Genomic DNA, 51191 nt, shown 5'->3' on the forward strand with positions numbered 1-51191 from the left:
TATATGTTGCCACTATAAAAAAATAAAAAAAAATACACTTTGAATGATGCAGCAGTTTACTTGAAGGACAAGGGTCTTGCTAATGACAATATTCCTGATACATTCATTTTTGTGGTGTTAGTTCTGCATTGTGCCCAACATCAACGCTGTGCATCTTGAGTGTGTCAATTGTGTTATAAAATATTTGTGAATCCATGGTGACAAAATGTAGGCTATATTTCCTTCAAACTGCAGCCTTCTTTTAAAAGTCTCCCCTGCAAAAGGAATCATTCTTCGGCTACTTGTGGCCATGGATTCCTTTTAATGCAAAGGTCTGATTATAAATTTGCCCTTTTGCCATTGAGCTATTTCGATTTTTAGTTTTATTTGAATTACTTATCATCCATGCCTGCTTTTCATCTTTGTGTGCCCTGCAATTGGCTGGCAACCTGGGTGTACCCTACTTACTGCCCGAAGACAGCAGGGATAGTCTCTGGCGCACCCATGATCCCCCTAAGGATAAGCAGATACGTTAATGGAGGGATGCTTTGTCATGTTTTTATACATGTTCAATAAATCAGTCAAACATTCAAAACATTTAATGTAAACTGAAAAACGAAGTTTTAGGAATTAAAAAAAAAAAAAAAAAAGATCTAAAGCTGCGAGCGAGTTGGGATAATTCAGTGCTTCTCATTTACATTTTGTCAGCCTCAGAACTGTAAGCACAGGGACACCACAGGGCTGTGTGCTGAGCCTCTTGCATTATACACTCTTAACTTGACTGTGTCGCCTCCCAGAACAATACTAGCATAACTAAGTATGTGGATGATACTACAGTTATTGCCATGACCATTGGTAGGGTCGAGACAGCATACAAGAAAGAGGTGGCAGATCTTGTGGCCAGGTGTTGCAGTAACAATCCCCACCTCAACGCAGACAAGACCAAAAAGCTGATCATCGACCCAAAGCGGCTGACGGATCCGCAGAAACCATCACTGGTCATCAATGGGACAGAGGTAGAGAGGGTGAAAATTCCTCAGCAACGACATCAGCAAGGATTCCACCTAGCCTCACAAAAAGTCAACACAGACTGTACCTTTTGAGGAGACTGAAGAAATTTGGCAAGCAAAGATTCTCAGCAACTTCTACACAACAGATGTACAATTCAAAGTATCCTTACCACCTCCATCACAGTCTGGTTGGACAACTGCACAGCACAAGACAGGAAGGATCTCCAGTTTGTGATCAAGATCTCACAGCCCATCTGTGGAGCAGCCTTGCTTTCACCGCAGGACATTTAGCACACCAGGTTTCTGCGGAGGGCTAACTACCTCACCAGGGACAATACTCACAAACAACACAACCTGTTTAAACCTGTTTAAACAGAAAAAAAGGCAATATATAAATCAATTTTCAATAACTGTTAACTACTTTTTTTACAGCGTTTTATACAGGTTACAAGTCATTCTAAAACAGAAAAAAATAACCAAGTGCATCAAAGTGCCTGGAATTAAAAAAAATAAATTAATTAAACTAAAAGTTAAAAAGGCATTCTTATTTTGTTGCAATTACACTTCATGATGCCTTCAGTGGTGTCCTCCCTAGTCCGACACCACAGCTAAAGAAATCACACGAATGCACTACTGGGCATTGCATCACCTTAATTTGTTCTACACAGGCTATTTTCCGGAGCATTTAAACATGAATAAACCTGCATCAGCAATTAAAACGTAATAGTACGTGTGATGCATAATGTCCATTAATTGAATATGAACAAAATAACATTACATAGGCATATTCAAAATTAAAATAAATAACATGCTTGCAGTCACCAATACAGCTGTTCCCCAAAACAATTGTTTCAACACAAAATCCATTCTTTGTTTCCTTTAAGAAGACTTCAGTGACTTGGTTGACGTTTTCCTCTCCTTCAGTCCTTCAGCGGTTTAAAAAAGCGAGTAGCTATATTTGATATTTCTGCTAAAGGTCCACAGGTCTGGTTCTGGTGTAGGCAACACCATTAATGCAGATCGACCTAGCTTCCCGTGTAGCTTAATTGATATGCATAGCGCTGCCTCCCATGCTAGGTACCAAGTCACAGAGCGCATACATGTCATGTTCAACGTGAGGCCTTTTAGCTGGCCTTACTGTCTCTAACCCGTGATCTGATTGTCAACAATCAACTATATATGATCGCAACAATCAACAGTATGTTCCTGTTCATTCACACTGCACAGACGCCCGCACTGTTGATTGTGAAGGGCAGATTTCATACAGCCTGGCGGCACAAGTTAGCTTTCTGCTAATAATGTGCTTGGATAAAAACTCTAACTACCACACTGGAAGGAGCGTAACCAAATGGACATAATATGAAAAGAGAATTTGGAAAATAATTATATACAGGTGTATAGATAGATAAATAGATTTTTATTATATTTACGATAATGTCAGGTTATGTTGTGCCAGCAGAGAAGGCCTTGCTGGCCAACAGACTTCACTGAAGTCTGTGGCCCACCACTGGTATTTACCAACATGGTAGGCACACCTGCAGAATCAAAGATCACATAGTACTGTGCATGAGTAGCATGTAGGTTGAATATTCGTGACACATGGTTGTGAACGATAATGCCCAATGATTGCTTTCCAACAATAAATGTCTTAACATATTGCTGCATAAATGCATAGAGATTTCATGCAACATTTTAGTAGGCTTGTGTTCTCGGTTTGAGTACGTATATATATTCTGAGGAGCCAAGCCCAAGGCAGTGTGCAGAGCTTTATACAAAAGGATGTGTTTATGTTGTTATTAATTTGGATACGTGCGATGTGGCGTCAAACCGAGCAAGGCTGGCGTGATGATGGCATGTGGTGAGAGCAGCAAAATTTAACCTGCACTGCTGGTCAACAGTGATGAGCCCTCGAGCGCCAAGCCATTTGTTTCTTCCAACTGTCTTGAAGGGGGTGGGGTGTATTTTTGTTAACTGAGATTAACTCGTGTCTAATGCATCAGCAGCATGTCCCTGAGCCAAAGGCCATGCCAGCCACCCCCATATTTTAAAAATAGCCAAACACATTTCAGAAAATATTAGTTTTAGTTCATTGGTGGCAGTTTGACAACCAGCTCTTATGTTGCAGCAGTGTGACTTATGTGTCACAGCTTGTAGTAAGAAGAAGATGCACATTGCAATGTTTGTGGACGTTGCCCTTTTCATGATTCCACACCCACCTCCTCTTCACCAGCTCTCGACATGTTCTGGAACAGTGCTGCTTTACACCTGTCAGGCCACATCAGCAGACAAGATTGCTCAAATATGGCACCGTCGGACGCAGACTGACAGTCAGAGTGTTTGTCGCCACAATTTCAGTGGAAAAAACAAACAAACAAAAAGTGCCAAGACAAAACATTCTCTTTATCATGCTCTGTATTTTAATTAAGCTCTTGTGGGTAAAACACAGAAAAGTTTTCAAAAACATTTAGTCAACATTTGATTTAGTTTGGGATACATCATGGCTTGACTGCATACAAAATATTAATTATTTCAAGATTAAATGTTCTCTAAACAGGAATTCGTCTCAAGGAAAAACCCTGCATGCCTTTAAGCACCATGATCTTGCATTTTTAAAAATCATAAATACACTGTATTCAAGTGAATTACACCATTATAAACAGAGGTGGGCAACTTACTTATTTTTTTCAAGCCGGAAAAAAATTACAACGTCGGTCTGTCAGTTCATTGGTGTATTTTTGCCTACCCTTCCACAATCACTAGACAGCTAAATTTGGCTGATTTCCGAGTCCGTCATACTTATCGTCGGTCTGTCAGTGTATTTTGCCCACCCTATTGCCACCACTAGAGGGCGAAATTTAATGGCTAACTGACTGCAATTGAATTGACATTAGTCTTATTGCAGTAGCACTATAAAAATGCAACAATATAACTTGCAATCACAAAAGTCAGTTGAAATAAAATGAAAATGAAATGAATGAAAATTAAGCATGCAAAAACAGGTTGTCAGTGATGGGCCGAGGGTTACCTGACGTCAAGACAGTCCTGACGATTACGACGACGGATGAAAAGACATTTTTAATTCGCCGTTTATTTCGGGCATTCCCGTCTGAAAAATGGGCATCTGTCGGTGCTGACAAAGTGCTCACCTCTGATTATAAACTACAACATACATTAAATCTAACATATTCTTCAAAACATTCAAGTCTGCAAATGTTCATTTTCACCATGCACATTTCATAACAATAAGCATAGGCACTGGATGTGTTATATCATTTTAAATAGAAAAAACTCTAAACCTTTTTATTTTTAATGTACATGCCAAACGAATCACTTTAGGCGAATTTTTAAACGACAAAAAACACCTTACATAAAGTAAGTCTCATTCAAATGATGCAAAAATAAGTAATATATTAAATAGAGAATTGACTCGTGCATTATACACAACTATTTGCTTTTACTAGTAAGGCTTGAAGCCTTAGAGCATTTCAGTCCCATCATTTAGTATAACCTTACTCGAACAATAGACCTCATATACTGCGCAATGAAGTATTTTGCATGTGCAACAAAATGATTGCGGTAAATAAACAAATATTTTTAAAACTAAAAAGTTAAAAGAACAAATTCGAAGGCAGAATTATACTTTGGTTTTTAATTTCGGTTCTGATTTGACCCTCTGAGTGCGAAAGTAGCAATAGTACAAACAACTTTTCCAATATCCCTTTATCCCTAACCATTTTCAGACTTCAACAGTGATACGAACACAGAATATTTTATTGGGAAAATAAAAAAAAACTGGCGCCTAAAGGGGTAATCTTTGGCAAACATGATATACTGATGCATTCATTCGTAAATGGCAGAAATGGATTGTACAATTTTTGCACAATTGTTTTTCCAATCCATTAATTTGTTATGAGTACCAAGTCGAACTATAATGTCAATATTCATGAATACCTTGGCTATGAATGAATAAATGTCTGGAAATATATTTCTCAAAGGGTAATAATTGATAATGTTTCCTAAATTAACCTCTAAGAGCTTGCGTTACCAAACTAGATTGAGATGACACTTCTTCATTCGTACTAAGACAGGACAAAAACTTGGAGGAATAATCGATCTTACCCTGCAGGTGCATCTATTTCATCCATAAAAATAAAGCAAATTAACTAAAAACTAAAATGAATGAAAACCTGTTCTAATACTTGTGTCAGATGCATATGAGGTTTTACAAATAAAACCGAAAAGCAATAGCTAAACGGAATTGAAAAAACAAAAATCCAAATGTTTACCTAGATAATTTTAAGAGTTAGTCGTAATGTATCAATGCATTCATGAAAGAAAATAAATGCAAATTTTATTGAAGAAAAAGCACGCAGTGAATTTCCCCTTTTCTAATCCTTTCTAAGAGATGAACATATTATATTAGTCAGATTCACGGCCTGTATTAAATTTGTCAATATACATCATTTCCTCATAGAAGAGCAGATATGCCTGTGAGAGAAGAACTCTGGATTCCGGTACCATTTGGACTGTAGTATCGCTGATGTAGAACCACTGGCCCTGGGAAGTGCTGCTGTGGTCCTTTGCATCTGAAACACATATACATATTTTTGTCACGACTACGGGTTTTTGAGTTTTGAAGAAGGCAGTAGTTTGAAATACTGTCCAAATGTTTAATCACAGGAAACTTGTTTACGCTTGTGTTTATAGTGGTACTAGAATTTTCTTAATTTGCTGCTTTTGCTCAAATCAAGCGTCAGTTTAGGATTGGATTAAAAACTTGTCAAAATGGCAATAATAGCCTTTTTAAAGGTAGATAACACTTAACTGAAAACAAAAAAAACAAAAAAAAAACATTCCAAAAAACATACCAAAAGTAAAAAGCTTAACAATTCTGAAGAAGTTTCAAAGAAAGGAGACTGCTGAACCCTGACCTGACATGTTCCTATGCTGTTCGGTTGTCTTCTGGGGAGAGCGGACTTTTACATACGCAGTGTAGTGACCACCACGCATTGAGCCACTATGTTCTACAATCCCGTACAAGCTGTAAAGGACACGGTCGCCATGTAGCAGGGTCTGCTAAAGTTGAGAAAATAGAGTTAGAAGTAAGGAATATATGAAAGAAATTCAAAATAAAATAATGGAAAAAAAAATCCATCTGCCATAATGGGTTACAGGTTTGCTGTCCGTTTTATCCTTTATTTGGGAGGGGGGGCAGAGTTTTAGAAATTCAGCATTTTATGGCATAGTTTTGAGTTAAAAAAAAAAAAAAAAAAAAAAAAAAAAACGGATTCAGCCAATCGGACCAATACTAGCATTTTGATTTTGAGACTGATTGTCGGTTGAGTTTTGCCAGCAGATGCACAATGCCTTGCTGGCTTTGATAGTCACTTCCACATTTCCCATGCTGTAATATTATACATATTTAAATGTTCTTAAATGTGCTTAATGTGTTTAGAGACCTTAAAAACAAGTGCCATAAATGCTATAATAATGGGATGTACTTCTATACCATTAATTTCATTTAACTGGAACAGCGACCATAGTGAGGATAAGTGCCAACAGAAAATTAATGGATGGATGGATGGATAATGCCCATGGCGGAAGGGGATTTACTGTCCAATCAAAGAACATCAACTTAAAATACAGGTATTGAGAAAAAATAAAAATAAGGGACGCATACAGTATATATAACGCAGGTGTACAGAAGGATGAAATACATTTCTACCTTGCAGGATGCTGAACAAAACGGCGTCAGATCTAGGATCAAAGGAAAATCGACGTGGCGGTTCACCTTTCGTAGATTCATTCCAGCCTTTGAAGACAAAACGGCAACAAACACATTTGACCGTCTGACCACAATTTCAAAACGTTCACAGCTTAATGTTTTGGTACTAAATACAAATGTTAACTATTCAAAAGCTGACAAACCTGGTGGAAGCGTTTCAAGTGCAAGGTGATGACAGGAGGTAGTGAGGAAATGAGCATTTGTTTCCTTGCGCTGGTATAAACCTTCTCCACCTTTTTATCTACCACAACCAGGCAAAACCAAAAACAATGAGGAAATTTAAGGTACCAGGTGCTTTCAGCTCATTTGCCAGATTGTTTTTGCAAACTGTTTGCAAGGAAACCATTTTAGAATCTCATGCAGGTTACTAGTCACAAGTGCAAAGATTTTTGCTCACCAACTGTGCTGCTCTTGCACATCTGCTTTTGTCTGCGTTCAGTGCAGCTCTCACACAGCAACTTGTTGTTGCCCATCAGGAGCTCCACAGAGGTAAACTGGTGGAGACAGGATTGGATGGAGCACTCCTTGGAGCCGGGATTGTAACTTTGGGACAGGGCCTGGAATGCTCCTCGCTGGAAACGATGGTGGAAATTCTCTCGTGACTTTGTTTCCTCTGGTTCTTCCGGAGAACATCGCAAAGGTAAGGAGGCGTCCCCTGAACTAATGTCAATGCTGACCTTAGACAAAGTGCTTACAAGCGGCTCTACATTGTCATCTTGCTTGGGATAGGAAGATGATGATGATGAGTTTGAAGCAGATACAGCGGATGAATTGACAGCGTGAGACTGATGAGACTGAACGTGGCTGGAGCGGGAAGTGTGTGGGGTACATTCGGTCTCCGAAGTCTCGCTGTCGGCATCGTTACTGCTATCCTGAGGACCGGAGCCTCTCTCGCTACCATCGGAGAGGTTTCCGCAAGTGGCCATCTTGGAAGTAGAAATACAGCGGGCTGATCCACCTGCAATTCCCCCTTCTTTGGGTTGTTCCACACTGAAGCCGCCCCCCTTTCCATCCATAGAAATGGAAGACCTCTTGCCATAGTCTTTCTGGAGGAAAAGTGAAAATGTAAACTATGTGCATTTACAACAATGGTGCATTTCTAAATTAAAGTGTTCTAGCTGAAGTAACCAACACATAAAGTTTAGTTACCATCACTAATACAGTCAAGTTTGGAAACACAATGTGCAATGCTTGAGTGGTTTTCTTTTTTTAATCAATAAAAAAAATCCTTTATTGTAGAATAATACTTAAATAACTAACCTTATAAAGAAATACTGATGAAATTACAGTATTGGGCAAACAAAAAATGTTTTATAATTTAGATTTTTCAAAGTGGGCACGTTTAACATCTTTGCGGATCTTGTTGTTTTCTCAAGCCAGATTTATCATGATTATTATGCTTTACAACCTCGAATGACTAACTTTACACTGCATTTTCAAGAGTTAATAGTGTAAATTTCTTGAACTTTTAATGTGTTTGGACAACATAAATTTGAAGGTGTTCTCCAAACTTTGACTAGTAACGTACATTTTAAATGATCATTTTGTATAGTGCTTTCCACTTGCCACTTTTCATTTGTACTAAGACAGGACAACAACTCGATGTAATAATCTATTTTACCATGCAGGCACATCTATTTCATCCATAAAAAAGTAAGATTCTTAATGAAAGTATTTTACTTTAAGCATCCTGCAAAGTGATTTTACTGATTAGTTCCTGAATACATTAAAGTATGGTTGAAGATACATTAAGAGCTGAAAACACTTGCAACTTGATGAAATATCACAAAGTTTTGAATGTTGCTGTCACATTAAGACTGTCATTCCTCCCTCTTCTGGGAGCTTTATTCAGGGGAACCTATTGTGTATTTGTGATTTATCTTCTCCTGTGAAGCCCTTTGAGACTGTGGTCAATCATAGCTATATAAATAAACTTGACTTGGCGTGAGGAGCAGACAATTGACCCATAAGCTGATAGGACACAAAGGTGTAAAGATAGAAAGTCTTTACACCAAATTCCAACAGCAATGGCAAATGAGAAGAAGTGGGAAACATGTACAGTAAGTAATACTTATTGAGTTTAGAGTACAAACATTTGTTGGTTTCATTGGATGTTCTAACATTTTTTGGTACAAATATGTATAAATACCTGCTATAGAGCCGGCTGCCACTCTAAAATGATCAACAAAGGCATTCCAAGCCTGGTAGTTATAGTGGTGTTACCTCTGCATATCGAGACAAATTTTCATTCTAACGACACTCAAGGTTTCATCAGCTATACCTTAGTTTACTGCAATTAACCTTATTTCAAAAATTGTTAAAAGAGACTAAAGAATTATCACCCCATCAATAAAAATAGCAACAACGACACCTTCAAGAGTTAGTTTCGTTTTTTGTTTATTTGTGTAAAGCAAATAACAGCAGCAGTGACCCACCTGTCCACTAAGCTTCCTGGTGTTTCTGTTGGTTGAGTTTGTATTGGAAAGGACCGCCGTGCTGGCATCTGGTTCCCTACATCCCTTTCCTGGCCTGACATTGTTAGATGGTTTTGATATCTGCAAAAACAGCATAAAGCATTATCTTTATTGTCAAGCAAAATTAGGGGGCAAACATTGACCAAAAAAACAAACAAACAAAAAAAAAACATGACTCAAGAGAAAAGAATTCAGTATCGTACCCGTTCCTCTATGATGGGTAAAGAAATGTCTATGAAAGCTTCTTTAACTGTAGCGATCTGAAAGACAATTTTAAAGTAAATGTTATAATTAACTACATTACACATCACAAAAATCCCAAACAAATGGGAGTGGATTTATATAGCGCTTTCTTTACCATCTGGTGCTGAAAGTGCTTTACAAAGGTCCACAGATCCATGTTTTTTTTTTTTAATTTGCTAGCCACCAGCAAGCAAATGTGTGTCACTGTTTGAGGTTTCAATTTATGGAACAACTATGAAATAGAACTGAAAAGATGTGAATCAATGACTGTGCTCAAAAAGAGTTTTAAAAATTAATTATTAAAAAAAAATATGTGTCTACGTTGAATTAGAGAATGTATAAAGTCATATTCAGTGATGACTCATAAAATCTGCATTGACCAAGGTGATTATGCTGGAACATTAGTTTAGAGCTGTTACAGTGAGATTTATGAAGAAGGCTGGCTGACGAAAACATGTATATTTCCACTGCAACTGATGATATGGGGCTGCATGTCAGGTAAAGGAACTGGAGAGATGGCTATAATTTTATCTTCAATAAATGTACAAGTTTGCGTTGAAATTTTGGACACAATTCTTATCCCATCAACTGAATGGGCAAACTGATTGAGACTGGTGACGCCATAATTTTTGCTTGGGGTTGTAGTATCAGCTCTTCTCTTGGATCAGTTTTACAATGAACAAAAATTTCATGAACAAAAAAGAATAGAAGACTGCAATTGATTTCATGGAATTATAAGAAAATGTGATATTGGAACAGGTAGGTCTTCCTTCAAATTGATTTGTCTTTCTGGGTGAGGGGAGTGTGCATCAAAACTATTAGTCAAGTCTGTTTTAAGTACTGTATTAGTGAATACACAAGTTCAGTACTTGTACTGATAACAGTTTTAAGTGATACTGAAAATCCGTGGACAAAAGTCTCACTTTCAATGCTAACAATCTAGTCTGATTGACCCATACATGCGTTTACCCTCCCACACTTACATGTTCACACTCTTCACACATAATTGTGTTGGTCAGCTCTCCAACAAAGATGCGGTCAACGAAGTTCATCTTGACACCTTCCTTTCCATATGCTGGTCGGGTGGGACAGTGTTCAATTATTTACACACTACATGAATACGATTGTAATCGACTATTAGGTAAATATGCCGTATGAAATCCACAGACAATAGTTAATGTCTTTTTGAATTCACTTTTTTACATGTAATTTTTTTTTTTTTTTACAAGGTTATTAACTCACATCCCAACTAACCACCCAAAATAAAAAAAAGTGTGATTGAACATGATCTGCTACCGTAGCTTGCAGGTTTTATTGGTAATCTCCTTTTTAAATTATTATAACATATATATATATATTTTTTTTACTGTGGAGCCAGCTTGTCAAGTCTTTGTAGTCTTTATGTTCCTTTAACAGCCAGAAGATGGCACTATGGTTCTAAACCATCTGAACGTTCTCAATAAACCTTTGACTTGGCGCCTGGTTTCCTCATTTGCAGTTTTCTCAGTGGGATTGTTGAACGCCCTGAGAATTGCTGTCTTCACCCTCTGGAAAACAAATAAAATTAATTAGGCAACTGTGATTTTACATGACATTCCTTAGAAAAAAAAAGCTATGTTGTAATCTAGTTACCATGGTAAATTATTGTTGTGTTTCTTAACATTATTTTAATTGCATTCATTACAAAGATATCCACGTCCCTGCGAAAGCTCTGCTTGACAGTTGTACTTATTACAAGCATCATTAGTAAAATAATTATTGTCCTTGTCTGAAACCGTTAAGATGGGGTTTTTTTCTAGTGTGTGTGTGTGTGTGTGTGTGTGTGTGCGTGCGTGTGTGTGTGTGTGCCTGTGTGTGAAAACTCTTTAGAGTGGTCCTCTGATTAAAGATGACATGGTCAGTGAGTTGTTGGTGAGAGAGCTGTGAAGGGGCACAGCCACAGTAAAGCACCAATCAATACATAATTGGCCATGGTCTGTGTCTGTATTTGAGACCAGTCGCCCCCATTGTCCCGGGACCCACGCACTGCACTGGCTATTTAGGTCAAAAAACCTTGTTAATCCTAGTCCAGCCTGTGTCTCGTCCCACTCAAGTCAGCACAGTGAGACGAGGTTCAAGCTCTCCTAATTAATTACCAGTAACCCCCACCCTTCCTCTCCAAAGTAACAGCATGCACAGTCCCACATGGGCAAGGCAAGGGGGGTTGTGAGGGGGTGGGAAGGGTTGCTGGTGAAAGGGTGTAGGAGTAGAAACAAAAATGAAGATGGGGTGAAGAAAGGACAGTCCATGCCCTGAGAGTAATAACTACCATCTCAGTTAATTGCTGATAATTGACTGGGGCCAGATTAGCATATTTAGCTCCCTGATACTAATAGCCAATGAAAACAAACACTTAGGGCCTCTTAAAGGATGGTCACACCCGTCTCCTCAAGCTCAGCTGTACAGAGAACAGTATGCATTAAATATGTATGGAAATGCATGAGTAAAATATTCCAATTGTTACTGCACAGCTAGGTAGGTATATGTACAAATGATCAGAAGCTAATGAATTATTGCACATTTCAGGATGAACTGTTGGTTTTGAATGTTCTTTTTTTCCCTGCAAAAATTTTACTCCAAAAATGTGCGATCACTTTCATTTAAAACTCAGAGGAGTAGCTATTATGCCACTGTTTGTGAACACGCCTGGTTGATTGAATGCATTTGATTACATGAATAAGGGCTGAACCTCATCCTCTATGCGTCCTTGATTAAATTGGAAAATGGCTGATGAGTGCACGTGTAGGGAGGGGGTGATGGGTGACCCTCAAGCACAATGGGGCAGCCCTGGAGTTCATTCAACAGCTGTGGGTTTCCCAAGATCACACAATGATGTTGGTTATGCCATTTGCAAGTCCCTGAAGTGGCACAACTGCAAATGTTCACAAGTTTGAAAGGGAGCCGAGACTGTGGAGCCTGCGGCTGACCACTAAACACACCCGCTGACTTTGCCTGCTTGGATCACGTAGCCACTGGTGGGACAACTGGGATCATCTCAGCCTTCCAAAAAGTGACATTGGGTCTGCTAATTGCTCTATGAAGGGTAGGGGGGTGGGAAAGTGTCGCAGCTTCGCAGACATAAACTCACACAAGTGGACTGTATAAAATATCAGATGAACCCTATGATAAACAAAACTGTAAAGTGTGATTGATGAATAGATGCAATAATTTAAAACAAAGGCCAATTGATAATGAAATACCAATGCTACAAACAGGAGTTTGATATGAGGCTGATCTTTGTTTGTCAAAGAAATTTAGGAAAGTCATTAGGGATGTTAGGGCTGCTTGGTGGAAGAGTGGTTAGCACGTCCGCCTCACAGTTCCGAGTCCCGAGTTCAATTCCAGCTGGCTCTGGCCTTCTTGTGTGGAGTTTGCATGTTCTCCTGAGCACTCCGTTTTCCTCCCTAACTCCAAAAACATGCATGGAAGGTGGAAGGAAGTACACTCTAAATTGTCCTTAGGTGTGAAAGGGTGAGTGAATGTTTGTTCATCCCTATGTGCCCTGCAATTGGCTAGTAACCAGTTCAGGGTATCCCCTACTTACTGCCTAAAGACAGCTGGGATAGGCACCAGCAAGCCTGCGACCCTAATGAGGATAAGCGGTTATAGAAAATGGATGGACGGATAAAGGATACTACTCACTTTTGTTTCCTCTACTCGTATGGAGTCCAACAAATAATGAAGAAGCTCCTGGCTGTCCTGTTGTTGATAGCCTTTAAAGCGTGAAGCTCTAGAAAAAAAAAATGAATTTCACAAATGAATAAAAATAACATTTTGCAATCATATTGGCATAATATTAACAGATAGTACTTCTTTTACATAAAAAATTCAACATAAAAATAAAGAGATGTCTCTATTGCAAATAAATGTATTATGATCCTGTTTGTAATTTAAACAATTGCAGTAACTAATACAAACAAAACTAAACTCATAGATAAAATCAGGTACTGTAAGTGTACGTGAACAAGTCCAAGTAGCATTTGAAGAAACATTTACTGCAATCATTTCTTGATTTTAGTAGAACTGATTTAATTGACACACGCACACACACAAACACACACACATATAATACATCGATATACACACACACACACACACACACACACACACACACACACACAGTGGACCCCAGGGGTACAAGATCGATGCCTTATGGTTTTTTTTTCAGTTAATGACGTGATCGGCGACATTTTTTCATCCTCACTTTACGACAAAAACAACTGTCATGACCCTAGGGGTTGGCTGTATTTGTGTTGTTTTGTCTCCATCTTCAGGCCTTTTTAAAGAACTGCTCTTATTTTCTGGTACAGTCAAATTGCCTGCGCTGCAACGCATCACTCAGATGCTGGTCTGCTATTGGTCGGTGTTATTGTCAAAATCGTGGCATGCTATGGAAAGAATCGTGTCTGAGGGCTTTAAATAACCATTTATTGTGCATTTTACAGCTTAATTCAAACTTGGAATGGGTGAGCCATGGGTCACAGGATTGCTAGGGATGTTAAGGAGAGAAGTAAGAAGATGATTGATATGGAAACAAAGCTGGAGATGAAGAAATACGAACAAGGCCTAGCCTAAGCTAGGCTATCCTCACTGGGGAATATGACCATAACAAGCTCATCACATAAATCCTTTCTATATTTTTATTTATGATGTTTTTTAATTGTATACATGTATATTATATATACGTAGCACTTACTATACTATTTTGATACCATTTTTCAATATGTATACACAATGTTGATGTTTTTACCTGGGGTTTTACATGCATTAGCGAATTAACATAGGCTTGGATTGCTCGCCATACGGCGAATTCGCATTACGATCCCAACCGCGGAACAGATTAATCTCGTAAACCGGGGGCCCACTGTATATATAAAAACCATACCCATGATTTAGACACAACCATCAATATCCTCTGTAAAATACAATAGGTATACATAATAGTTATTTTTAGTATACCACTCATACTTGGCGCAAATTATGTAGGCCACTTGTTGACTTTTTTTCTCCTCGTTGGAGAGTCATCCAACCTAAGCATTAATGCCTGTCTGCGAAGAGGAAAAGCTTTTTTTTTTTTTTGTCTCCGTCCCCTGGCTGTCCACATTGAACAGATGTGGGGATGTGGGGACAGATGTCAGAGGCAGATGGGCAGCAAAGGACAGAGCCACATCAACCTGTTGGGCCAAAATAGCCACATATTCACAGGACAGGGTGGTTTCATAAGAAAGACACAACGTGAGAAGCTACACTTAGTTGAAGATACCAACACTCAGTTTAAGAAACCAACAGAGCAAATGTTGGGGGTAGTGTGTTGAATCCCTTTGGAAAAGTAGTCCCATATGCCTTATAAGACAATGTGACAATACTTTTGTTTGATCGCCATCAACCTGTCCATCACACAGGAGGTTGAGTGATCCTCTAAATCAACTGCCTCAACCCATAGAATCTGACACAATATTGGTCACTAGAAATGTATTCAAAAGAAATGTGGGTGAAGGGTGAAAATTGCGGAGGGCATATACAGTATGTCATTTATTTGCAAGATCTAAAAACAAATTGGGTGCAATGAAATATTCATGTCTTGTTTTTTCTGTCCTTCAAGTTCAGTTAGACTAGTGTATATGCAGTATATCAGAAAAACAAAGTGGAAAAAAAAGGCAGTTGAAAAATTAAAAAAGAAAAGTTAAAATTTGGTTTGTACTAGTGGGAAAGAGGAGGTCTGGAATCGTGTCCCAGTGGAGGGAAGCAGAAGGGCCCTGTAGCGCTGCTCTCAATCTGGCCAATGCGAACAGCTGCGGTGTTAACACAATTAATAGCCGGATGAGTTAGTACCAGACACAAGGCCACACAAGCTCCTACCCCAAACACACACTATGCGTAACATGCTCTCATAAACAAAGCCTATAATGAACTATACAATACTTAGATGCACTACCTGAACAATAAGTCGCTAACAGTATGGTCACAAAAACAATGGAAAAAGCAAATACAGATATAAATACCCATACTAAATAGTGTACTGTATATTCATCAATAGCAAACAACCTTTTTTCTTGCACTTGTAAGCCAAAGTAATCGAGACACTACATCTGGGTGATATATATCGCGGTTTATTTATTTATTTTTGTTACGAATGATTTAAAAAAATAATATCAATATTGTCCTCCTTCTACTCCTCCTGTTGCTGTGGTGCGTTGTGTCCTCTTGAGCTTCCGTAGCTTCTGCCTTTCTCGTTTCAATCACACTCACGCCAAACAGCAGGCTAGCACAACATGGCTATGGGCCCACGGCTAGAAAAACGAACCGTTTGTTCCCAAGACAGGCTATAGAAAACGGATGGATGGATAACACAGATGGAATGACAAACACCATGCTACGTTTGTTTAAAGCCCATTGCAACAAAAGGCAGCAGCACAACAAACTTAATTCAGCATCTAAAACAGATGCACTCATCCGAGTGGGTAAAATGTCAATCTTTGCAAAGGGAACAAGACTGCATCAACCAACAAACTCACTCAAAAAGGCACATTAGTGTGGAGGAATCATTTATAGAAGGAAGGACGTTTGATAAGGAAAGGGCACAATGGACAACTATTATAGATGCAGTCGGATTGTACAAAGCTAAAGATCAAGCACTCAAACATAAAGTGGACGGGTTTTGGGGTGGAATTGTCACATGCAGAAGAATTTTGCTTTTTCATGTATTTAAATGGATTCAAACATTTGGAAATTTTGAGACTAGTTTGAGTATATATCTCAAAAACAGTGATATAGTACAGGGTCAACTGCTATTATTTACGGTAATTCCCCAAATATGAGAAGCACTTTTTTCCCCCCGAAAAATGAAGGCCAAAAGTATGGGTACGTCCTATAAACAATAACTTAAAGATTTTTTTTTTCTGACACCATTTGAGGAAGATTGATCTGTCAGTCACACGAGGTGAGTTTTGACGCACAGATATGCATTTTTTTATCGGACGTATTTTTACTTTCAATAATTACCATAACGGGGCAAGCTAGAGGGTTGAAGTCAGTTGGCAGCCAGTGCCTGTTGCAGCGAACAGCAGCTCGTGTTAGCTGAGGTTGTAACGGCATTATGTTTAATAAGAGAAGCTTAAAGACTGAACCACAGTCTGAGTCCATCCTTGTTCACACACAAGAATATTAATGAAATGGAGGGGATCATGTGAAATATTAAGTCACCCAATATTAAGTCAATGGGATTTGGGGCACGGAAAACAGGGAATTGTAGGAAATCTGTAAATATTTGGAATGAGAAGAAAGGAAGCAGTTGTCGCACGATTAATTGGAATACTATGAAATTGGAACGGTGTGAATCAGATGAACTGGGAATGAGTTGGAACGCGTTAAAAAACGGGCAGAATAAAAAAAGAATAACGTGTGAAGGCTTTCGCCTACACACAAGTTAATGACAATAATTTTGTTTTATTTGCATCTAAATCAATACTTAGCTCTATCATCAAGTGAGGGCAAAAATATGCCATGTAAGAAACGAGTACTGAGGCTGAGCACAATACCTTTCATATTGAAAGCAGAAGAGTGGAATAGATGAGCCCAACGTAAGATTAGTTACATTTGATTGCATACAGGTGGTTGCAATGCTTACTGTATGAATACACACAGGCTGCATGACTGCTGTGGGCTGAAATGGTACCAGGTGAGGATGCAACGTGTACACGCACGCATGCATGCATATGCACACATGAGAACAAACGCATACACACTTACTCGATGAAAGCTAGGTACCAGAATAAATGTCAAAGCAGCACCAGAGATGTATCTAGTCACCCAGCATCAAATATCCTGGTCACCCACCTGCACAATAGTGCAATACCAAACTCCTGCAATGTACCATGCTTAAACAAGAACTCAGCCCAGACAACATTATCACACCATCTAAAACAATACCTACATTTCTAAAAGAATCAATACAGTGGACCCCCAGGTTACGGCGTTCCAGGCTTACATTTTTTTCACATTACGATGTGGAATACGGAGTTCTTTTCATTCCCTCTTTAATGCATTTATCCCGCTTTAAGATGAACATCAACAACTGTCATATCCTGTGGGGTTGGTTGTGTTTTGTTGTTTTGCCTCCCCTCTTGAGATGTTTTTTTGGAAATTGCTCTTATTTTCTGTTGGCGTCAAACTGCCTCCGCTGCAACGCGTCACTACAATCCTCGTCTGCTATTGGTTGGCATCGCAACTCCCTAAGATACTAGTCTACTATTGGTGAATGTGATGAGGTCACAAAGATACTGGGTTAAGTGATGACGCGTGTATAGACGTATGAGTGCGGGGCGACTCGCAGAGTCAAGCACGCTGAGCACCATGTTTAAGGAGTTTTAGTCGTAACGCAATAAAATGGCGTAAAGAGGGGACAAAAAAACGCCAAGGTAGACATTGTAAGGTGAAAAAAAAACGTGAGCTAGGGATGTCGTAAACCGGGGTCCACTGTATTAATAAATACAAATATTTTGGTTCCTAATTGGTCCAATGTAGTTCGTATAAAAAGGACTGCTCTTGCATATTTTTTTTTTTTTTAATCTTCTGTATTTACAGATGCTGGAGAAAATGACAATTACTACCTTGTATAATTAAAAGACTTATATGATATGATAATTATTAAATTCCAAGAATTTTATCTTCTCGGGCCTATTTCCTTGACTGATGTTTGTTGTGACATAAAATTAATTTCTTGTCCTAATTAGCTGTTGAGCTTTATCTTGGATTGTTTTCTCTGTAGACACTTATTAACTCATGCATATCTATACATGTCATTTTAACTGAGCAGGGGTGATTTCCAGCTGCACAACCTTGACAGTCTCGAATGGGCTGCGTGTGATGTCATGGCACAGCACTTAGAACGGAAGTCAACAGGAAGTATGTCGATTTCAGTTTTATTAGAATATCGATTTAATGCCCCTCCGTGAGCCGTCACCTTATCGTGGTGGAGGGGTTTGCGTGTTACAGTGATCCCAGGAGCTAAGTTGTCAGGGGCTTTATGTTCCAGAGTAAATACGGCTCACAGATCTCTTATGAAGAGAAACATAATTGGATCTGGTTTTCCCTTGCCCGGATGCGGGTCGCCAGAGTCCCCCTCTGGAGCCAGGCCTGGAGGTGGGGCTCATTGGCGAGCGTCTGATGGCTAGGCCTACACCCACAGGGCCTGGCCGGGCAAAGCCCGAAGAGACGACGTGGGTCTCCCCCCTCACATGGGCTCACCACCTGTGGGAGGGGCCAAAGGGGTTGGGAGTGTAGTGAGCTGGGCGGCAGCCAAAGGCGGGGACCTTGGCGCAACGATCCCAGAAGCTAGCTCTTGGGATATGGAATATCACCTCTCTGGCAGGTAAGGAGCCTAAGCTGGTGTGCGAGGCCGAGAAGTTCAGACTAGATATAGTCGGACTCGCCTCTACACACAGCTTGGGCTCGGGTACCAGTCCTCGAGAGGGAATGGACTCTCTTCCACTCTGGAGTTGCCCACGGTGAGAGGCGCAAAGCAGGTGTGGGCATTCGTATTGCCTCCCAGCTCAGCGCCTGTACATTGGGGTTCACCCCAGTGGACGAGACGGTAGCCTCCTTACTTCGGGTGGGGGGGACGGGTCCTGACTGTTGTTTGTGCCTATGCACCAAACAGCAGTTTTCAGATTACCCACCCCTTTTGGAGTCCTTGGAGGGTGTGCTGGAGAGCGCTCCCTCTGGGGACTCCCTCGTTCTGCTGGGGGACTTCAATGCTCACGTGGGCAATGACAGTGAGACCTGGAAGGGCGTTATTGGGAGGAACGCGACCCCCCGATCTGAACCCAAGTGGTCTTTTATTATTGGACTTCTGTGCTCGTCACGGATTGTCCATAACAAACACCATGTTCAAACATAGGGGTGTCCATATGTGCACCTGGCACCAGGACACCCTAGGCCGCAATTCGATGATCAACTTTGTGGTTGTATCATGGGATTTGTGGCCGCATGTTTTGGACACTCAGGTGAAGAGAGGGACAGAGTTCTCAATTGATCACCACCTCCGATGGTGGGGGAGGATGCCTGTCAGACCTGTCAGACCCAAACGTATTGTGAGGGTGTGCTAGGAACGTCTGGCAGAGTCGCTTGTCAGAAGGAGTTTCGACTCCCACCTCCGGCAGAATTTCTCCCACGTACCGGGGGAGGCGGAGGACATTGAGTCCGAGTGGACCATATTCCACGCCTCCATTGTCGAGGCTACTATAACTCGAAACTTTATGTTTTTTGTTTTTTTTAACCAATAACTAACTTTAAAAAAGCAATTTTGAAAAATAAAAAATACAATAACAAATCTGCTCTATAAACTGATTAAACCTAAGTGAACATAAGGCTTAAAATATATAAGACTACCTTTAAATGAAATATCCAAAACTATTAAGCCACTTGTGATGGGCAAAATGACGAAGACTTAAGATGACAACAAAAAAAGGCTTACTTCTGGCAGAGCTGGTTAAAAAGAACCTTGGGATTAACTGGACCTTTTCCTGGTTCCTTCATGCACTGGAGGAAGAGAAACATTGCTGCAGTCAGGGGCTCTGGACTGGGCAATATTGCCACTAATGGGGCCTGGCAAAAAAAAACAAACCAAAAAAAAAACCCACACATTATGATTGAAGAATTGTCAGAGTTGAAAATAACTAAAAGTTCTAGATTCATTCATTACTAACAACTGAATATCTTCAAGTAACTCAAATTATTTCAACAGCAGTCACCAAGTAAATTGATAATAAGTATTTGAAAAATAAAACCACTGTCAAAGAAGAGAAAATGGTAGCTGTACCAGGTTACTCTCAACTGAGGGGCAGATCCTTAGTTTATACCCTTTCTCCTTGATTTCCTGGATGAGGTCAATGAGCATATGAGTTTGAGAAAGATTCTGCAAGAAGAAAAAATAAATAAATTCCTCATTGTTTATGATTAAATCACCTGCTTGTCCAATACTGTATATTTGTTAAAACTTCTTAGCTGGTTGCAATTCCATATGGTCATTTGAAACATCCTTGTTCTATGTTATAACAATGTAGAAGGATTGATGGGGTCATTTTCTTATAAATTGCTTTAAAATGAAGGAAGTGGCTTGGTAAGGAGTAGTCAGTGTCCCATAGGAGAGAGAAGTATATTTTCCTTTGCTCTCAAGAGATTTGTTTGGTCACATCTTGGCAATGAAGACAGTTGCTATGGAAAAGGCACAATGGAGCTCACATTGTGAATGCAGACATGGCTCATCCTCTAACAATTACATGTTTTCACCAAAAAGATTGCAGTTTTCAAGGAGACAATACAAAAGAAGACAGAGAGCGAGAGAGAGATATAGAAAGAGAGAGCGAGAGAGAGAGAGGGAACAGCATTCACACTCGAATTTCAATCAAAGCGGAAGGTCCTAGGGGTGATTAACAAAATGGCGGAAAAAAACAGGTTTATTGTTAAAGAGGCATGTCAGTTTGCAGTGACCATGACATAACCAGAGAGAGACTGGGGAGGCTTTATGGTTGAATTCTATTGTGATCATGCTCTGCACCAACCGAAAGCCACTCATGTGTGGGCAGGTAAACATGTCCCAAGTTTGCATTGCATTTGTCACTGCATTGAATATATTTCAAAGTGGCCTCAAAACAAGCTGCCCTGTTTACATACAAAGTCATTGTCACAGTATAGGTATTTACACATACTGTGAGAAAACCAAAGCAGAAAACAAGTCATGATAACATGGGACCAAACAAACATTCATTAAGCAATGTTTAACCACAAACTAAAACCTCTGTTTTCCTCACAGCAGGCGAAATGATGATTATGTACATGTGTGGATGCTACTACAAGCAGGTGTCTGAACTGTTGTCAATTAGTGAATTTTTCACTATACAGTATTTGGCAACTTTTCCAATATGTCTAGCAACTATATTTCCAATAAAAAATGTGCAAGAAATGACACATGGGTTTTCCAATGTCCTTACTATTTCCATGGTGGAGGGAGAGAGAAGCCAAGATTTGATATTATACACAAATCTACAGATTCATATACAGTAAATTATGCCGTGGGTGCATAATAAGTCATTGTTGCATTCCACATAACTGACCATAACATTATAATCCCTACCTACTGTATCTATTTATTTGAGAGTCCTGAGTAAGAAAAGCTTTCATGAGTTGGACGTTGATGCACAAAATTAATGATTCAATTTCTCAAATGTAAAGATGTAATTTTAATGAGCCCTTATAATTGTGTTTATTTCGATTTCTTAATAATAACAATACATGTATATACATTTGGCAAATTTATAGCAACAAGACAATATACTTTTTTCTAAATACAGTACATTAAAAGTGATATAGACAAAGCTGAGGTTAGTGTGTTGGCTTGGCTGTCTGAAGGGTTCCAGTTTCTCATGTGGCTCATCTTGAAAATAATTTTTTACTCTATCTTCAGAATAATGTAAATATTTGACCTTTATGTTGCTTTCTTAAATTTGATGCTATGGACAGCTTTCTCAGCCCTTGCATTTAAAATACATCCATCCATTTTTCTATTTTTCTCACTCGGGTCACTGGCTTGCTGATGCCTATCCCACATTATGGGTAATAGTAGACTTCAAATTATTGAGAACATTGTGTGATCAATTTAGAAATGTACCAACCTGCATAACGGCATTAAAGAAGCAGGTGTTGCCGAGGTTACAGATGCCTTTAACAGGAGCCAAGGCACTGTTGATGACTGAGCTTTTGCCTGTTGAGGAGTCATTATAATTAGAGGGTTGATCCCTCAATTTCTGGATCTTGGGGGATGCTGCTAGAACATGAGAACACATAAAAAATTACATGATGCATTGTAGCTCAAAATATTTTTTTTCCAATTATTGCTCATTTATCATCTACTAATGTTTGTTTGGCTTTGTTACACAAATAAACAGAAAATAAGACATTTCACATGGAAAAATATCTTTTTTCCAATTATTGCTCATTTATCATCTACTAATGTTTGTTTGGCTTTGTTACACAAATAAACAGAAAATAAGACATTTCACATGAGGGAATGATGTATTCATCAATGATTTTGAAACTGAAGGCTGATTCTCAGCGACTGATTATGACAAAGGGCTTCGCTTTCAACTATATGTCAAATACAGATTATTCTTGTGATCGCAAATGATTATTTATGAGATTGATTAAACTGATTCTTATTTTTCTAAAAACTGATTCTGACTCAGTCACTGATCTGGTCCGTAACATGCCAGAAATTGAGATCGGCCAGGCCGATTATCGGAGCCGATATTTTGAAACTTGACACATGTCGGTATCGGCCTTTTTTTAATCTGAACTGCCGATATGAAGAAATTAATGTAAATGTGTTGCCTTTAAGGCTGATTCAACTGGATGTTTTTTGTTTTAAATGATGTTAAGAAAATAGTTTCTATATTGTTAAATGATTGTTGATGATTGGATGGATGGATTATTGTTTTCTTTATGTAAAGGAAAGGTTTTTCCGAAACAAGTACTTCCAGTTTGCCGATGATGCATTTCTGTTTCCAGGTTTGCTTGCGGGGGAAAGAGGCAGACGGCCGCACTCATCGAAACGTGTGATAACGCTGATGCCACCCTTGGTGAATGATCAGGCAAGAATGCTGTAAGTTTTAATTTGATCATATTTCACACATCTGAGTATCGATATTAAGGTCTTTTTTCATTGTTTTGCCGACAGAAGTACTTTCGGTTTTGCTGATGAGGCATTTCCGTGTCCGGGTATGCTATCTCACATTATTGTGACTCAAACAAAGCGGCCTAAAATTAAAGAGCAAATGCTGGCAAGACTTTCAAGGATGATCCCATAGTTTTAGGATTATAGAGGTTCAGCTTGTTGAGATGGCAGTCGGTTGCACCACACCATTTAGTAGTGCTAATTACATCTGGCCCCCTATGCTCACAACATCTGGGGTTTCCAGCTACTCCGTGAAGCCACAAGGGAGATCCCATATGTCAAAACATACATAGGAAATAGAAAAACTGTAGCCTTAGTCAGAAAAGCAGTCTTTCCAGACGGTATCATTAAAAATTCATAAAAAGGTTGAATGCAAATGAGAATTGAACAGAGAAATGACTGCATCTTTATTAGAATCAAACTCTCTTGTCCCTTAAATCAATGCTGTAGCAGAAGCATATACGATAAGGAAACCAATGAGAAACACGATTTAATAACTAAAACCGAGACTCAAAGAAATGAACTAAATGAAAAACACCGTAATAAGCAGATGTCCTTCTTTGGACGTCTGCTTATTTATATCGCTATGGTGTGAGACTGAAGGACGGGTCAAAAGCCCTAATGCAGCTTGAGTTGAAAAGATGCAACTGGCACTAGCTAAGACGGAGGACAGGGACGAGGAAACTAACTGGGCGGAATGAGGATGCCTATGGACACGCTGCATCTGGGACCGTCACCCAAGGTAAACAATGTTCAGAAGCCATCTGGTTGAGACTGGGTGGGGGTGGGGTGGGTCAGGGGCGGTAGAGGGCAGTTGAGGAGTGTAGTGGGTGGAGGGAAGGGTTGCAATGAGCACAAGCATATGGAAAAGCAGATTTTTCCTCTCCCTGCAGCAATCAACGATGGCAAATGTCAGCATGCGCCATGTCCACGCTTGACTGTGCTGCACTATGCACCACCACCTGGCTCTTTTTGCACAGCCAACGAGTATGTGCAACAGCAACAGAATGAAGCCTATCCCCAGGGTGGAGAAAAGAAGCACCACTGTACTCTGACTCATCCACATGCACGCATGTACACCAACACCTCCTGCACTCCCTGCTCATTCTCACACAAGAGATAGCCAAAGAAACATGGGTACACCTTTAGAGAAAACTATATTAAAGGGGGGAAAAAGGCACAGTGTTCTTCGACCACTGAAATGTTGTTCTGAATAAAATTACTATAAAACTCCCAAAGACATACTCCAGTTTCCTGTAGAGACCTAATATATATATATATATATATATATATATATATATATATATATATATATATATATATATATATATATATATATATATATATATGTCTCAAATATTACAAATAATCAAAGTAAGCACAACTGAAAAAAATAAATTTGAAAGGGTATATATATGATTTATAATATTACGATCCACTCATTGGGCTAATCAGGTTTATGCTTCCATGTTTGCTTGCAGTGCAGCAGAGCAAAGGCAGCTCCCTTCATGCAGAGCAAGCAGTCATGAGGAAGGACGAGCAACACCAAATGTCTTATTAATTCACTAATTTGTTGACTACAGGGCATAAAAAACTTGCTTCTTTGCCATCTGAGGCCAGGGAAGCTCAGAAACATTTTACTTACACACACATACACATGCCAATATATTAAGAACACCTTGGTATGAAATATCTAAATTTCAATTAATATAAAATGAATGCCAATCAATGTCAATATGTTTGTTAAATTGTCGAAAAAGAAGAATGACTACAGAATTTCGGATGTATTTTAGATTAGACTTTCATCGATCATCTGGGACACTGTATGACAGTCAACATATAGACCAAAAAAAAAAATCAGCAACTGCACACTGGCCGGCTTATCTTGCATAGTGGAATTCAGACAGGACCACCCTTGACCTCCATGAAAGCACCAGCAAGCATTTTGCTGGCCACTGACTCGTCTAGACAAATTAAGTAGGGACAACTGCTTGGTGCAAATTTTATTTTCTACCTTCTGGTCCTGGAAGCATTTGTTCAAAGTCATCTGACTGTTCATCCATTCTCTAGATACAGTGATCCCTCACTTTTCGCGGTTAATTGGGGCCGGGACTCCCCAGCGCTAAGTGAAAACCATGTGAAGTGAACTCCCGCCCTAACTTCCCCTTGTTATGTAGACGAGGGCAAACAGCTCCATGTCGATCAAAAAACACTCAGGCTCTTGGGAGCAGGAAAATGGTTTCACCTTGCCGTTCGAAATCTCTTACCTAGATTTCTTTTGTAATAAATTTGAGATTTCATGTATAAACTGCGATTTTTAGTCATGTTTTCTACAGCATTCATTTTAATTGGACTTTGCCGCTGACATGACACGGCTCTCCGTGAGACCATGGCCACTAAAACTTACATTAACTGTATAAGGTTTAATAATTTAAGATGTAAGTAAATATGTGTACTATGGCAGATGGATGTCCAAAGAGAGGCCATTCACGGTTACCTCATCTGTCTGGCATGCAAGAAACCTTCATCGCACATCCATCAGCAACATATTTTTTTTTTTTTTAATGAAAAAAAAATCTGCGATGCACTGAGGGCGCGATAGGTGAAGCGTGATATATCACTGCACTGTGGATAAAGCAGGAACCTATCTGGTCACAAGTTTACCAATCCCTGGCAAGATCAGAAATGCTTCCCAAGACTGGTGTATGTAGGCCATTACTAGTCGTCCTATTTAGCCCAGACACTCTATAGATCAATTACCTCTTCCTCTCCATATATTTGTGTTTGTGTAAACATATATATATATATATATATATATATATATATATATATATATATATATATATATTATATATATATATATATGTGTGTGTGTGTGTGTGTGTGTGTGTATAACACGATGGACCCCCTTGCTACAACGTCCCTGACTTAAGTTATTTTCATGTTGCGACGTGGAATACTGAGTTTTTCCATTCCCTTTTCAGGTTTTGCAACTGTCATGAGCCTAGAAGCTTGGCTGTATTTGTGTTGTTTCGTCTCCATCGGCAGGCATTTTAAGGTGATTACACTTATTTTCTGTTGCCGTCCGGTTCGGTTCCGAATCGGTTAGCTATGGGTCCCAAGATTCCTAATGATGTTAAAGACAGAAGTAAGAAGATCATTTATATGGAAACGATGCTGGAGGTAACCCTTATTAGGGAATATGAGCATTACAAGCGGCACTCAAAGATAAATAAAGGTAAATACATCTTTTCTAGATTTTTTATTTGTGATGTAATATACATTTTATACATGTATATTATATATACGTAGCACTTACTATCCTGTTTTGGTACCAATTTTTATTATGTATGTACAATTTATATGTTTTACCTGGGGCTCTAAACACATGAACTATTTAACACATGGCCCCCTGTACACAGTTTTTTTTATTGGGCCTGGCAAAAGGTGCAGATCAGTGGCATTAGCAGACCCTCAAAACAGGACTGATTTTACATGTGGAGGTCATTTCAAGTTTATACAGCTTTTTGCAGTATTGTCAGGAGGCTAAGTAAAAAATAATTTAGTCCGATATCAGTAGATAGAATAGTACCTCCAATATGTTCATCGGACGCAAACTAACTTCCAGAATGTCATTTGAAATATTTTAATATATTTGAAATATATAAATATATAAATAATTGAAATACAGTGATCCCTCCTACTTCGTGGTCTCAGATATCGCGGTCTCAGTACTTCACGTTTTTTTCCAGGAAAAAGTAAAAATATTTCAAAATAGAGCGTTACAAAAAAAAAAAGTCACAAACTCTAACGCTATAAAATAATATTTAACCAGTTAAGAGGACCATAATCATATACAGTATAGTATATACAGGCCACAATCCCAAGAAATTCCAGCACAAAAGAGGAAAGAGGAAAAGAATATGATTGAAATCTATCAGTTTAGTGGTTCCAGGAAACCACTGTCAGAGCCATAATTCACAAATGGAGAAAAGTGGCATACACAAGACTGGTCAACCAACAGAGATTACTCAAAGAATGCAACGATGGTCACAAAAGAACCTAGAGAAATATCCAAAGAACTGCATGCCTTGTTGCCCTCAATTAAGGCCAGTGTTAACGATTCCTTTTAGAAAGACAATGGCCAAAAAATGGCATTCATCGGAGGGTTTCAAGGCAAAAACCACAGCTGCCATAAAAGAACACTAAGGCTCATCTGGTAATTGCCATAAAGCACTTGATGAACTTCAATACTATTAGAAAATCACCATGTGGATTGATGAGTCAGATATTTCACTTTTTGAAGGTGTACAGCCTGTTATATCTGGTGTAAAAATGGCACAGCATTTGATAAAAAGAACATGAAGCAAACAGTAAAGCATGGTGGTGTGGCACTGTGATGGTCTGGGGCTGCGCTGCTCTGTTAGGATCAGGACAGCTTCATTTAATTCACAAAAAAACCCAAAAATTAGCTGTTCACCAGACGATCCAGAATGAGTAAGTGATCCTAAAGAAGAAAGTTGGACAGAAAGTTTGTGTCGTCAAACTCAAGGGCTCTTGAATCATGCAACAAGTCAACGATCTGAAACAGACCAGCAAGTCCTTCTTAGAATGGCTCAAGAGAACAAAACTAATGATTAGTCTTATTTGGAGAAATTCCTCTACAGAAGTCTGAAAGACAAACACCAAATATCACAAACGTTTTATTTCAACTATCGCTGCCAAGGTTGAAACAACTAACTTTGAGGGTCAGGGGGCAATTATAACTCATCTTTTTTTTTTTTGTTGATGGGGGGGGTCATCATATAAAAAACACATTTTATACATCCTTGGATTGTGTCAGTGATATTAATATTGGTTTGATGAAATTAAACGTTTGTGAGTGACAAATATACAAACAGAAATCAGGAAGGGGGCAAATACTTATTCACAGCACTGTAGTACAATGAATATCACAAAATAAGAAGGGAATACACGATTATAGTATAGAAATGTTTTATGTCTATTCACATCCTTTTCATTTATTTCACAAAGACACCCCAGCTGCATTGTCGGACAGTCTTGCCCCAAGAGGTAAACCGTCTTTTTACTTGAGCCAACGACCTTCATAGTGAGTGAGCATAGTTAATCGACTTTTAGTCTTCAATGAGCTGTTGTAACAAATTATTGTGTATTCTGAAAGGCATCCATGGTAGGGCTCCTTTGTGATTTGGGAGCATGGGAGAAGCACAACAAAATCTCACTCTAAAAAACCTGGCCTTCAGACTGAAATGCAATTTTACAAGCTCCTCAATGGACAACAGCCTATTTTGTACAATAATAGCTGTCTATTTCTATAGCCATTTGGCCAACGGGTATGGGACAATTGTGTGGTAGGAAGGATGACAGGTAATTTATATAGAGTCAAAACAGTAGATAGGTGAATCCACCTCAGATAGATAGAGGTGGGTTAGCAAAGACCCACCGAAAGAATCAACAAACTTCATTTAACAATATGCAAGGTACTGCATGAATTGAAAGTACAACACATTGTTTCTGGTTACCTTTAAGGAATATGAATACACACACACACTCACGCACACACACACACACACACACACACACACACACACACACACACACACACACACATATATATATATATAAAAAGGGCTGGGCGATAATATCGATATGCTGCAATACGACATTCATTATTCATCCAAAATACTGCATATGGCTTTTCGTAACATTTCGTTTTTTATATCAATCCATTACGGAGTGGCTTTTCTATCATAGCGCGGTTTTCACTTATGGGGAGGGGGGGGGCGAGCACACACACTTCTGAGTGATGAAGAATCTATTTAAAAAGCTTGGAATAATTTTGATGTTTTGACTCTACTGGGATTCTCTACCTCTGTTACAGTCAAGCATAAACCAACCCTTAGCAGCAGCCTCAACTGAGAGTGGGACGTAATGACCACGCACAAGTTGGCAGCAGGGTGACCATTAAATTTCACTAAAAGCCTTTAGATGGTAAAGTTGCCCACATGTTTGTATGACAAAAGCCTCTGCTTTTTAATCACCCTAATATATTATTTACCACTGTGAAATGGCGTTGAATTTCTCACCTGATTCATAATATATACGGTGCTAGCTGTCAATTGAGACCCATTTCGAAAATTTGAATACATTCGATTTGAAAATGACAGAACGTGACATTTTGACTGCTATTTGATTCAAATCTGCTTGAAAGTAAATAATGTGCTTGGTTCTAAGTAGGCTACATTTTTTTCATTGCCCATTTGAAAAATGAGCTGGTTGCCTCCATTGTCCTATTTGTTCTGCAAAATGATTGTTCCTTGGTGCCTTAGACTGGAGCACACAAAATATGCACCCTTTAATAAAATAATCCATAAGACCAGTTTCATTATGTACTATCAAATACATATTATTCCAATCAGTTTTTTCAGAACCTGCACACGCTAAAGAGAAAAACTTCATTGCATCCAGTTTGAGAGTGAAAATGTAAACTGTTTGAAATGCCAGGCAAATGTGTAGAATACTTCACAAAATATTAGTGTTTGCTTGAAATGACTGTTCTTCTCAACATTATTTCTATGTAAGTACACAAGAGAGTTGGTGCACTGCAGCTGTGAACAGTGATCCACTTTCTTTTACTTGATCAGAACTGTGGCTCCCACAAGTGCTGCACACAGGCCCAGAGGTGGCAGGACAGACAGCAGAACAAGGGGCAAACGATAGAGTGGGAAAGACAATAGATAACAGAGCAGAGGCCAAAACCCTCACAGCTGCTCCCGTTCTTCAGGGAACCTAGCAGGAAAGTATCACTCAAGCGCCTAATTCCACTAATGTGTGCAGTCATGTGAGAAGCAGAAAGAGTGGGTGACTGTTATAGCATCAATTCTGGTCTCTGGTCACTTGCCCAGTCAACACCAAGTAATGAATGTACGAAACAAAAAAAGGGCAAAAATATACTTACAAACTAGCTGTCAATGTAACACATGCAAAGGAAATGCTTCAGTCAATCTGTTAATCAGAGGTGTGATCGCCAGAGGGAATTTTTTTAGGAAAAATTATGGATTTTTTACAACAACAAATTTATTTCTGGTAAAAATAAAATCTGAAAACTATTTTCTTTATGTCAAAAAAGTAATATCTTCAGGCACTTTTTATCCAAGTTTAAATTACACATAATTCAAAAGCGCTTTCATTGCTTAGCAAAATTATGTGAACTTCATGCCACTCATATTCAGTCTCAAATGCACCCACCTGGCAAGATGTGTTGTTTGAAAATGGAAAATCATGTGTGGCACGAATATTTTGTTCATTAATACTGGTGAGGGACCTCTGACCTAGTACTTAATTTTAATCACAGGATCACAGAAATGTGTCTCTTTTCCCGGGAAAGTAAGGCAGTTACTTTCTTCCACGTATAGTGAAAGTAGGAAACTTAGAAGCGGAACGTTAGGCGTCAGGTTGTGTTGCCCAGGCTCCTCTTGAAAAGAGGGAATGCACATCCTCCCTTCAGAGGAGAAGTGAGATTGAAATTGCATGGGTGTGTCTTCTTTGTCCTCTTCGCCACCTGTATTTTTCAGGTTAGTTTATTTTGATGCTTCGTCCAACTCGAAAGAGATAAGTTGCAATAAAAATGCACCTAAATAAAAATGCATTAAGTTATGAGTTTGTAGTCTGAAGTGGTTCAAGTTTAAGTTTGCTTGAGGCATTGGGGGAAGGGCAAGCTAAAACAGACCGGATGGTCATTATTAGATGAGTTGATTGACTACTTCTTTTGGCAGCATGATGAAAAATCAACAACTGTTAACTTATTTGGGTAAACAAATATTAATCTAAAGTCCATAGGATGAGATGAATGAATTGTGAATGTTTAGTTAAGTATTATTTGAAACGAGGAATTGTGACCATGAAAACCTGTCTGTGATGATGTGAACATGATTTATTTGGGAAAAGAAAGGATCACAAAAAGGAGAGGAGAATTGGGATTGACAATTGCATGGGTGTGTCTTCATTATCCTCTCCACCCACAGTATTTTTCAGGTGGGCTCATCTCAATTGTTACCCGGGATCCCAGGCAATTGGGACCTGTAACACATACACTTAAACTTTTGCTGAACAAATACACTGTGGCACGAAGAGGCACACATTGCTATCTGAGAACACGTCTATTCTTTCAGAGCCAAAAAGCGAATGAATCAATATTGCGCATCAAAAGTCAATTCAAACACGTCCCCCACCAACACTCTGTTGGGTGACCGCAACATACCCAGAAAGGCGCCTAAAATTAAAACTTTACAGGGATTTTCACTCGTCTGCTGCCACAAGTATAAAGCACATCCAAGTGAGGCAGGGGTAGGGGAGCGACACTCAGTACTGTCATGTAAAATTGAGGGTGTGAGGTTAAGAGGATGAACACGGCAAGGGACTCTAGCAGGCAGGCGCACTTCACATTGAGCTTAAGCAAAGAAACACACTTCCACGCCCACCCATATCAAGCATGAAACCTTTAGGAACTAATACAGGAACAAAGCGCTATCCTAAAGAAGTGGAAAAGCGATGCAAGTTGGAGCTCTTAGGTAGAAACTCACCAGGCTTGGCTGACCAAGCAACACTTCAACAGGAGCAGCGTCAAGATCCTTTTTCTGAGCCGAACACAACCTGAACAACAGCCATTACAGGCGGTCGACTCCACTTACTGCACCATCCAACGGCGCAGTTTGTCGTGTGACTTTAAGCGAATGGTGAAAATGCAGGCAATCGTGCAATGTCCCCTCACACCTATGGACTCTGAAATAATATCGGATGGCGTGCTGAAACGTGTAACCCAGGATGACAGGAGTGCTTGGGCTATGTCTACGGATGTTGTCAAGGAGGACCACTTTAAACCACAGAGTTGTTCGAGCCACAATGTGCGATGATGTTGTTAAGCAGCAGTTAACCAAGTAAAGTAGGTAAAAATCACCACAGGGCCACCAGGAACCATTGGTTATGGCACTGTGTCCATGGGCTAGAAAATCTATCAATGCCCAAACGCTCCATTGAAGCAAACTATTCTCTTGCAATTGCCAGTTTGGTGGTGTCGTGCAAGGGGAAGAATGGACAGGCCAATGGTGGGGTAAAATCCTCTACGCCTTGCCTGGCATCACTAGTAAAAAATGTGAGAGTTGCTCGAAATGGAAAATCTATCATTAACATCACCTGGACACAGTGTGGCTCAAATGAATTTTTTAGAAACAGCCTAGGCCAGTGGTCCCCAACCTTTTGATCACTGCGGCCCGGTCAACGCCTTAAATTTAGACTACGGGGGTCTGGCTATATTTAATGCTTATTAGTGTTTTTGTGAAGAATATTTGGGGGTTCATTTTTTTCAATGCATTTTTGCTATGGCAGTAGGTCAATCGTAGCATAATGCTTCGTTCACACCGAACGCAATACAGGCGTAAAGGTGTACAGTTTTGTATTGTAGTCAATGGAGTTTGCAAGTTGGCACGTCGGGCGACGCGATGGACGCTTAATGGAGCAACGCAAGGCACCATGCAACACCACGCGAAGCTGCGCAGCGCGAATTTTGCCTGTTGCATGAAGTCAAAATTTAGCAACTTTGGTCGCATGTTGTGTCGCGACAGCCTATCAACTTTGGGAACGTTCAATGTCTCCGAGAGTGGGCAGGAATTAATCATGCCAGCCGGTGTGCGGTCACCGGGAGCTATCCAACACAGCCACCTGAACATTCAATACAAAAAGGGAGCCAAGCAAGGGCACTCACCTAGCTTGTAGAATGACAGAAGGGAGAACTGGTGTATGCAGCGTTTGCTTCATTTTTTAACAGCTGTTGAACCGTAGTTACTGTGGCAAGATAATGATAGTGCAGCATTGACAGCTCAGTATTTAGCACGGAATCGGCCACTTGATTGCGAAGTTGAAACTTTTTTTTTTTATGGCAGACGAGTATTGCCGCAAAGCGAGGGACATGCAGTGTAAAAAAGAAGAATAAAAGGTGCTGTACGAGAAAATATTGGCTCTGCTATAAGCCAGAAAAGTGAAAGTTCTCAGCAATGCTCTTCTTTCCGGATTCACTGTAAAGTGAACAGCAAACTCACTCTCTCGTGTGACAAAAAGTGACTTCACAACAAAATGCCTGGCGTAGAGTGTAAATGACATGCTTTGTCGCGTTCAGTGTGCACGTAGCATAAAAACTTGTTTATATAGCTATATTCCTTCCTCTTCTGATCAAATCAGTAATTATCTTTCTTTAACTACCTGGAGACCCCAAAAGCCCTGCTCTTGTAAAGTGTATTAAAAGTCAGTAAATATGAGATTACTAATTAACGATTTTCAAAGAGAGTGGCTAATTATTGTGAATGCTTTCAAACATAGCAAATATTTTTGTGTTTTTTGTCAGTGTTCGTTCAAGTTGCAAAATGTTGCAATGATAAAGGCAGTTTTACTTTTCCCAAACTGCTTTCTTGTCTTATGAAAATGATCAAAAGAAACAAGCAGTTATGCTATCGCAAGCAGAGAATCCTTGCAAAGGTAGCGAAGGTTGGTGTTTGTTGAGGTTTCTTAAATGCTGCAGAAATGTTTGCAAACAGTTTTATTTGCAGACTGTTTTTCTTGTTGCAAGGAAGTTCTAGACATGTTCAAAATTTAATGGGAACCCAGTGATCCGATAATCGGGGCAAAACTGCTCTAAAACCTCGTAGAATATTATAAACTATGACGCCAATGCAAGAGACCACATGAACATGTTTCATTCAACACATGCAAACTCATTCCTGCGTAAACACTCTCCGCTCAGCGGACGACAATGCTGCTAAGCACCCATGTAACGTTAATCATGCCAGACAAAAAATGAAGGAACAAAAGAGCAGACGCTGTAAAGTGTGCCCATATATGAACTTCCACAATAAAGCAGTCAGCTGCAGTAGTCTCCTCAATGTGTGAGCGTATTTGTGTCAATTTACTTCGACCTCAAACTACAGTAGAACAATTTAGTGTGCAACCCTCCATTGCCCTACTGAAACTGTAAAGTAAGTGGGGATGTGTAGTGTCCTTCATGAAGGATTGAATGTGGAAATGCATTGTCAGCATTATAGACAGAGCAGCAGCTAAATGTTGCTAGTGACAGACGTGACCCCATAAACACTTGTCTGAAAAGTTAGCAAAAACAACATCGCTTCAAGAAAAACCACTGTGCACAGAATGCACACACTGTTATTGCAAGTAAGTTAAATTGATGACTACATACAGACAATCATAACCACAAGACAGATCAAAAAAACTGCAGTGAAGTCTTATGAGCCTTGCCGAAATAGTAGTACATGTAGATATTTTTCAAACTTTTTTTTGTGCCTAAATTGCAAAAACAATGACACAATGATGTACTATAAGAACCATTATGGTAATTATTGTTGTTCGTCAACTCTGAAAATCTGTTATGCATTATGATACAATCTGATAATACAAAAATATAGAAAGCTAAATGTTGGTAATACATAATCACTGTATTTGATTGTGAATATTGTTTTTTAAAAGTCCTTTAGACAAATTTAGAAAATTAGTGCCATATTTGAGTGGAATTGTTGAATAAATGCAACCGAGTAGCATTGACGACATTGCAACAAGGTTGTAATTATTGAGGTTCAGGACTTTGAGACAAAGTCTTACCTGATGTTGCCTTGACAGAGTGCTTCTGCAAAAAATCCAATGTCTGTGCCAAGGCTTTTTTGTTACAGTGAATGAAGAGCTCCTCATTACATTCGAAACACCTGTTAAAAAAGTGGTCAAACAGAAAAGGTACTGGTGGGGCAATTGTAAAATTCAAAATTTAATTCAAATACACTTAGTTTTCTCAAAATCAATTATTATCATTATCTAACAAAAGTATAAACAGACCTAACCTCCTAAAAGAAAGACATTACAAAAACAAAACATGAATGACAGATATTTTAAAAATCACAATTTGCATGTTTTGTCATGTTTCAAACAAATTTCTAATTGGAAGGTTTCTCACCAGGCTTTCCACGTGCTCAATCTTATGGTGATGCAATGCAATCCAGGATTGAATGCTTGGTGGTGTTTGACAGCATGTTCAATTCCTGAGTGGTTACAGCCCTGTAAAATTATGCATTGCATGGTCAGTGCTCTTGTTTGCCTAGGAGTCCCCGCGTCCCTGCATCTCTGACGCATGATTTATGGTGGGACGCATAATTTCAATTTAAGGTGCCCTAGGACGGAAATTTTTTATGTCGGGGCGTTGGTAAAAAATTGTATCACACGAGGCAAATGCAGCCTGCAAAGTGAGGGTGAAGAAGGCAAACCAATCAAACTTTTCCACCTGTCTAAACAAACAAAGTCGGCTGTCTGGGAGATTTTTGGCTTTCGAAAACCAGCAAGCGAGACTGAGGAAACTGAACAAGGCTATTAAGGGGGAAATAGACTATCATGAACATAAAATGACATAATTCAAAAGCCTTACTTTTTTAAAAAAGCTGATGGTGCGCCTTATAATTAGGTGCACCTTATATATCGATCAATATTGTGATTCGTAGATGGGGAATGAACTGATAAAGTAAGTTTTCCCTGTTTCTTTTGTGTGTTTACAGTTGAACAAGGTTGGTCATATTGACATTGAGTTATTATGCTATTGAGAGTTTAGAGTTATTATTTGAGTTATTGTTATTATTTTGAGTATTACTATATTGTGATTGAAAAAGTTTTAAAATACGTCATTAATTGAGGGTGCGCCTTATAATCCGGTGTATAAAGAAATAAAAACATCAGATTTGGGCACCAAACCTGCAGTGTGTATGTAGCAAGTGTAGAAATCGGCTTTACTGCTGATGTCTGATGTCACTGATGTCTCCAGTGTGTTTCTTAAAGAAGTCTTACTTGAAAACCACACTTGAGGCAAACTAAGATGTCGTGAGTTGCTGCTGGTTCACTGTTAATCATGGCTCTTTCTTTCAGGCAGTCAGAACACACCAACCACAAGCTTGACAATACAGATTTCTTCACCGAGCTCAAGTCCACAGCTTTTGTGACATGCTGGCAAGTCAACCCTGTTTAAGAAAAGTAAAAACAAAGTTTACAAAACAAAGAAAAAATGTTTACTCAAAATCATCTAGCACATCTACAGTAGTACAAAAGTTTTTTAAAAAACCGCATCATAGAAATGAAACTTTTTAGAACTTTTCAACATATTACAATTTTAATTACTCATCTTAAATGTTCCCAAAGTGTTATTTTCCTTCATTGATGCAAGGGGCGGCACGGTGGCAGACTGGTTAGCACGCCTGACTCACAGTTGATGGGTCCTAAGTTCATTACCAATTTGTCCTGGCCTTCCTGCGTGGAGTTTGCATGTTCTCCCCATGCTCGTGCGGGTCTTCTTCAGGCAATCCTGTCGGTCTCCGCCCACATTCCAAAAACATGCATGGTAGGTATATTGGACATTCCAAATTACCCCGAGGTGTCACTGTGAGCATGAATGGTTGTTTGTCTCTGTATGCCCTGCGACTGGCTGGCATACAGTATAGGGTGTCCCATGCCTACTGCCCGAAGATGACAGGGGTAGGCACCAGCAAGCCATCGACCCTTGAGAGGATAGGCGGCTATAGAAAATGAATGGATGAAGGATATAATGATTCTTTGCTTATTCTGGGCTCTCAGCACCCGCTCGAGCATGAAAATGGCTTTTGAGGGGTACGTTCACACTTCCTGAATACTTTCGTACCACCTCTACACCGAAATCTACTAGCTCTTTTCTTTTTTTATTGTATTCTATTTATTGTTCATTTAAATATTATTTATTATATTTGTTTATATTAATACCATGCATCTATCGAAGCAGCACTCCCAATTTTGTTCGACTCCTGTGTAGAACAACAATAAAGGCATGCCATTCTATTGTTATTCTGTGTTATTCTCATGCTATTCTCATGCCGGCCATTGAGTATATAGATATGTTCTCGTCTAATTGCGTCAGTTAAATCAACAGTAGCGACAGCATTAATCATCAGTAGATGCTTGGGGCAGTGACGTGAACGCTATTGCTCTTACAACGTCACACTGACTGTCTCACTCACGGTGTCTAAATACATTACCATTTAAGTGTAGTGTTTGTACAGCTAAAGGGAAAAACAGCTGACATGAAATTAAATGTGCCGATTGCAGGACAAAGAATTGTCATTGGTTTAAATGTGTGGTTTTTTTTAAATTAATTGTCAATACATTCCAACCGTTTAAAAAAAAAAGTGCGAATAATTATCAGTCAGTCACGGAGATGCGAATATGCTATTGGTCGATTAAGGTCACCCGGTCTCACTCACGGAGATGCTATTGGCCGGCGTTACACGTCAATCACAGAAATGCCGATATGCTATTGGCCGAACGCCTTTATCTAGTTTGATGGGACAGGATGGAAGTAAGGAGAGAAAATTAGTGAAAAACGGAATGTTGTGAAGACTTTGCAAACTTTATCTGTTAGACATAGCTTCTAAAATTACTAGCAGCGGTAAAGAAAGAAATAAGAGGATGATGTTTTAGTATCTGCGTGATTTGCACCCTGACTGAAAGAGTTACTGTAACACTGTAAGAGCAATAGCATTTCTATCGCCGTGTTGATTTAGAGCGTAGAGCTCTGTCCCCCTCTGCTTACACCCAGCTCAAGTCTCGTCGTTTTAAAGGTAAAAGCTATTAATCCATTGTAATTATTATGTAATGTAAGTGTACAGCAGATTATGTCACTCGATTTTAATATATGTATACAGTGTGTCGTTTTTACCTAAGGCTTCGGCGCGTGTTGCACGCATTCACGAATTAACATGGGTTTGGATTGCCCGCTATACGAGCAATTCTATACGAGAGCGTAGCCGCTGAACGGATTAAGTTCGTAACCCGGGGGCCCACTGTATATATATATATATATATATATATATATATATATATATATATATATATATATATATATATATATATATATATATATATATATATATTCTGTATACAAGATTAATCCGTTCCACGATTGGGATTGTGACACGAATTTGCCGTATGGCGGGCAATCCAAACCAATGTTAAGTAGCTAATGCATGTAAAACCCCAAAAATTGGTATCAAAATAGTATAAAAAAACATCACTAGCAATCTAGGGACTCTTGGATAACCAATTCAAGTTTGAATTAAGCACTATATGCATAATAAATATGATATTGAGAGCACACTCTCACGAGATCAAGTCTTTAAGCAACCACTTTGTGACCCTGTGCGCCGACCAATAGACCAGTATCTTAGGGCAGTGGTCCCCAACCCCCGGTCCGCGGACCGGTACCGGTCCGTGGATCAACTGGTACCGGGCCGCGTGGGCTGCACCCGAAATAATTTTTTGGAGATGATTTAGTTTAATGGTACGCGTAAACCGGGCGAACGAGTCGAACAAGTGGAGTGTTTTGTATTGTAGTCGATGGAGTTCACGTGACTGGGCGCGAATGCACGTCAGGTGACGCGATGGAGGCAAATGGCCGCGCGCGGTCACGAGAAGCAAAATGTCGCCTTTCGCGTAAAGTTATTTTTCGAGTCGCCACAGGCAATCAACTTCGGGAACATTCAGTGGCTCACGCAGGGGGCAGGAGATAATCATGGCGGCCGCTCTAAGGTCACTAGGAGCGATGCAACACGGCCAGCTGAGCTTTCAATACGAAACAGAGCCAAGCAAGAGCCCTCACCTGGCTTGTCGAAAGGCGGAAGCGAGAACTTGGGACAACTGGTATGTGCAACGTTTGCTTCACTTAACAGCTGTTGAACCGTAGTTACTGTGCTAAGCTAACGATAGCGCAGCATTGTCAGCACCATATTTAGCACGGTCTCGGCCACTTGATCGCGACATTGAAACTTTTATTTTTTGGCAGGCGAGTATTGCCGCAAAGAATAAAGGTGATGTCGGTGAAAATAATGGCTCTGTCACATCCCAGAAAAGTGAAAGTTCTCAGCAATGCTCGACTTCCCGGATCTACCGTAAAGTGCACAGCAAGCTCGCGGCACACCCCTCCCCTCCCCTCGTGCGATTTAAAAAAAAAAAGTGGACGAAAAGTACAACAGCGACAGAAAGCCCCCCACCACCACCAATACCCCCCCCCCCTCCGTAGTCTAAATTTAAGGCGTTGACCGGGCCACGGTGATCAAAAGATTGGGGACCACTGTCTTAGGGGGTCGACACGCTGACCAATAACAGATCAGCATTGTAGTAACGTGTTGCTGCGCAGGCAGTTTGACGTCAACAGAAAATAAGAGCAATTACCTAAAAACGTCTCATGAGGGAGGCAAAACAACAAACACAACCAATCCCACATGTCATGACCGTTGTTGTTCGTCGTAAAGCAGGATAAATGCCTTAAAGAGGGGACAAAAAACCTCAGTTTTCCACATCGTAACATGAAAAAAACGTAAGCTAAGGACGCCGTAACCCGGGGGTTCACTGTATTAAAAAAAAAAAAAAATATATATATATATATATATATATACAGTCAGCCCCCGGCTTACGAACACCCTGATTTGCGAACAATTCGCCTTACGTGCGTGGATCAGGGAGTTTTTTGTCCTCCGCTTACGAGCAAACCTCTCGCCTTACGAGCATTCCGACAAACCAGCCATTGAGTATGTAGAGATGTTCTCGCCTAACTGCGTCAACATATTCAGCAGTTGCGTCATCTACAATCATTAACAGATACTTGTGGCGGTAACGTGAACGCTATTGGTCTTACAACCTCACACTGACTGTCTCACTCACGGTGTCTAAATATATATTACCATTTAAGTGTAGTGTTTGTACAGCTAAAGGGAAAAAGAGCTGACATGAAATTAAATGTGCCGATTGCAGGACAAAGAATTGTCATTGGTTTAAATGTGTGTTTTTTTTTAATTAATTGTCAATACATTCCGTTTAAAAATAATGTGCGAATAATTATCAGTCAGTCAAGGAGACGCCAATATGCTATTGGTCGATTAAGGTCACCCAGTCTCACTCACGGAGATGCTATTGGCCGGCGTCACACGTCAATCACAGAAATGCCGATATGCTATTGGCCGAACGCCTTTATCTAGCTTGATGGGACAGGATGGAAGGAGGTAGAGAAAATGAGTGAAAAACGGAATGTTTTGAAGACTTTGCAAACTTTATCTGTTAGACATAGCTTCTAAAATTACTAGCAGCGGTAAAGGAAGAAATAAGAGGATGATGTTTTAGTATCTCCGTGATTTGCACCATGACTGAAAGCGTTACTGTAACACTGTAAGACCAATAGCCTATCTGCGTTGCCGTATTAACTCAAGACGTTAAACTCTGCTCCCTGTTACGGGTGGTATTACAGTGCTATTTAATGGTTGCTTGACAAAACTGCATGTCATGTTAGTCGGCGACCTCCCGACATGCTTTGGGACAGCACCATTGTCGCAATTCTGTGAGTTGAAACCAACAGTGAACTGACGTTCGAACAAGCTATAAGTGTGGTGCCTAGTTAATACAACACACACAACCTCCCCTCCGCCTCCACCCAGCTCAATTCACGTCGGGAAAAACAGCTGACATGAAATTAAGTGTGCCGATTGCAGGACAAAAAATCGTCACAGGTTTAAATGTGTTTTAATCAATAAGATGTCAATACATTCCAACCGTTTAAAAATTTATGTGCGAATAATTATCAGTCAGTCAAGGAGACGCCAATATGCTATTGGTCGATTAAGGTCACCCGGTCTCACTCACGGAGATGCTATTGGCCGGCGTCACACGTCAATCACAGAAGTGCCGATATGCTATTGGCCGAACGCCTTTATCTAGCTTGATGGCACAGCTGGTTGGGATGGAAGGAAGTAGAGAAAACCCTAACTGAAAAAGTTACTATGACACTGTAAGACCAATAGCATATCTGACTTACCGTATTGACTTCGAGCATTCATCTCTGCTCATCTCTGCTTATCTCAGCCCAAGTCACGTCTTTCCAAAGGTAAAAGTCATTATTCCTTTGTATTTGTTATTTAACGCAACTGTACAGTAGATTATGTCACTCAATATTAATATATGTATACAGCGTGATGATTTTACCTAAGGCTTCTGCACGCGTTGCACGCATTCACGAATTAACATGGGTTTGGATTGCCCGCTATACGAGTAATTCGAGATACGAGCGTAGCCGCTGAACGGATTAAGTTCGTAACCCGGGGGCCCACTGTGTGTATATATATATATATATATATATATATATATATATATATAAATACACATACATGCGTTTGTGTATGTGTATTTATTTTTAAAAATACTGTATATCAGTGATTCTTAACCTGGGTTCGATTGAACCCCGGTGAATCGGTCTCAGGAGTTTGGTGGAGCCTCCGCCGCAGAGGTCCACCCCTAAGTCTTAAAAAACATGTTTTATTTTCTACTAAAGAAAATAAAACGGTGAATGAGCATATGAAACTGGTGGGGTTCGGTGCCTCCAACAAGGTTAAAAAACACTGCTGTATATACAAAAAAAAAATGCGATAAGATGTTCTCCTCTAGTGACTTACCACTGACTTCATCAGACGATTCTTCATCGCGAGGTTTTCTGGGTTTATTTGTCCGCTTAGTCATGCTGGCGGTGGTCAAGGACAGGGGGTCCTTAAGACGCATCTGGAGCTCTGCAGGTTAAAACTTTGGCATTATGATACAAAATGACCAGTGTTCTTAATTGTTCTTTCCTCTTGCCATCAGGCCTGGATGATAATTATTATCAAGTATTTTTTTTAAAAAAGGACTTTTGTTTTCTCACAAGCTTCCATTGTTAGAAGTGCATTCCCACTGAAATCATGATTTTCAAGCAGAACGGAAGTGGAAAAGCAGTCAGTGTTTGTTGGCATATGCTATGACCGAAATTGGATTTTTGAGAAAAAGAAACACTGTGATTTACTATTAAAACCACAGTATTTAGAAAAAAAAAGTAGTTAGAAAAAAAAATGTGCACAACTCGTGAATGCCATACAACATGAAACAGTGCAAATTCTCTTCAGTTATTAAATGCATTTTTGCATTGAATGTTTTTTTTTTTTCATTTGGGGGCTTGTGCAATTTAAACCATTAGACCCAGAAGTGCCTAAACCTATTTCATTTACGTGCTTCATACAGAAAAATTGAAATATATAGTGGTTGAATTGAAATGCTTTGACTTTAATTAATTAAACAAACTGAAATAAAGCGAGCTAGTTTTTGATGGTGTTTTGGTGGTGTGTTATTTATTTATTTATTTTTTTTAAACAGTGTCATACCAGCTTTCTCGTAAAGAGGCAGGAGCATGAAAAGTCAAGATTTTGGAGCTTTTAACCGTGTTCCAATGTTGATTTCTCACCCTAAAGTTTAAAGCAGATTAAAAACGGCTTAAAGTGCTCTTCTGATGACAGGAGCAAGACAGGAGCAACATAATGAAATAAAATAAATTGTCATAGTGCAATTAATATGCACATATTACAGGGGGAAAAAATATAACGATATAGGCTGTTATATGAGCAGAACCAAAATCAAGACTGTCAAACTGTGGTAAGTGAAGTTTTTAGGACACTAATGTGGTGATCATTCGTGTTCATAAATTGAACCATGACGAAGAGCTGAAGGGGAAGGGGCCTACTCAGGTCACCCACTTGACCTCCAATTTTACTTTTTCAAAGTAGCGCTGCGTGCCGTGCCAAATGTCATTTTTAGTATATGTAGGCGGGCCGCTGACGAATTGATGGCGGACCACAAATGCGTCTCAAGGTGTAGTATAGACACCAGTGATTTATTCTATTTCCGAAGACTCTTCAATATTCAAGATTTAAGTCAAACTAATAGAAGAAATCTCCCTTGTTTTCCATGATAACGGTTGATATCGGGAAACTGTTCAAGTTAATTCTATTTGAATAATTCTTAGTAATAATCATGGAACATAAACTATCGGTTGCGATATTTAGCAGAGGTTGAATTAAATATAGGGCAACTGACATTCGGGTTCAACAGGTGCTAAATAGTGACACTTTATTTGTGGTCTTCTGTATTCTTTAGAAGGAAATGATAAGGTACTCACCTTTTATTTTTTATTTTATTTTTCGTACCAATGATTGCCAGTGTGTGCTAAAACACTCGCAGGCTAGCAAACAGGCTAGTTAGCCACAGGCTTTATCCCCTAACAATACAATTTACAAAACTGTTTACTACCAGTACGCTTGCAAACACGGATATTGCCAACTTAAGCCGAACACGTGGAATAACTTTTAAGACACATTTACTGTCACCATTGACTAAATATTGCAGTGTTTGGCAGCATCTACTAGCAATCCAAATAAACATATGACGCACTCGGAAGCAATATGACAATCTGTAAGATTGCATTCAGGACCATCAGAAAACTGGGTACTCACTGACACGCGAAAGGGTTTTTGTAGTAAGAGCGGAAAGGGTATAAGGTCACTCATTTATATAATTTTGTAATATTAAATAAAGTCTGCATTTAAATCCTTCAAAATTAACCCACGTTTACTGTCCACTAATTTACATTCTTACAGTCGTTACAAATCATTTTAAACCATTTGTAACATCCTCAACTTCAACAAGACGGAGGCTATGCCTTTTATGGTCCCCTGTGCGACCCTTACTATCATGGTCAACTGCGCATGCTCAGTAAGTGGTATCGCGCTCTTAACTGTAGTTGCGTTGTGTTCATAAGTTTTCGCAGAGGAATTTGTCTTACTAGAGAAACTACTAACTTATGGCTCTCCGAATGTGTTTGAGGTTTTCCCGTGCTGTCCTTCGACTATCGTGGGACACTGATGTCCTTCATAGTGTCTTTGTCTCGAGCAGTCGAATTACCCTGCCGGGACTTGTCAACACACGGCTTTACACAAGTGAGTTAAATTTAGTTTGTCAAAAATTCACTCTGTTCTGTACCAAATCTGTTTAATTAAAACCGAGAATTTCGTCTCACAAATGTCCAATACGTGGCAAGTTGTTTGGTTGTCCTTCAGCTCCAGACTTGTGGCTCGGTTGCCGCAGATTCGGGTCGGTGCCCCCGAGCACGGATGTGACTTACGAACAGTTGAAGAAGCTCTTGGTCGGTGGCAAGTCTGTCGTTATTGATGTCAGAGAGCCATGGGAGCTTCGAGAATACGGTTCCATCCCCGGCTCAATTAACGTCCCATGTAAGTGTGGTGTTCCGATTTATAGATTCGTTTCAGAGGCGTGCTTTTTTGCCACATATCTAAATTTAGCATGCTTTCATGTATCTCACCACCAATCTCAAAATGATGCAACTAACGTGGTTACACATGGCTAGCTGTAATGTCAGCCCCATCACTGGAGATCCAGTGATGCTTTTTTTTTTTTTTTAAATTTCATCTATGCATCAGTCCTTAGTAGGGTTGTACAAGCTTGTGGTGAATTTGCAAAGACAGCCTCCAAGGGTTGTCACACAGCTTGCTATCCAAACATGGACTCCCTCAACTGGCTATTTCAGCAAGCACACGCCACCCAGCAATGGAACAACACTTTTTAATCGACGCTTACAGCTTCGATGAGATGCAGCTGTCCGTACCTTGAAATGATCTTTGACTGTATTAGCACTTGAACGATGCTGGAGGCAACAACGGCAGTTTATGTAAGTTACTAGGTGGCGGGAAGTAGCATACAGGCCAAAGGCTGGCTGACTGTAGTAAAAATGAATGTACAGTATTTCTAAATTTCTGAAAACTATGAGTAATCACCATTAAAACTCACAGACACATTTACTATAGTTCAGTCTGTACAATATAAAATTGATCATCAGCACAAATTTGTTCACAAGCCCTCTTTGGGGGTCTCAATCTACCAATTGAAAATCACTGAGAATAACATTTGCATATTTGTGTTTTTGCAGTGGGCCAAGTGAACACCGCTCTACAGCTAGGTCCGGAAGAGTTCAATGAGAAGTATGGTGGTGCGATGCCCCAGAAGGTAGACCACATCGTGTTCACCTGCCTGGCAGGCATCAGAAGCAAGAGTGCACTTGACGTGGCTGCTGAACTGGGATACAAAGAGTAAGACTCAACTAACTTTCTACTCCTGTATTAAAAAAAAAAAAAAAAAAGGAACAAAAAGTATTTGAAGAGACTAATACGTTGAAGTTCCGACAAGCATTAAGCAAAATTTGACTTATTGATTTAAACTGTCACAGAAGTGACATACAGCAAACACGCATTATTAGTGCCTCGGCATTAGCAGATAACAAGTTTGGCAAATACTCTAGTTTTAAAAGTCACGGTTTTAAAAGCATTCAGTTAGTTTTGTTTTTTGTTTTTTTTTCCCCCTCTTATGTATGCCTCAACAGGCAATCGCTTTCTGTAGCTTTCCTTCCTCTGCTGTAGCAGTCACTCCCTTTGTCCATTTCCTGCTTTGTGGACTTTAATACCAATATCATTTGCTCCTGTGGCTATCTACTGCGGGTAATGTAGCTAACATGTTGTCAAATGCTACTTTCACTTTTCCTCGAGGTATGATGCGAGCCACCGAGCTGCTTGAGTGTGGCTCAACAAAGTGTCAACAAACAAATGCTGTATTATATGTTTTGTTAAAAAATAAAACCGTTTTTATGTAGAATGGCTATTTAGCAACAAAGATTTTAAAATGATTTATTTTAGAGCTATTATTACGATACCACAATACTGTGGTATGTTTGCCTAAGGTTACCCTGGGCTGTTAAGTCCCTCGACCGCCATTGTTATTGTTTTGGTCCGCATTGTCGCCAGTAATTTTAATCCGTTTCTAGTGGGGGTTGGACTCCGCCAAGGGCTTAGGGTTAGGGTTAGAATTTTTAGGCGCAGCCAAAGCTTTGTGGGGGTCTACTCTGGGGGCCCCAGCATTGAATCTTTTATTTGCGGATGATGTTGCTTCTTCAGGCTTCCAGCTCTCACTTGAGCGTTTCACAGCCGAGTGTGAAGCGGCTGGGATGAGGATCAGGACCTCCAAATCTGAGCTCATGGTCCTCAGTGGGAAAAGGGTGTAATGCCTTCTACGGATCAGGAATAAGCTCCAGCCCCAAGTGGAGGAGTTCAAGTATCATGGGGTGTCAAAATGGTAAATGGACTTTCACGTATATAGCGCTTTTCTATTTTAAAGCGCTTTACACTAACTCGTCATTTACCTATTGATGACGCAGCATCAGGAGCAACTCGGGGTTCAGTGTCTTGCTCAAGGACACTTAGACATGGTCTTGATGGTCGGGGGATCAAACCCACAGCCTTTCGGCTGGGAGACGACCACTCTACCACCGAGTGATGCCACCACGACATTCAGATGGGTGCACCGTCTGCTGAAATGCGGACTCTATACTGGTCTGTCGTGGTAAAGAGAGACCTGAGCCCAAAGGCGAAGCTCTCTATTTACCGGTTGATCTATGTTCCTGTCCTCACATATGGTCACGAGCTGTGTGTCGGCCCCGGGGACAATCCATGACACACTGGAGAGACTATGTCTCTCGGCTGGCCTGGGAACGCCTGGGAATTTTCCCGTAGGAGATGGACGAAGTGGCTGAGGAGAGGCAAGTCTGGGCTTCCCTGCTCAAGCCGCTACCCTTGCGACCCGACCGGATAAGGCGAAAGAATGGATGGGTTATCATACCGTCAGAATCTGAAATCGTCCCATGCCTATTAGCGACACACAATGCCAGATAGAATTTTTGTCAATTAGGCTTCTGTATTCTATGCTCACAGTTCCCATATTCAATCAGTTGTTCTTAAATACCAATACAATGTCACTACCTTCTTGAATAAAAAAAAAGGAAACATGCATGTATAACTTACCATTGTTCCTTATAGTTTACTCATTCTATCATTTATTTCAGTGTTCAACACTACCCAGGTGGATGGCAAGACTGGGCAAAAAATGAACATCAAAAATGAAGGCTGGGCAGAATCTCAAAATGTGTTTCATGGTTTTGCTATCGCTCTTATTACATATGTATTGTATTTGAATGTAACAAGAGTGTTTCAAAACAATTTTCCCATTCAACTTTGTTTTTTCATTATTACTTTTATTTTACCAGGTAATCCCAAAACATTATTGTTTGCCTTTAACCTTACAAATTACTACAGCAAGAATACTTGAAATATTTGTCACTTTGTTTGATCTATAATTTTTGTTGAGCTGTTTGCTATCCGTAACACTAAGGACTGCTAAGCATGATTACGTGTATGTTTATGTAATGTAAAGAAGATGCCAATGATTTCACATTATTCATACCCTAGACTTTCATTAATGCAAGGTATTTAAACAAAGTGTGCTATGCAATATTAAACAGAAGTGTTATTGAAGTGATTCTTGGCCATGGTCCTTTGAGCTGCAAGCGCCAGCAAGTGGGCAACAACATAATTTAAAGTTAGTTTCTGTTGTCAAGTAGATCCTCTGTTAAAATTCACCTTTCTGCTACTATTTGACAATGAGGCATCAGACTGTTATTTACAGTACCTGTATTTAAGTGTAATAGAATAAACAAAACAGCTAGAATAATAAGTATTTAATAAATAAAAATTGAAATCATGGTCAATGCTAAACTAAAAAGGCAAATTATTGCTCAGCTGCAGCCCCGACTTCATTAAATGTGACTGAAGCAAAGGCAGAACAGAGTCTTAGTGTGAGAAGTGTGGATTAACACTATCCCAAAAAAACATCTCAACCACTTTTCACCACATAGAAACCAAGCATCCAGTTAAGGATGTTGAATTTTTGAGAGAAAAGATATTTGGCAAAAGCTTCAGAAAAAATCCAACATGCCAATGACTATCAGCTCTCAAAGTACTTTGGTGTAAGAAAGCGTTCCCCTAGTGGAGAGGTTTGAGCGTTACCTTGAGGTGATTAGACAGACTAACATAACAAAAGTCAAAACAAAACATAATTTACTGTGTAAATGGTCCTCGAGCCACTCAGTTTAAGAAAAGCTGGGACCCAAGGTCGAAAAGATTAAGGATCCTTGTTTGATTCAATATTTTCAATAATTCTGAATGTCAAGGTGATTTAGGTATGTTGTCTTGTAAAATTCAACATTCCTTACAATATTAGCAAACCTCTGAATTCTTAAAGTTGATTTACAAAGAAGTACTTTGTCTTTTTAGTCCCTCTACACTACTGTTTATTTAACTGACTTTTTATTTAAAAACATATTGGAATTGGCTCGGGTGACACACATTGCAAACTGAGATGTGTGTGTTTGAGATTCTATGTTCACCACCACCATCCTTCCTTATCAGCAGACTTCTGTATCACCTGATTCAGTAAATGTTTGACCAAGGACCTTGTTTTCTGTGAACTTAACTGCTACAGCAAGTGGAAAGTCAATAAACAGAAAAATACCACTCACTGTTGTTCCATTTCATAGACATGTTTTGGCATCGTACTCTGAAAAGCCATTTTTACTGCGATATCTAGAGAACTCTCTCACCTGTAGCCATCGAATTTACTACAGTGTGTATCTTTTACCAATAACCTTCAGACACGATACATAAAGCTTGTAGCTCAAATATCATCTAACGGTGGTATGGTAGGTGCTTAAACTTCTAATAACCTCTGGATGTGAAATGTAAGGCTTGTAGCTCGAATATCATCTATCAGTTGGTATGGTAGGTATTTAAACCTTTAAAAAACCCTCAATATGGAATTAAGGCTTGTAGCTCAAATATCATCTAGCATGATATGGTAGGTACTCAAACCTTCCCCCAAATTTGACGTGTTGAAATTAAAGAGCAAATATGAAGAGTGGATGCACACTTGGTTTGGCAGATAAAAGACTACCATTTCTGCCTTCTATCGCTGGTGCCAGTTTAAAGATTGGCCAAAATATGATTTATCTTTGATGATTAGTTTCACACATATTGATGCTTAGAAATTGAAACAAACAAAGCTTCGCCCAACATCAGAGCTATTTCAAGAAAAAAACCTTGACAGCAGGTATCAGGTACCTTACTTTTTTGAAAGATCGATTTCTTAAATCATTAAATGTGTGTGTTTGTTTGACAGTCCCAAATTTTGGGACCATTTTGATTACGTACCATAGTACTGGTTAGTTATACCTAAGCTACCCCCCTGACATTCCACGTCCGGAGGCTATTAGTTACAAATATACACAGTAGAAAATTTGAAGGCTTAAGGTGAGTCACTTTCCCAGTTATTGCTGTTTAAAAATGGCAATAGATTTCTCAAGTTTTTTGGCATCATACTCGGGTGCCAAAACATGATAAATCTATTCATAGTAGAGACCTAATACAGTACTTGGGTTTTTTAACAATTTTTTTTTACAGGAAATTCTGAGATGCTCAGGTGGGAAGCACTTGATGAACTGAAACAATGACCCAGAATCATTTGAGTTTAAAATTAAAAGATAAATAAGAGTTAAAATTTCAGGTTTTATTTCTTTGTATAAGAGTTCAATCTTAGCTTGTGTCCATTTTCAATGTGGAAAAACGTGGTTAAATGTGTTTTTTTTTTTTTTTTTTTTACCAGATGTGCCTTGATTACATTGATCACGATTACATTGCTCATCACCAATAGATACTGCTGACTAAGTAATGCAGAGATATTTTTTACTGTATAAGAATAAATAATCAGGGGGGTCCACATTTAGTATTTATGAAGCAGTGGTGTAGTAGTCCCTTGAGAAGTGGGTATACAATCCTGCAAAGTTCACCCTTTTTTTAAGTAATAAAGAAAAAAGGACAGTTTTAGAACCAGTGACATATAAAACAACTGTAACCCCAGTAAAATATAAATAGAACAAAAAGGGAAAAGAAAAACAAACTGAAGTGAGCCTCAACAACTAGCACAACTAACATTGTGGAACAAGTCAACCAATCTATATACATATATATTTTTATAAATATATACTGCATGTTGATAGGACTTTAAATTCTCGGTACATTCGAGTGGCGAGCTATCCGTGACCCTCGATCTCTGCCTGGGAAGCAAGTGATTGCCAGCGTCATTCTGTTTTGCCTCAACCACGGCGGCGGCAGGTACTGTTGCCCTGCCTCTTCCTGGAATACATGAACTGTGTGTGCAACCCCCTGCATCATATACATGAACTATTAGGAGAAGAATATTTTGTTTGTAACCAATGTTGTTTTGTTTGAATGTTGTCCTGATTTGTTACTGATTTTGGTGATTTGTTATCATTGGTACATGAACCTTAAAAGGGTGCTCTACTCATTTTCAAAATATAGTGTAATCGTATAGCCATTAGCATATTGCCCAAAAATACATAAATGACTGATTAAAACAGATAAAATAGGACTAAAATAGATCTCTTATCTATATATTGTTTGTTCGCTGTGTACAGTGTCTTTTGGTTGTTGAATATCTGGTGATGATTTTGATTGTTCATTAAACTGCTGGCTTTTTGTTCTAAATTTTATTCCCTCTCTGGTGTCTCACTGCCACTCCGCGAAACTAGCTCAGTAGCTTACTTCACTCTGCCTAACAGTAGAGGGGCTACACAACTCTAACCAAAAAAATCTGTCATTTCTACTAACTATGATGAAATTATCATGCGTTAATAAGGAGCAGTTTGTACTTACAGTATTACTAGTCACACAAGCAGAATGGATATTTGAAAAATGTACAATATTCATCATGAGGCAAACGTGTTTTGGTTATTTTTTAGATTTTTTTTTTTTTTTTAATTATTCCATTTGTTTTGCACTCCACAGGTCTGGCCATTCATTATTGATAACTACATAAAACAAAAAACAAAAAAATGATGCATCTCCCTGTCTCTCTCACAAACACTATTGTGATCACAACATTCGCCACGCAAATGTACAGAGAATTGAAAGTCCTGTCAACATGCAATATACATTTATTAAATGCATAAGACACACCTGTAACTCATTCATTGC

General features: G+C 39.4%; 2 protein-coding genes across 7 annotated transcripts; one reads left to right on the plus strand and one right to left on the minus strand.

The window, feature by feature from the left end:
- Nucleotides 1-3383: 3383 nt before the first annotated feature.
- usp45 (ubiquitin specific peptidase 45) lies at nucleotides 3384-43887 on the minus strand. Of its 5 annotated transcripts, none has more exons than XM_088409915.1 (18): nucleotides 43364-43887; nucleotides 41838-41948; nucleotides 36166-36335; nucleotides 35288-35388; nucleotides 34942-35042; nucleotides 22202-22353; nucleotides 20350-20445; nucleotides 20005-20135; nucleotides 13173-13260; nucleotides 10957-11038; nucleotides 10475-10566; nucleotides 9452-9508; nucleotides 9210-9329; nucleotides 7172-7820; nucleotides 6918-7015; nucleotides 6715-6801; nucleotides 5921-6062; nucleotides 3384-5575 (listed from the first exon to the last, which is right to left on the minus strand). In XM_088409915.1, the coding sequence occupies exons 2-18, from the start codon at nucleotides 41938-41940 to the stop codon at nucleotides 5409-5411; spliced, it is 2436 nt and encodes an 811-aa protein (XP_088266041.1). In that variant the 5' UTR covers nucleotides 41941-41948; nucleotides 43364-43887; the 3' UTR covers nucleotides 3384-5408. The 5 variants fall into 5 exon arrangements, with proteins under 5 accessions (XP_088266041.1, XP_088266043.1, XP_088266040.1 ...); XM_088409917.1 differs by having other exon boundaries at nucleotides 5921-6065; nucleotides 20005-20069; nucleotides 43364-43886; XM_088409914.1 differs by having other exon boundaries at nucleotides 5921-6065; nucleotides 22202-22350; nucleotides 43364-43885.
- On the plus strand, nucleotides 43028-48656 carry tstd3 (thiosulfate sulfurtransferase like domain containing 3). Of its 2 annotated transcripts, none has more exons than XM_088409918.1 (5): nucleotides 43028-43056; nucleotides 44068-44180; nucleotides 44301-44474; nucleotides 45188-45347; nucleotides 47150-48656. In XM_088409918.1, exons 1-5 carry the CDS (start codon nucleotides 43031-43033, stop codon nucleotides 47205-47207), a joined length of 531 nt encoding a protein of 176 aa, XP_088266044.1. In that variant the 5' UTR covers nucleotides 43028-43030; the 3' UTR covers nucleotides 47208-48656. The 2 variants fall into 2 exon arrangements, with proteins under 2 accessions (XP_088266044.1, XP_088266046.1); XM_088409920.1 differs by lacking the exon at nucleotides 43028-43056 and adding an exon at nucleotides 43293-43956 and having other exon boundaries at nucleotides 44282-44474.
- The last annotated feature ends 2535 nt before the right edge of the window (nucleotides 48657-51191 follow it).

This window comes from Hippichthys cyanospilos, chromosome 3, assembly GCF_059441005.1.
Source record: "Hippichthys cyanospilos isolate Australia breed blue-spotted pipefish chromosome 3, RoL_Hcya_1.0, whole genome shotgun sequence".
Taxonomy (NCBI): Eukaryota; Metazoa; Chordata; class Actinopteri; order Syngnathiformes; family Syngnathidae; genus Hippichthys; species Hippichthys cyanospilos.

Bases quoted from the DNA above. Each gene is read 5' to 3' on its own strand.
- tstd3 (XM_088409918.1), top strand. From the start codon at position 43,031: ATGGCGGACCACAAATGCGTCTCAAG. The intron at 43,057-44,067 runs GTGTAGTATAGA...AATGTGTTTGAG, and splicing joins GACCACAAATGCGTCTCAAG to GTTTTCCCGTGCTGTCCTTC. The intron at 44,475-45,187 runs GTAAGTGTGGTG...GTGTTTTTGCAG, and splicing joins CGGCTCAATTAACGTCCCAT to TGGGCCAAGTGAACACCGCT.
- usp45 (XM_088409913.1), bottom strand. From the start codon at position 41,940: ATGCGTCTTAAGGACCCCCTGTCCTTGACCACCGCCAGCATGACTAAG. The intron at 35,043-35,287 runs GTGAGAAACCTT...CTTTTTTAACAG, and splicing joins TTGAGCACGTGGAAAGCCTG to GTGTTTCGAATGTAATGAGG. The intron at 9,330-9,451 runs GTACGATACTGA...CTGTTTTTGCAG, and splicing joins TACCCATCATAGAGGAACGG to ATATCAAAACCATCTAACAA.